Genomic DNA, 72,089 nt, shown 5'->3' with positions numbered 1-72,089 from the left:
AAGTCCACCAACTCCAAAGGCTCAAAGGGAACCACCTGCAAGGATCGCAACACCAATGGAAGGTCCCACGGAGGAGGAAACAGCATCGGCCGGGGATGTTGAAAAGCAAGAGACTACAAAAGCCGAGCCACCAAAGGCTCCACAGACACAAAGGAAAGGCCACAAAAAGCTTGTATGGCAGCCGACTGAGCGCGGAGGGTAGAAAGGGCCAAGCCCAAACCAAAACCTTCCTTGAAAAAATCCAGCACACGAGCAGGATCCAAAGACTCAACAGACCAACCCTGGTGAAGTTGTCCCAGTGCCTAGCGCAGGACTTTAAAGTCAAGGGGTGCCTGGACTGTTGGATAAGACCAGCCACCTCAACAGAACACCCACTCTGGTTCAGGTAATCCCTTTCAAGAGCCAAGCCTGCAGACCCATGGACCTCAACACTGGAAGAGGAACCAGAGGGCCCACTTCAAAGGATGCCGATCGAACGGCAACGTCCAACCCAAACGCACCGCCAACTCCAACAAAAGAGGAAACCACGGGCGGCGGCACCAACCCAGGACCACCAGAAGAAAAAATGCCCTCTCCCTCTTGATCTTCTGCAAAACATCCGGAATCGGGGAATCAGAGGAAAAGCATACAAAAAGGCCCTTCGGCCACAGGAAGGACTGGGCATCCAGTCTCCATGTTCCGTCAAGGCATAATTGTGCAGAAACAACGGATCTTGGCATTGTCCCGATACGCAAACAAGTCCACCACAGGACACCCAAACATCCTCTGCATTGTCCAGAACATCAGCCGGGTCAGAGACAAAGACCCCATGGAGGGAAAGACCCTGCTCAGACAGTCCATACGAGATTCTCTCGACCTAGGAGATAAATCGCCGGCAGGGACGCCAGGTTCGACTCCGACCCAAGAACAAATCAGATGACTGGGGCAACTAAGAGAACGGACCCTGCAACATACTTGATAATTGATGTATGACATAACCACCTGGTTGTCCGTCTGGACCTGAACATGGTGACCCACCAGCAGGACAAAGAAAGCTAGGAGACCCAACTGGACTGCCTTGAGTTCCCTGTAATTGGAGGAACAAGACATCAGAGCTTGAGACCACAAACCCTGCATCACCGAATCCTCCAGAGTAGCCTCCCAGCCTAACCGGCCGGCATCAGTAGCGGCCACTCAAGGTGGAACAATCAGAAATGGAGGACCCCTGGACAGATGATCGTCGTTCAACCACCAATCCAGATCCTCCCTCACCTGGTCATGCACAGGAATCCCCTGATAGAAATCCATACTACAGGGGCGCCAATGTGACAAAACATGGTTCACCACAGGATACAGGTGAAGACAAGTCCACGGAACCACCAACAACGAGGAGGACATCAGAGCATGGACCCTCAACCACATTCTCATCGAAGGACAAGTCCCCGACAACAGGGAACGAATTGCTGACCTCTCTCCGTACAGGAGGCAGGAACACCAACCCCAACCAAGTCTGGAAGTGTGCCCCAATGTACGTCAGAACCTGAGAAGGAACCAGATAGGATCTTCCGATTCACCAGGAATCCGTGACTCTCCAGTACTCGGCAAACCTCCTGGAGATGGAGCTCCGCCTTAGAAAAAGAAGAAGCAGAAATCAACAGATCATCCAGGTAAAAAAAGATCTTAATACCCCTACCATGTGAAAGACCCATCAGAGGGACCAGAACCTAGTAAAGACCCAGGGGGAGGATCATAGGCCAAAGGGCAATACCTGGAACTGAAAATGTTGACCCAGAACACAGAATCTGAGAAACCGTTGAGAGTCCAGATGGACCAGCACATGGAGATAAGCATCCTGCAGGTCGATGGAGGCCAGAAAATCCCCCGAGTGATCAGAGGGAGAATCATCTGCAAGGACACCATCTTGAACTTCATGGGAGGAATGAACCAATTCAACCACCTCAGATCCAAAACTGGTCTTAGGTCCCCTGTGCTTTTCTTCACCAGGAAAAGAACAGAGTACATTCCCAACCCCTGTTGTTCCACGGGAACTGGAAAGACAGTGCCCCTTTCCACCAGACAACGGATGCCTTCCAACAGAGACACCTTCTTTAGAGAGTCCCTGGGGCACGGAGTGACCCGAAAACAGTCTGGGGGAGTCTGGACGAACCCAAGGTGAAAACCTCCCGACACCACCTGAAGAACCCAGTGATCGGACACAGTACGCCTCAAGTTGGCCAGAAAGAGAGACAGCCGACCGCCCAGAGGACCCACTCCCTGAGCAATCCAGTCATGACTTGGAGGGAGCAGAAGAGGAAGAAGAGTTGGTAGGGAAACCGGAGTTGTCAAATGGAAGGAGCACCCCGGCCATGCCCCCTTCAACGAAAGGGCTAATGAGCCCGGCCTTGACGAGCAGGACTAAAGCCCCTCCGAGCCCCTAAAAAGCGTGAACGCCCAGCCCTCTCTGGAGCCAGCAGCTTACGATCCTCCGCAGAGTTCTTGACCATATCCTCCACGGGGCACCAATCAGTTTAACTCCGGAAAAAGGGATCTTCATTAGCAAACCCTTCTGCGCAGCATCAGCTTTCCAAGAGCGGAAACAAAACTGGCGACGAGCAGCCGCAGAAGATGCTGCAGTAGAAGCCGCTGCCCCCAAAGAATTAAAGGAGATGTCAGAAAGCAGACGCACCTGCTGTTCCATCAGAGCAAGCGTGGCAGAAATGTACTCACCCTGGTCCAACAACTCAGCCAAGGATTGGAAATCCTTCAGCAAGGACTGGATGGCATACGAGGAATAGGCTGCAGACCTAATGGAAAAATTGGCAGCAGAAAAAGTGTGTTTCACATCCGCATCCACCTTTTTATCAACCGGATACGCCAGAGAAGCACCTTCAGAAAAAATAGTACCCTGAGAGGACATGCCAGCCATCAAAGAATCCACCTTCACAGAGGCTGGAAACTTAACTGCAAAGTCCTGCAAAGGATAGTTCTTGGCCAGAAACCGGGGAAAGTTACCCTTATCTACATCCTTCCATTCCGCCTCCAACACCCTCAAGGCAGAGGAGTGGAGGGGCAACGCCTCTGGTTATTTCCATTGATACTGCCAAAAGAAATTTGCATCTTCCACATTCACTTCCGACTCGGGAAACAGCAGGTTGGAACGAATGTGCTGAAGAACATCCCTACAATCAGACCCTTCCACAAAACGACCCAAAAGTACCATATCCTCATCTGATTCATGGGAAGTACCAGGATCACATCTGGCTTTCTTTGAGGCAGGAACTGAGTCCTTATCACGCACAGCAGCAGCCAGATCAGTATTAATCATTTGCTGGATCAAAGCAATGGAAGGAACAGCTTACAGAGAGCCAGAAGACCCCTCAGCTGCAGTTGAATCCAACTCAGTACCGGTCTCCATAATTGTACAAACAAATATGACCTGCAAGACCCCTACGGCAAGCAAGAGCACTTAAAAAGCGGAAAATCACTATGGGAACCAGAGAAAAACGCCACGGCCGGTCATCGGAAAGCCCATAGTCAGCACGTCACCTCCACGAGACCCCATAAGAAGCGCTGTATGCAACACGCCAAACTGTAGCAAGACGGTATTAAGCCACGCCCCACCCGACAAACACGCCCCTTGAGGTCAGCTGCAGGAAACGCGGCAGCAGACACCACGAGGGAGGAGAACGCCCGCTTGCGACTCACCAGCCCCACCGGGAGGCAGCAAAAGAAGAGAGGCATGCTGAGTCTGCTATTTTTATATATTTATTTTATTTATTTATGCATTTTTATATAGCGCGGACTTTACCCGAAGGCGTCAGAGCGCTTCACAATAGGAACAGAAATGAAACATAATGAGAAACATTACAAAAGAACAGATTACAAAAGCATACGTTACGTTACGTAAGGTAATAGTGACAATTGTGAGCAAACAAAATACATGAGGTAGTAAAAATTGTGAGCAATCAAAAATACATGAGGTAGTAAAGGTAATAGTGACAATTGTGAGCAAACAAAATACATGAGGTAGTAAAAATTGTGAGCAACCAAAAATACATGAGGTAGTAAAAAGTGCACAAGAGGAAAAAGTGACAAGTGTGCAGTTACAAGAGAAAACAAAGTATAATTTGAGGTATAATACTGCAATAAGTGCTAGACACTCAGGCACAAGAACAAGCGTTACGTAGGCAAAGGTGGCACTTGTGCAAGTATCAAAGGTAAAAACATGTGAGAGGTAGCAAACCGTGTGTTTCAAGGGCAAAGTGGTGTGTGCATGTTACAAAAGGGCACCAAACACAAGTACATGGAAAATACTGCAAAAAGGCAGACACTCCAACCACGGGAATACACTGGGAAGGCACTTCCATGGTCATGGAAAGTAGAAATTATCAGTAGTGGGAAGTCTTCCTCCAAATAACAAGAGGACGTGAATTACTTTTGGAGGTGTCTCTGGAGAAGGAGAACTTTGAGGTCCCTTTTGAAGGCCTGGGAGGAGGCCGTGGTCCGGAGCTGAGGCGGAAAGGAGTTCCAGATTCTCACTGCGTTGCCTGAAAAGGATTGGGCCATTGTTCTTTCCTTATTGAATGTGGGAGGTTCAAGCAGTAGATTCTCCGCATTGCGTAAAGGTCTAGAGCCTCCAGAGAGTTTAAGTTTATTCGCCAGGTAGCGGGGAGAGGAGGAGTGCAAGGCTTTGTGGGTGATACAAGCGGTCTTGTAGATAGCTCTAGCCTCGAAGGGAAGCCAGCGGAGGGTGGATAACATCGGTGTTATGTGATCGCTTCTTTTGGCCCCATAAATGAAACGAGCTGCTGAATGGAAGACAGACTTAAGTGGGGACAGGTGAGATTTGGGGAGGCCAGTAAGAAGAGAATTGCAGTAGTCTAGTCTGGAGAGGACCAGCGATTGCACCAGGGTTATAAGGTCCTGCTCCGGGAAGAAGCGACGGATTCCCCAAAGAAGGCGCAGTTGGTAACGAGCAGATTTTGCAATAGAATTGATGTGGGGAGTTAGATTGAGTTTTTGTCTAGAATGACACCAAGGGATTTTGCACTGTCGACAATGATGAGTTTATTGTTTAGTAGATTCATCTGATCCATCCATGATAGAACCGGGGGAGGAGAGAGTGAGGAGGAGAAGAGGAGGAATTCAGTTTTGGAGGGATTCAGAATCAATTGATGAGTTGACATCCAGTTTTGAATGGAGTCAAGAGTAGATCTTAGGATGGAGAGATCATGAGTGGAGGCAACCTTGAGGTAGAGTTGAGTGTCGTCTGCATAGAGATGATAGTGAATGATTTGCTTAGGAGGTTTCCCAGTGGTTCTAAGTAGAGATTGAACAATGTGGGTGCAAGTATAGAGCCTTGGGGAACACCTTGACCCACCGCCACAGGAGAAGAAAGACTGTTCACTATTTTGATCATTTGAGATCTGTCAGAGAGGAAGGATGCAAACCATTTAAGCACAGTGCCCTCCATGCCCATTCTCTGTTGAAGAATATTGAGGAGGGTGTTGTGATTGACAGTGTCAAAGGCTGCAGAAAGGTCAAGGAGAATTAGCAGACAGGACCCCCCTGAGTCAAGAATCCTCAGCGCATCATCAACCACTTGCAGTAGGGCTGTTTCAGTGCTGCAGTTTTGGATGAAGCCGGACTGACAATTGTCAAGAAGATCATTGTCCTTGATATGACGAGAGAGTTGTTTTGCTACACATCTTTCTGTGATCTTCGCAAGAAAGGGAAGGTTAGTGATGGGGCGGAAGTTGTTGAGGTCATTCGTATCAGCAGTGGGCTTTTTAAGCAGAGGGGTGACCTGCCCAGTTTTGAAGGAGACAGGAAGGGAGCCTTGCCAGAGGGAGAGGTTGATCAGAGTGGTCCAATAGGAAAGGGAATGGGTATAGAAGTCAAAGGCAATGGCACTGGGGATAGGGTCAAGAGAATGGTTGGAGGGCTTTGTTTCGCGTATGCACTTGTGAAGGGCATCTTCAGATATGGGGTCAAAGCTCTGCCAAATGGCTAAGGATTTGCGCTCCTGTGGAGGTGTAGGATGAGCGACCTGATCCACAAGTGATTTCACTTTTCCATCGAAGAAAATAGCGAAATCCGCTGCTCTCTTTGTAGAATCCTCCACCTTGGAAGTTGGGGGAGAGCAGCTCGGAATCTTGATGAGATCGAATAGTTTTTTGGGTCTATTTTTGGCGGAGTCAAGGAGGGTTTTGAAGTGCGTCGCGTTGTCAAGGAAGATGTGCTTGTGGTACTTGGATCTTGCTGTGTGAAGCATGGCTAAATTGTCAGTGGAGGGCAATTGCCTCCATTGCTTCTCCAGGAATCTTAGCTGCTTCCTTTCCTCATAAAGGGATTTGTTGAACCAAGGTGCTGAGGGAGTGGGCCTTATCCTTTTGCTTTTGAGTGGAGCGACGTTATTAATTTCAGCTGCAAGAACTGTGAGGCATTGGGAGGTGAGATCGTCAACAGCTATGTTCGGGTCTAGCCTTGGAAGTGATAGCAAGGCTGATTCACAGAGGGGACCGACATCAATGTTTTTGGCATCACGGAACCAGGAGATGGCCCACTTGGGTTGGCCAAGAGTTATAGAGTGTGAAAGTTGAAGAGAGAATGGGATGAGGTGGTGGTCAGACCAATCTACATGAATTGGGGTAGTGGTAGAAAGCATGCCTGCTTTAGAAATAACAAGGTCCAGGATTGCGCCTTTGGAGTGGGTTGACTCAGTGCAGTGTTGGATAAGATCATTTGCAGAGAGGAAGGTGGCCAGTGAGTTCGCAGAGGAGTCTTGCGGTACGCCCCAGTGGAGACTGAAGTCACCCACGAAGGTCTGTCACTTTGAGAGTATTGGTCGCTGATGAAGTCTTTGAGATCTTCTATAAACGACGGGCCACTACGAGGCGGGCGGTAAATGATATGGAATCTGAGCGGTGAACGGTGTTGCAATAGAAGCTCAAGCGAAAGGCATTCAAAGGTGTGGGAGGAGCTAATAGGAGAGGCCTTAAGTTGGAGGGCGTTTCTAAAGATGACTGCAACACCTCCCCCCGTGTTTTCAGTTCTGTCATTCCTAAATATGGAATAACCTGTGGGTAATAGGAGATCAAACATAGAGTGAAAGGTATCTTTGAACCAGGTCTCTGTGAGGAAGAGCATGTCAAGTTTGTGAAGGGTGATGGTATCGGAGATTTCAAGTTTGTGTTTTACTGCAGATCTGCAGTTGTGAAGCATACAGCGCAGCTCTGTCAAGACTGTTTTGGTGACGGGGGCACTTGGGCTCTGAAGGGTTATTGGGATATTGTACTTATGCGGGGGTGCTCGGGAGGGTTTAGGTGGATGCTTTGTTCTGACAGAGGTGATGGTCGGAATAGTGTAGATAGTGGGGTTGCTCGGGTATGCCTGTTGAAGAAGGGTGGCGTTCTAGGGCTTGTGTGAGTTAACGACGTTTGCAGACGAAACGTTGAGCTTGGCTGTATTGGGGTGAGGGGGCGATGAACAACAACCTCCTTCACCCATCGCAGTCAGGTTTCCGTGCAGGACACTCAACGGAGACCGCTCTTTTGGGTGTAACGGAAAAAATCCGAAAGCTCCTGGATGAGGGTCAGACTGTCGCACTCATTCTTTTAGATTTGAGTGCGGCGTTTGACACCATATCACACAAAATTCTCCTGACCACACTAGAGAGATTCGGCATCCGCAACGAGGCCCTTCAGTGGATAAAGTCTTTTCTAACCGACAGATCCTTTCAGATCAAATCTAGCATTGCATGCTCAGATACGTTCCCCACTCCATATGGAGTCCCAAAGGGCTCTATCTTGAGCCCGCTGCTTTTTAATCTGTACCTGAGACCACTGGCCGATCTAGCCGACTGCGTTGGCCTTACCTTAATGTCATACGCTGATGACTCTCAGATCATTTTTTCTCTATCTGAGTCAAATTCTTCAACCCCATCTGCTCTGAAAAATGGTCTTCAGGAAATCTTCAACTGGATGACCACCAACCAGTTGAAGTTAAACGGGGATAAAACTGAGGTCCTCCTTCTGGGAAGAAAAAAAGAACTTTGGTGCCCCTCACATTGGCCAACAGAGATGGGCAACCTTCCCATTCCAGCCACACAAGTGAGAAATTTAGGAGTCATTATCGACAATACTCTGTCGATGAAACAGCAGGCAAATAAAGTGGCTGGCCTCTGTTTCACCATAATAAAATGGTTAAAGAAAATTATCTGGATGTTGCCCCAAAATACCCAAAAAACCGTAGTCAATGCACTAATAACATCCCGCATTGACTACGGTAACATTCTTTACCTGAGCTCAAATCTAGCAGTGATTAAACGACTGCAACTGATCCAAAACTCTGCTGCACGACTCCTATGCAAGATCCCAAAGTTTGACAGAATTTCAAAACACATAAATGATTTACACTGGCTCAGGATAGAACATCGGATTAGTTTCAAAACCTTGACATATATGTTCAGAATTAAAACCAAAACTGCACCCGGCTACTTACAAGCCTTGGCCTCCCCCTATCTCCCAACAAGGGATCTCCGATCTCAAACTGCAGCAAATTTCACTGTTCCAAGATTCAAACTGCAAAAAACGGGAGGGCGCTCTTTTGCTGTGAGAGGGCCCACTCTATGGAACTCACTCCCCCCGCAGATTCGGAAAGAAGAAAGCTATATTAAATTCCGAAAATGCGTAAAAACCTGGCTGTTCCAGAAGCAACTGCAGTAATTACCACAATTTAGCTATCTTCCTTCTATCCAATCGAATGTCACAGGCGCCGGGAAACCCTTTTTGGGTAGCTGTAGCGCCATACAAATGGAAAAAATAAATAAATAAATAAATATCTCAAGGGAAGTTGGGAGGGAGTAGAGGTGCATGGAGGGGTGGAGATCTTAGAGCATAAGAGTGAAATGGCAGCTGTAAGCTGGGAGATAGAGGTGATCAGAGAGCCTAGCGTATTTTCCAGTGAGAAAGAGGCAGAGCACGAAAGGTTGGGTGGCTCAATTGAAATAAGGGGGGGTGGAATTGGTGGTGGAAGGCAGGGAGAGGTGGGGGGAAAGGAGGTGAGTCGGGGGTGGGGTTCACAGGTGGGGAAAGGTGGAGGTTGGGAGCGGGAGTAAGTGAATTGGGGGTTAAGGGAGAGTTGTCATTGTTGGTGTTGCAAGAGGGAGAGGAATTAAGGACAAATTTAGAGGGAGAAAGGTGCGGAACACGGCGGTAGGGAAGTAGGATGGGGGAGGCCTGTGTGGCGTCATGGGAATGTAGGAGGTTTGGGAGGAAAAGAGGTGCAGTGGTTGTGGAGGTCCTGTCAGTTAGGAGAGGTGGCAGTGAGGGAACGGTCATCTGGCAGAGTGAGGGTGGTTGAGAGAAAGGGAAGTTGAGGAACGGAAGTGGTTCTGCTGGGCCCGAGGGAGGGAGATGGAAGGGGTTACTAGGAGGGGAAAAGGGGTAGTGCAGCAGTACTGGAGGAGTAGGAGGGAGGAGAGAGATGCAGTGGGAATGTGGCAAAAACGGGGTGAATGACGAGGGGATGAAGGGGAGGAGAGGAGGGATGGAAGGAGGGATAAGGGGAGCATAGGGAAAGTTAATTGGGGGAGAGGGTTGGAGGAGAGGTGGACTAAAAAGGGGGGTGATGGGAAGAAGTATGGGGGAGGAGAAGAGATTGGAGTATCGTGATAGTGCAGATGGGACGAGGAGCGTATTAGCTAGTGGTAAGGCTGAAGTAATGTGGGAGGGGACATACTGTGAGGGGGAGGAATAGGAGATGAGGTAAGTTGGGGGGGGAGAGAAGAGGCCGGCCTGCGCTTCTCGAGAGTGCAGCCAATTGGAGTGAGGTGGGGTCAGCGGAGGAGAAAGGGAGTAATGGGTGGAGCTGGAAGGAGAGTTAGGAGGAAACCCGGTTGCAGAGGAGGGGAGTAAGGAGGGGAAGAGGTGGTCAAAGAGCGAGAGGCAGGAGTCTTTGCCTTGGATCATGACAGTACCGTTGTTATAGAGTGAGATAGTGAGGTAGCCATTGAAGCACTCAGAGGGGGACATTTTTAGTTGTTTCCCATAAGGGATAGAGGAGGAGGAGGTGACGTTAAGGGAATTGTAAAAACTGTTGGACCAAGAGGGGGTGTCGCGAGAGAAGAAAATGAAATTGTTTTTGAGCCTCCCAAGACAGCCATGGTAAAATTGATCAACAAAAAGGGAGTCCGGGAAACGTTCAATAGTGTTATGCTTCAGTCGTTTTATTGTAGCTTTAGTCTGGTCGGGAGGATAAATGATTTTGTAGCAATTGGCTCCAGACTTAACTCGCGAGGTGGCCATGTTGGGAAGATGAGGCGAAGAAGGGTGGGGGAGAGATGAGAGGGGTGTTACTGGCAAAGCGGTAGTGAGGAGAAATAAAAGGGCAAAAAGGGGGTGCATAATCCAAACATTTATGGTGGAATAACCGAGTTATAGTGCCGTCAGGGAAGTGAGGTGGGTATTTGTTGGGCCCTTCGTCTAGGAGTATGAGGTGCCACCTGGCACTAGATAAAAGTTACAAGGGAAATATTTGCAGAAAGTAGGGACCCATCACAGAGCAAATACAGACAAAGTAGAACAGAATAAAAATGACCACCCAGTGGCCATTGGAGAACACTGAACTTAATACCAGCCTGCTAATAGAACTATATTCAAGAGAAAAAAGAGAATATACCTTCACCACCAATTTTTTGAAGAATTATTTAAACAGAATAAACGGAAATCAATACGTTTATCCTAGCCGTCGATTTAGGCTGATTAGTTTTAATTATTCAACATATTTAAAACAAGAGGGACATGTAGTCTACTCAACAGAGAATCCATTTTAGTGATGTTACACTAGCAATACATACAAAAAAATTACCACAAATCAATTACACAATACGTACAACAAATATTACAAAAATTCACAAACTATTTTCACAAAATTAATGAAGCATATAATAACAACAAATGTTGAAACCACAATAAACAGTGAGACAGTTGACATATGAAATAAATAGAATCAGTTTTGCATAATTAGACAATTCGTCATTAGCAAAAAATACAGCTATGAAAAATGCAATTACGAATTTACGCAAAGTATCCTATGGATCAGGATTCAGGCTATACTTAATATAGTGGCCGACGCGTTTCGAGTCCCGGTTTTTTGAATTGCCGGACTCTCATCAGGGCTGGATGAGTCTTTACGTGGTAAGCCAACTGTTTATGATAAAAAAACAAAAGCTGATTCGAACTGAACTTCCTAAAACGTCTTTACACAATAAAACGCATTCATTTAGGCAAAAAAGTCTCCATACCTGGCCTTTAACCAGCGGAAAATAAGGGCCTTCTGATGTGCGTTCATGCAGTGCTCGCCTAAAATTGACAAGGCAACAAAGGCTAAGTCATGTTGTTTATAACTCGGGAATTCAAATGACCTTAGTGAAGAAAAACAAAAATATTTTTACCTACAAGAGGCTCCAATGGGGCGTGTGCTCTCAATTCTTCTAATGCATGTAATTGCAATCGTGGCGCATTTATAATCTAGCAAAGGGTAAATAATCCGAAAAAAGGAAAATGAGACATTTGTTCATCAAGTATTGCATGAACGCGTGTAGCGCTCACCAACGATGAACTTACGTGAAATTAATTCAGTTTCCTTCAGGGGTGCCACAGTTTGAATTTGCGTGGTTCAGCGCCGATAAAAAGTTCTGAAAAACGGAAGGTTCGGGATGATTACAAATCAGGTCCCTGAGCCGTGCGGAACAAAACACTTCAGCGCGCCGGCCTCTTAACCGGAATACAGAGACACGCTTACCTTCAGATTTAGTTTTCGAAAGAGAATGATTCACACACGGTCAGCGTGAAGACGAGCCTCCATACTATCGTCTCCATTGCCAAGTAGGAAAAAATCACATGATAGTGACAGGGGCGGAGCTGACACCACTATTCAGCAAATTGCATTCTGGGATTTGTATTTTGTCTCATTTTAAGCCCAGGAGCAATACAATATAAAAGATGGTCATTAACAATTGTTGACCCAAGCTGAAAAAGCGCAGTTATAAGAGCAAAAATTAACAGATTAAACCCTGTTGAGCTCACTCATACAGTTTAATCCTTTGTTTATACTATCAAATTTCATAATCAAATATGCTTCTTTGCGCAATAAGGCACTATCAACGCAAAGAGAGCCATGTTTTGAGTCAATTGCTGCCAAGACATCGGCATCGGCAAAACAAGTCAACAAATAAACATAAGAATAACTCAGCACAGATCAAGAATTAAGAAAAGGGTTCAATCGGCACCTATGGTCGAACATTTTCTGGCCTTAGATCACAGTGAAAATCAATTCAAATGGACTGTCTTGGCAGCAATTGACTCAAAACATGGCTCTCTTTGCGTTGATAGTGCCTTATTGCGCAAAGAAGCATATTTGATTATGAAATTTGATAGTATAAACAAAGGATTAAACTGTATGAGTGAGCTCAACAGGGTTTAATCTGTTAATTCTTGCTCTTATAACTGCGCTTTTTCAGCTTGGGTCAACAATTGTTAATGACCATCTTTTATATTGTATTGCTCCTGGGCTTAAAATGAGACAAAATACAAATCCCATAATGCAATTTGCTGAATAGTGGTGTCAGCTCCGCCCCTGTCACTATCATGTGATTTTTTCCTACTTGGCAATGGAGACGATAGTATGGAGGCTCGTCTTCACGCTGACCGTGTGTGAATCATTCTCTTTCGAAAACTAAATCTGAAGGTAAGCGTGTCTCTGTATTCCGGTTAAGAGGCCAGCGCGCTGAAGTGTTTTGTTCCGCACGACTCAGGGACCTGATTTGTAATCATCCCGAACCTTCCGTTTTTCAGAACTTTTTATCGGCGCTGAACCACGCAAATTCAAACTGTGGCACCCCTGAAGGAAACTGAATTAATTTCACGTAAGTTCATCGTTGGTGAGCGCTACACGCGTTCATGCAATACTTGATGAACAAATGTCTCATTTTCCTTTTTTCGGATTATTTACCCTTTGCTAGATTATAAATGCGCCACGATTGCAATTACATGCATTAGAAGAATTGAGAGCACACGCCCCATTGGAGCCTCTTGTAGGTAAAAATATTTTTGTTTTTCTTCACTAAGGTCATTTGAATTCCCGAGTTATAAACAACATGACTTAGCCTTTGTTGCCTTGTCAATTTTAGGCGAGCACTGCATGAACGCACATCAGAAGGCCCTTATTTTCCGCTGGTTAAAGGCCAGGTATGGAGACTTTTTTGCCTAAATGAATGCGTTTTATTGTGTAAAGACGTTTTAGGAAGTTCAGTTCGAATCAGCTTTTGTTTTTTTATCATAAACAGTTGGCTTACCACGTAAAGACTCATCCAGCCCTGATGAGAGTCCGGCAATTCAAAAAACCGGGACTCGAAACGCGTCGGCCACTATATTAAGTATAGCCTGAATCCTGATCCATAGGATACTTTGCGTAAATTCGTAATTGCATTTTTCATAGCTGTATTTTTTGCTAATGACGAATTGTCTAATTATGCAAAACTGATTCTATTTATTTCATATTTCAACTGTCTCACTGTTTATTGTGGTTTCAACATTTGTTGTTATTATATGCTTCATTAATTTTGTGAAAATAGTTTGTGAATTTTTGTAATATTTGTTGTACGTATTGTGTAATTGATTTGTGGTAATTTATTTGTATGTATTGCTAGTGTAACATCACTAAAATGGATTCTCTGTTGAGTAGACTACATGTCCCTCTTGTTTTAAATATGTTGAATAATTAAAACTAATCAGCCTAAATCGACGGCTAGGATAAACGTATTGATTTCCGTTTATTCAGTTTAAATAATTCTTCAAAAAATTGGTGGTGAAGGTATATTCTCTTTTTTCTCTTGTTAATCGGCCCTACCTTCCCTCCTTAATCTTGCTGGGCCAAACCCCTTCTTTGAACAAATAGAACTATATTCGGCACCAGTCGCCATGTATGCCCGAGTTCTCAACAGACTACTATATGACCCTAAGCTCCTGTGAGACACTAACGTTAGGGCAAAGAGCATAGGGTGGATCACAAATTGATTAGCAATGTCTAGAAAATGCACAACAACCTCGACATCTTCAGACCACCTCTGATGCAGCAGGAGTCATGACTCAATTTGAACTGTCCCCACGGAGAAAGTTGCTTAATAGGTGCAGCAGGCACTACTAGATGCTCACCTGTGAAAAGGTCTAAACAATGCAGCTGGCATTAATTGCTGTACATCTGATTGATGGCCTAAACGGTGCAGCTGGCACTACTTGCTGCGTAGCTGTAAGAGGCCTAAGCGATGCAGCTGGCACTACTTGCTGCGCAGCGGTAAAAAAGGCCAAAGCGATGCAGCTGGCACTACTTGCTGCGCATCTGTAAAATGCCTAAATGGTGCAGCTGGCACTACTTGCTGCGCAGCTGTAAAAAAGGCCTAAACGATGCAGCTGGCACTACTTGCTGCACAGCTGTAAAAGGTCTAAACGGTGCAGCTGGCACTACTTGCTGCGCAGCTGTAAAAGGCCTAAACGGTGCAGCTGGCACTATTTGCTGCGCAGCTGGAAAAGTGTTCAAAATAAATACGACACAATTAAAGAGTTAAGCGGATGGCGATTATGATGGAAGAATGCATTTCTCGCAGACGCCCGCAGGGCTGTCCGGTTGCTGCAGGAAGCACTGGCCGTGAGAATGAAACATCTGGAAGACAGGCTGTGAGCTCACTTAATACAGCTCAGTAATAAGGAATAAGTAATCTGGAAGACAGGCTGTGAACTCACTTAATACAGCTCAGTAATTAGGCGTGCAAGTGCGCGCTGTGCGCGCCGTCGAGGTCTCAAATTCCGCCATTTTCAGGTCAGGCGGCATGGGCTGGTCGTGAAACAGCAGTACTGAGCCAATATGGGTGTGCGCCTTGTGCCCCGGGGGCTACTCGTACGCCTCTTCTGGGGTAGTCCGCTCACTTACAGGCCGGGCGGGGGTGGATGCGTGGCTGCGCACAGATGTTTTTGCTAAGGCAGACCTCGGCAGTATAAGGAAACGAGACAGATACGAGGGATGAGGGAGCCCGCGTGTGAACCACCAGCCCACCGGGAGGCATTAACATAAGGAAGACACGCAGAGTCCGCTGAAGCAGGAATCGGCGGTATAAATCAAGCCAGATAGGCACGGCAACTCCCAACGTCTGCTAGAGCAGGGCAGTGGAGAATGCCCAGAAGTGCCAGAGAATGGGGGGAGAACAGGCAATAACACATGCAGGCATGAATACCAACCCTCACCCCCCTTCTTATAACGGGGACCATGAGTCTGCTAAAGCAGGACAGTCTCCCCCAACTTACCTGGTCAAACAGGAACAGGAACAGCACTCGGAGCAGTGCAGAACCAAAAAATAAAAAAAAGATTGTGCTGGGACTTTTGTGTCCTTTTATTTGATTGGTTGTTGCCACTGGAGGCCTTATTGGACTGATAGGGAGACTAGTATGTATCTTTTTACTTGGAGTTTCTGTAGCAGCAGAATGCTCACTGTTGATTCCTGTGGCGAGGAAGACGGATGAGGAGGTAATGGACAGTACTGGTGCGTCTCTGCAGGGCTGCTGTACTAATAATGAACAGTACTGGTGCTTCTCAGGTGGGCTGTATACCAGTAATGGACATTACAGGTGCTTCTCAGCAGGGTTGCTATGCTAATAATGAACAGTACTGTTGCTTCTCGGGTGGGCTGCTGTACTAATAAGGGACAGTACAGGTGCTTCTAGGGTGGGCTGTTATGCTAGTAATGGACAGTACCTGCGCTAATCAGCAGGTCTGCTTTGCTAATAATGAAAAGTACTGGTGCTTCTCTGGGGCTGTTCTAGTAGTAATGGACATTACCAAGAGGTCTTAGATCTCACCTTTTTCATACCTTTAATAGGACAGAGCAAGCACCAGGACATTTGCACGTCTAATGTGAAAATACCAACACTATTCTGCAGGAAGCAGATATTTGGTTACAGTGTAGTTGCATCTGCTCTGATGTTCAGCACTTGCTGTGGCACACATGCGATGGTGCAAACATACAGTGCAACATTATTTCACAGTTTAACGCCTGAGAGCAGGAGACATGATTTGTTACCTGGATAAATTGCATTTGTTCAGACTTCAGTTATTCATCAGAATACACGATCTGTGAATTTCCTTACCCTGTTTCACAATCTCTTTACCGGCTTGTGTCCTCGTCAGAGCAAACTTAAAAATGTCCATGATGTTGATGGAGCAGATTTCATCTGCAGTCAGGCATTGTTTTATTTTTGTGCTACAGACAGACTGCATTTAAATTGCCACGCACATTTTGGTGCAAGTTAAAAACATGGCACATGAAAAACATGAAAGTGAGGCCTATTCAGTCTGAAATGCTTGTGCTGAATTAACATGTGTTTTTACAGTATAGAGAAAAGTGGCCTTTTTAGATTTGAAGATTAATAGAATGTGTTTTTCTCTTCCCAGCCCATCCCAGGTATACTAAATTCACAATTTCTGTCTTAAAGGACTTTGACTTGTTGCATATTTTGATAAATATTTTCAGTTAATAACACCTCTTTTTATAATGTGTGTGAATTAACAAATGCACCAAACACTACACAGGGGACTAAATGCTTTTTGCATGAAAAGCTATCTAAAACACTAATGCATGTTGCTGTGTGCACTATATTAATTGTGTGTGCCTTTAAATTTTACACTAAATGCATGAAAATGCTATGTTGCACATTTATTTTGCATCTTGTCATAAATAATAAAAAAGCTGCTTGAAACTAATAGCTTGGCTAGGTAAACATTTATAAGGGGTATTAGTATGAGGGAGGGAAACATAATGGGCTGATTTACATGAAATTAATATTATCTTTGTGTTTGTTTTATTTTTGGGGCCTACACAAAACATGGCTGCCTGTGAATCCATCAAGGCTATGGCTTGCAATTTAATGAGAAGGGAGCATGCGCAGACTGTGGCAGCTTTCCTCATGACAAGAAGTGAAGGACATCTTCAACTGTACATTCTTGTGATTCTGCCAATGTACAGTTGTTAGTTAAAAGTGTCCATCTGACTACGCTGTGGAAGGAAGGAAGGAGAATTAGAATGAAACATTTTTCCTAGTAAATGTTGCAAATGTTTATAAATGTAGTTATTCATGTATGCTTCTTTTGTTAAAACTGGTAAAGTCAGGATTTTAGAATGAGTCAGGGTATTGAGAACTCATGCCATCATGACTGACCAAACACGTACAAGGTGCTACATCTTTGTGTAGACTGCCAAGGTTTAGAGTATAAATACTGTCCTCTCTGGATGGGGGCTGGCTTTTTCTCAGCTCAGCTGGCTTCTATGGGTTAGGTATGAGAAACGTCCCGGGAGATTGCTGAAGGGGAGGTGCGTCCGAGGAGATTCAGGGGGAGGTTTCTTGCTTCCACGTCATATCTTGGCACTGCAGGCCACATTCCTTTGAGGTCTTGTGAAGGGCGGGCTGTCTCCCTCCTTTTTGCTCTTCAGACACAGAGATGCACTGAGCAGCAACAGATAGAAAGGCTCTTTAGATGTAGATGCTAAACTTTAAGTTTATGTTTTGACTAATTAATTAGGTCTAAAAAGATTTATTTGTTTTATGCATTTATTTCTCTTAATGGGAGATTTTTGCCAACTATTTAATTATTGATTAGCTTTGCAAGACTATTTTTCTTAGAAACTCTTTAAGAATTTTGACTGATATTTTGCGCCACATTTTCATAACTACATGTAATGCTTATATGCAGACTGTAATGTGTTCTGTATTATTGATATTTTTCCTGTTTCCCAAATTATGTAACCTGATTGATATTTTACTAATAAATAAAGGGTCAGAGAAAAATTAACTTTTGACTAGAAAATAAAACCCTTTAAAATACTCAACAACTCTCTTTATGGGCTTACAATAATAATTGCATTTTTGACTGTTCAGGTTTATTTAAGTCTCCTGAAGGTAATACATGGTGTGAAGGGCCCAACACCTTTTGAGCGGTAAATTAGAGGTAGCATGGGGGTTTTGCATTGAGAAACTACCAGAAGAAATTACCGCTCCATCAGTTTTTGGTAATCAGAGGATGGTCATTATTGATTAGTTTGGTGATTAATGATTATTGATTTCACCATCAACTATTCAACTAATGGATCATTGACCTTAAGAGGGAAATAAAATAATTGCCCAAGTTAGATTAATGTCCCAAGCCCTGATTCCTGACTCCAATGCTCAGAACCTGAAGACTGGCAAAGCAGTACTGGCAGGTGATGCAAGAAGTGGTGTGAGTATCAATAGGGTTGTGAAATGTTGTTAATATGCTAGTATGTATTTTTGAAGTGTTGAAAATATTAAGTTTTTTTTACTGTTGGTGACATTTTGCTCATTTTGAATTGATGGTGTTATTGATTATATTGGTAATTTCATAGGACATCATTTTTGGTTATTGATTACATGTTTTAACTCTTCATGTTAAGTTAGTGTTGTGTTCTATGTTGTCTGGAACACGCAGGTATGCACACCTGTGGAATCCCGGGAAGGAATAGCGGGTGGTAAATGGAAGCCACACTGCACTGAGGTTACTCGTCTGTTGGAATAACACTGAGAAGCTAGGTAGGGCTGGCAGTGTTAAATTAGGGACTATTTTCTGTGTGAATGATTGATAGCAAAGAGTTCGCTGGTGAAACTTTGGTCTGATATCACCTAGAAAGGGTCACACCAAAGGAGTAGCAGGTTCTACTGAGCTTGATTGACAGCAAAAGGGTTCGCTGGTGAAACTTCAGACTAAGATATATCCTGAAGGATAAGTCCAAAGGAGTAGCAGGTTCTTCTGAGCTTGAGTGAATGGTAAGCGGAAGGGATTTACCTGTAGTGTTCGAAGAGTAAACGGAAAGTCTTACTTTGTGAAGGGTAAGCGGAATGTATTACTCGCAGTGAATATAATTCTATCCTTTATTTAGCACAACAGACAGAGTAGCGAATGTATTTATGTTGTTACTAACAGAGTTATTGATTAAGAGAAATATTGCAGTAAGATTTTGTGGAGGGTCAGTGGTAGGAGTAAAACTGACTAAAATTGAGACTGACAGCTTAGGAGAAAAGAAATTGCATTGAACTATTGCAAAAATGAAAATGTTTGAAGGTTTAAAGAAGCTGTTAGGAGGTAAAGTGAAAAATTCGTTTTTTATTGGTGATGCTCCTGAAGGAACACCTGTGCATTTTATGTCTACCAATTTGGGACAAAATACATGTATGTGGGTTCACCAATGGTGCAAGATTACTGAAAAAGAAGGTGCTTTGAGGTTTCCAAAAGATGGTACTTTTGAATTGCAAATTATTGACAAATTAAGGGAAGTGTTATGTGAAATAAAGACACAATCTAAAGCTGCACAATTTGAGGCCTTAAGCATGTGGGAAAAAGCAGCAAGAGAGAAAGCAAGTGAGGATAAAAAGGTAAAGCACCAGATGCAGGAGAAGGGAATTAGTGATGATAAAGAGATTCAAATAAATAATGATTCAGGGGATGAAATAATGGATGCATCGATAACTGAGTGTCCACCACTTTATGTGGTTCCCATGAAAAATACTGAAAATAGTGCACCAGTAAATACTAGAGTGGCTACTGCTTCTGTTGAACAGGCAGAAAAACAGACTGAGAAAACTGCGCAGACATTATATATTGACCCATTACCTGTTGATTCAGTACTGACTCCAGGTGTTACTGCTTCAAATGTGCCTGATTCAGTTAAAGAATTACAAACTGCAGATGCACAGATAATGCCTAGAAAAATTATGACTGTCCCAAATAATATGGTCCCTACTGAAAAAGTTCAAAGAGCTGCAGAATCAGTGATTTTGCAAGGGTTTATTTCAGAAACTCAGAATACACAGATTATTGAACAGAAATTACCCCAAGCACTGAAAGGTGAGGGAAAAATGGTATTTACAACTTCTGCAGCCCAGGATAAAATGAATGTAAATGAAAATGGGATTTTTCAAACCTGCTTAGAGGGAGCAGCAGTGATTAAAAAGATAGAGAACATGGGAGAACATATTAACACAGGCCCTGAAAAAGAGAAACAGCTTAGTGTTTTAAATGCAGCATTTGAACATGGGGAAAATTACAGTCCTTGTTGTTTAAATCATGAAAATGTGAACCAGTGTCAGGAAAAATAATTAATTTCCCTGAGTAAGGAAACAGCTTTATGTGCATTAACTACACATAATGGACTGACAGATTTGGCTCAAAATTATGAAACTGATGTTTCAGGAAGTTTTCCATTTCAGAAAGGTTTCAGGGTACACATGGATGATAAAGCAAATGAGAAAAGGTGCTCTTCAGGAATGCATTTGCACATTGCAGAAATAAAATATGGTTTTAAATGCAATGGGCTTGACAAATTAGGAGACAAGTGGGCAAGAAAACATGAGAAGAAAAAGAAACCACCTGACCTAGCAAGAAAACTGGATAAGGAAAAGAAGCCACCAGATATAATTGAGAAAAATAATAAACAGAATGAGGGAGAAGCTTTTGCTTACTCGTTGAGAGAAAAGGTGGGAGAAAATTATGTGCATATGCCACAGAATAAAAATGAACTTGCAGCATTTCTGAACACATTCCCACAATTGAGAGACAAACTTATGCTGTGGTACCCACAAGTTGATGGATTTGATGAAATTTTAAAAGAGTTGTGCATTAATTTGGAAATGTTCTTTTACATTGCCATGCAGACTAAATTATGGTTTGAATCTAAAGTTGTTGTTCAAGGGCCAGGTGAGGAGACAGTGAAAAGGGTTTGCATGAATGCACCATCATTTTCTGTTGTTATGGAGGAAAATATAGCAGTGATTTATTTCCTAAAGGGCAGAGTGCTAGCAAAGGATGTTGATTGGGTACAGATTAAAAGAACACAGGATGGAAGTAAAGGTGTTTTGGTTAGTGCAAATTCAGGTATGGATGTTGTACTGCTGGAAAATGTGTCCTTTTGCCATTTTTATAACAGATTAGAGCATTGGAAGAAGAAAAATAAATTTAAACATGATGCACAAAAACATGGAGAAATGCAGGTGCAAAATATGCCAGTTAAGCAAATGCAAATGTCAGTACAGGTACCAATGGCAGGAATTTGTCAAGCACAAATGATCCCACAAAATATGGAAAATGCTAAAATTAATTTAAATAAGGTGTCCAGAGCAAATGTGAATTATTTCCAGAGACACAAACAGAACCCAGTTCAACAGGTTGCTCTGTTTGCAAATGAGAGTTTTAACCCTCACAATTCTGAATTTACCAATTCCATTGTGAAGGCAGTGGAAAGTCCAGATTTAGTTGCAGGAGTTTTAAACAGAGAAATTACAAACTCAGTTTTAGAAAAATGTGCACCAAAAATAGGCCCATTTGAGGAAATTTGCAAAACTGTTGTCTGTGACTCAGGCCTAGCAAGAAAACAATTATTTTGCAAATTAAGCAGCACAGATTACTGTACACCAGATAATGTTATTTTTCAGATTCCTGATGAGGATGTACATTTTAAAATGGCCCAACAAGAGGCAGTTGTAGCATTGTTTTCAGAAAAGACAGTTGAAAAATTACCTTCTGATTTGGAAAAAATAATAAACACAGAAATAAGAGAGTTCACAGAGAAGGATGCCAGGTTAATAAAATGTGCAGAACATGTCTTATTAAAATTTGAACCAGATGGCATGTATTCAGGAACACAATCAATTGCAGGAATTTTACCAATAAAAGGATTTTTGATGGAATTGATTGGAAGTTTGTGTAACTTTCTGATCATAGGTTCACAGAAAATAAATGAAAAGAACAGAATAGTGCAGGAGATTAAAAGCATATTTTTTCCATGTTGTCCTGTGGTACCGAATCCAGCCAATATATTTTTTCTCATTCCATGTGCTGAAGAATGGCTCACTTTTATTGATTTTTGCAAAGCTCATGTCACAGTGCCATTGCATGAGAATAGTCAGGAGTACTGTCAAAAAGAAGATGAATACCAGGGACACAAAATTGGAAAGGGAGGTAGAAAGGTGTCACCAGAGAAGGTGGAAATAATTTCCAAGATGAATACACCTCAAATTCAGAAAGAAGTCAGGACATTTTTGGTAATGGTTAGCTACTGTAGAGAGTGGTTACTAAACCTTTCCCTAGTGGCTAAGCCTTTACTGAGGCTGACACACTCAGGTGTGTCTGATCCGCTTCCATTGGACAACAACTGCACAAAAGCATTCCTAGAGTTGAAAGAGAAAAAATGTTGCGCCCCAGCACTAGGAATGAAAGTTTATTTGAAAGAAAATACACTAATTTGCAGTGAGAGGGAGGGCTGCGCTCTCTCATTGCCTATTGAAAAAGATGACTGTGTTCAAAGGTTTGTGATGTATTACCCAATGACCTTTGACCCAAACTTCACAGAAATGTCAGCAAATGAATTGGATTATGATGAAACTGAATATGAGTGTCTAAATATCATGAACATATGCATAAAGCCAAATTCAGACTTTAAGGATGAATGTCTGAGTCAGCCCAACAATGTCCATTTTGTAGATGGCCCATGTTTGAAAGGTGACACATTAAAAGCAGCACATGCTGTGCTCCTTATACATTATGTTGTCAAAGCTTCATGGCTTTTAGTAATTACCCCAGCCCAAAATTCGAAAATGATTGCCCTTACCATAACATGCAGTATATCTGCTCAATTGAGAGTCACTGTTCTCATGGGAGAGAGAAATGCTAATTCAGTTGCACAAAATTGTGTTATGTTAGCATATACATTCAATGAAATCTTCACAGTTGAATTAAAAGAGGCTCAAGAAAATGTTTTTGAAGCAGCACAACAGGGTTGTATCAGAACTGTTTTTGAAAAAAATGACAACTGCAAAGTGACAGATGTGTTATTGCAAAAACTGATGCCCAGGTATAGATTGCCAGTTTCTCTGAAATCAGATCATAATGAAGTCTTAAAGATAATGAGTGCAGAACAACAGATTGGACAAGGAATGGATTGTAGCTATCTGCCTGAAGTGTCAAGCATAATAAAGCAACACAATGGGAGCACAGAGTTACCTTTTGCAAAAGTCTGTTTTTCAGCATCACCAAAGTGGCTTGAAAATACATATGCAAATGCACTTGTGGAAAACACTGATGAGAACACTAGCCATTGCTGTGTAGGTCTGGTTGATGTACAGTGTGCAGTGTCTCACCAGATTGCAGCTGCTACACAAGATCTGCATAATGGATGGTGCAACAGCTTTGGTCTGAGAGATGCTGTGGTGAAACATCTGAATCTGATCAAAGTGAAAATAAGAGTGAAAGGCCTTGGTTGGAAAAGTGCAAAGGATTGGTGGTGCTCTGTCAGAGTTTCTCAGCACCTAAGCAGTCTAATTTGCATGGAAAAAGTACAGAATGCCACACTGTATGAGCCATTCTGATGGCAAGCTGATGACAAAGAGCAAAGAAAATGCTGAAACTGTCCTGTTGAATTCTCCTTTTTTATTATTTTAGTTACTTGTTTTAAAGAAGACTAACTGTTCCAAGAAGCTACTTACAGATCTCTGCATTAAAACATTTGAGCTTGGCTATATATGATCTGATTACAGACCAAACTTGTGTTTGCCTTAGAAATAGAAGTAACATTGTTGTATGCTCAGCTTTTGCAATAAGAAATGTCACTAGTGAAATTAAATATGTGTGATGAATTATAAATCATGTTATTATGATTTGAATCATCAGAAGGGTGGATTGATGGAGCAAATTTCATCTGCAGTCAGGCATTGTTTTATTTTTGTGCTACAGACAGACTGCATTTAAATTGCCACGCACATTTTGTGCAAGTTAAAAACATGGCACATGAAAAACATGAAAGTGAGGCCTATTCAGTCTGAAATGCGTGTGCTGAATTAACATGTGTTTTTACAGTGTAGAGAAAAGTCGCCTTTTTAGCTTTGAAGATTAATAGAATGTGTTTTTCTCTTCCCAGCCCATCCCATGTATACTAAATTCACTATTTCTGTCTTAAAGGACTTTGACTTGTTGCATATTTTGATAAATATTTTCAGTTAATAACACCTCTTTTTATAATGTGTGTGAATTAACAAATGCACCAAACACTACACAGGGGACTACATGCTTTTTGCATGAAAAGCTATCTAAAACACTAATGCATGTTGCTGTGTGCACTATATTAATTGTGTGTGCTTTTAAATTTTACACTAAATGCATGAAAATGCTATGTTGCACATTTATTTTGCATCTTGTCATAAATAATAAAAAAGCTGCTTGAAACTAATAGCTTGGCTAGGTAAACATTTATAAGGGGTATTAGTATGAGGGAGGGAAACATAATGGGCTGATTTACATGAAATTAATATTATCTTTGTGTTTGTTTTATTTTTGGGGCCTACACAAAACATGGCTCCCTGTTAATCCATCAAGGCTATGGCTTGCAATTTAATGAGAAGGGAGCATGCGCAGACTGTGGCAGCTTTCCTCATGACAAGAAGTGAAGGACATCTTCAACTGTACATTCTTGTGATTCTGCCAATGTACCAGTGTTAGTTAAAAGTGTCCATCTGACTACGCTGTGGAAGGAAGGAAGGAGAATTAGAATGAAACATTTTTCCTAGTAAATGTTGCAAATGTTTATACATGTAGTTATTCATGTATGCTTCTTTTGTTAAAACTGGTAAAGTCATGATTTTAGAATGAGTCAGGGTATTGAGAACTCATGCCATCATGACTGACCAATCACGTACATGTTTTCCTTAAGATGCTACATCTTTGTGTAGACTGCCAAGGTTTAGAGTATAAATACTGTCCTCTCTGGATGGGGGCTGGCTTTTTCTCAGCTCAGCTGGCTTCCATGGGTTAGGTACGAGAAACATCCCGGGAGATTGCTGAAGGGGAGGTGCGTCCGAGGAGATTCAGGGGGAGGTTTCTTGCTTCCACGTCATATCTTGGCACTGCAGGCCACATTCCATTGAGGTCATGTGAAGGGCGGGCTGTCTCCCTCCTTTTTGCTCTTCAGACACAGAGATGCACTGAGCAGCAACAGATAGAAAGGCTCTTTAGATGTAGATGCTAAACTTTAAGTTTATGTTTTGACTAATTAATTAGGTCTAAAAAGATTTATTTGTTTTATGCATTTATTTCTCTTAGTGGGAGATTTTTGCAACTATTTAATTATTGATTAGCTTTGCAAGACTATTTTTCTTAGAAACTCTTTAAGAATTTTGACTGATATTTTGCGCCACATTTTCATAACTACATGTAATGCTTATATGCAGACTGTAATGTGTTCTGTATTATTGATATTTTTCCTGTTTCCCAAATTATGTAACCTGATTGATATTTTACTAATAAATAAAGGGTCAGAGAAAAATTAACTTTTGATTAGAATATAAAACCCTTTAAAATACTCAACAACTCTCTTTATTGGCTTTCAATAATAATTGCATTTTTGACTGTTCAGGTTTATTTAAGTCTCCTGAAGGTAATACACCTTTTGAGCGGTAAATTAGAGGTAGCATGGGGGTTTTGCATTGAGAAACTACCAGAAGAAATTACCACTCCATCAATGTGATGTACCAACCTGTAGAGAGTAGGCCTGGGCGGACAACTACGCTACGCTCGCGTAGTTTGCGAAGATTGCGCTACTTCGCAGTACGCAAATTGCACGTAGCACAGTGCAAACATGCGTAGCATAGTGGAGCAGTCATTTTTTGCTTGCTCGTGGTCATCAAAGTCAAGTTGGCGACCTCGAGCAAGCAAAATGACATCCCGGCGAGACTTTTTCCTCGCTCGCGATCGGCAACTTGATGTTGCTGATCGCGAGCGTGGAAAATAAATCTCCCGTGATATTCTCAACATGGGGAGGTCAGGTTTCTCATTGCAAGTGGTCGCGTATGCTCGCGACCGCTCACGATGAGAAACTACCAGTCTGCGTTGAGAAAGCTGCCGCTCGAGTAAAAATCTACTCGAGCGGCAGAAAACGACAGCTTGCACTGTGCACGATGCCGTTTTCAATGATTGCACAGTGCAGACAAGCATTCGGCAGTGTGCAATCATCCCGAACATACTACTACACAGTTCGCGTAGTGCTAAGCATACCTCGCGTAGTGCGAAGTGCACTTCGCGTAGCGCTACTTCGCAAACTACGCCCAGGGTTAGTAGAGAGGTTGGAGGCAGTTAACATTAATTCATGGCAAAGGCTTTGTGTGCTTGACGCTGCCTCATGATTATTCCTCATTATGTGCACATACGGCATGGAATGAGCTCCCGTTCCACTTAAGGAACTCAGCAGATCCACTCTCCTTTCAGAAAGGGGCTGAAAACCTGGCAGTAAAACCCCCATCACTGATAACCAGCAGGTATGCTCAGCGCCAGGACACCCTAGGGTAACCGTGCGCTATATAAGCTTAAATAACATAACATAACTTACATGGAGACCCCGACAAACTGCAGCTGCAGAGGGTGGTTTGTATTCACTTCTCACCCGGCCTCCGTATGCAGCACATTTGGACTATTCAGGGCAGCACAGCCGCGATTTCATAGACAACTAGCTGAGAACACCGTCCAGGCCCCAGGGCTAATGCTGAGATGGCGTTCCGAGGGTTCCAGGCTCAATCACCGAACTGGGTACAGCCATCAAGAGTTGCAGTGTCCTATGCACCCTTTATCATTACAGATACCAATACTGACCTCAATCTACTCCGGCCCAGATTAACTAATATTTTCTGATATGCTTGGGCCATTTTTTTTAGCGCAGCCACAATGCAAAATATATTTCAGGATGTACTAAAGTCTATGAACCTGCGTTTGTGCCAAAATGGTTCACTTACCTACAGCTGATATTACTTCCTCCTCTATTCTGTAGCACAATGGCAAACAGGAATACGCTTCTAATGTTAGTTTTTGAGCAGGAAGCTATCCCTTCCTGTTCAAAAACTACACTGACCATAACCCAGACACCCACGCGCCATTGTGCAAGGGTGCCTGCTTTGACATTAGGCTGTCACAGGTGCGCCAGTGGAAGGAGAGAGAAGTGTGCCATGTCTTAGAAAATATGGTGAATTTCTGCTCTCTCCCTCTCAAGTAACACAGTAAATCTGGGTCAAAATATAAAAGCCTCATTTATGAAATGCAGAAGTGCACAGCCCTCCCACAGAAGTCCGAAGTGTAAGTTAAGATAATTAAAAAACTAGGAGTTACTGGAAGGTTGATGGATTTTACCACCCTGCAAAATTATCTTTATCTGCCTGCATTTTCCAACTGTAAATATGCAGTGTCTCGAAGCTATGGCGTAGCAGGTTTGTATGCTACATATAAACCAACACGCTTAGATATCCTGTAACCTTACAGGGGCCGTACCATGATGAGTTTCGCTGGCGCAGAGCCAAGTGCCTGTTTTATGCTCTTGAAGGGGCATATTTACAAGGGCTTTGTCTCCGCTTTTTTGGCTTAAAAAGCCAAAAAAGCGGAGATAAAACTATCGCCTTATTTAGAAGAGGGTGCTAACATGCATAATTGCAGGTTAGCACCCTTTTTTCCAACGCCTCCCTTTGCATCTCTAATGGGATGCAAAGTGGGCATCACTGGGCATACCCCGGATGGACTACATTGCAAATATCGCTGATGTTCACATCCCGATATTTACAAGGCAGCCCCCAGGATTTGAGCACACGTTAGATTTTGGTGAAAACTGCGGTTTTTGCCAAAAACGAACGTCTGCTAAAATCCTGACCTACCTATGCTTAACATAGGGGGTGGATTGTGCTGATATGACCACAGGGTCGTATCAGCAAGGTTATCGCCATTTTGCAGGGAACATCGATGGAAAACCAGCGATGTTCCCTGCAAAACGGTGATTTCCCCCCTATCGCTGGTAATTACATCGCCCTGGGGAAACCATTTGTAAATAACGTGCTAACAGGGCGATATAATACAGCGATAGATGGCGATAAATAAAAAAGCGCTAAGCGTGCTTTGCGTTTATTTATCGCCGCCCTTGTAAATATGCCCGTGGTGTGTAAACAAAACTCACTCAAATCAATATTTCTGAGTTAGCGCTTTATGTCCAGATAGTGCAGCTCAGAAATTGGCGAACATTGGTGACTGTTTCCAAGCTGCAGCTCCTAAAAAATAAAGCATAACATTTTAGAAATACTGAGTTAAATGGATTCAGGGACATGAAACAGGCGCTCAGCTCTGCCTCAGCAACAGGGCCGGCTTTTGCGCTGGTGGCGCCCGGTGCGACAATGTTTGTTGGTGCCCCCCAATGACCACCTGCACCACGGATTCCCACAGCACCCCCCTTTAACAATACCCCTCAAGTCTTCATAACCACTCTATCTCAGATGCGTTTAATGAGTTATATAGCGCCACTCATACTGTGCAGGGTGTCAGAGCACTTCACATCACACACATTACACAGAGACTATCAATCATACATGTGTTACTCAGTGCATAGGAAATGCTACATAAGACAGAGGACTACAAGGTGTAGGAGTCCCAAGGCATCCATACTGGTGGGCAGTATAGTTTAAGAGTGCTTGGTCGGGGAAAGCACAATCTCAAAATTTTAAACGTAACACCATGTTTCAGGGTTCTTTTTAATAATAAGCATTGAAGTTTGCCCAACTGAAGGCTTTTTGGAATAATAGGCTAGTGAAAGACTTTGGAAAAAATCATAATGCGCTAATCTATACCTTGCAGTTTGCAATCATCCCGCTATCTGTTCTATACTAGGATTTTAACTGCAAGTAAAACAAGCATTTGCAATGCAATAGGTCTCGCATTAGGAAAGTTTGAGCTATTGGTATTGTAAAATGACAAATTTTGTATTTATATGTTGGTTTTGAAAATAGCTAAATTAATAGCTTTGTCATTTACAATGCCAATAGTTTTAACTTTCGCAAATGTGACACTTGTAATGCAATATGTTTTGTATTTACGTGACTTAGATGTATTGATATTACAAATAACAATGTCTTTTATTTTTTTAATAATTAATACTTAGATAAAAGTTATTGTAATTGATAATGGCAATAGCTTAAACTTTTGTAAATAATTTGTGAAGATTATGTTCAGTGTATTTTATTGTGACGAAAATCCAAGAACAGAAGGGGTTTAGAGAGAGAGGGGTGTTGAGAGAGAGAGGGGTGTAGAGAGAGAGAGGGGTGTAGAGAGAGAGGGGGTGTGTGTGTAGAGAGAGAGGGGTGTGTAGAGAGAGAGGGGTGTGTGTAGAGAGAGAGGTGTGTAGAGAGAGAGGGGTGTGTAGAGAGAGAGGGGGGTGTGTGTAGAGAGAGAGAGGGGTGTAGAGAGAGGGGTGTAGAGAGAGGGGTGTAGAGAGAGGGGTGTGTAGAGAGAGAGGGTGTGTGTAGAGAGAGAGGGGTGTGTAGAGAGAGAAGGGTGTGTAGAGAGAGAGGGGGTTGTGTAGAGAGAGAGAGAGAGAGAGAGAGAGAGGTGTAGAGAGAGATTTTTTATTTATTTAAATCACGTTTCCTTATTGCTATGATTTGTGCTCGTGTTCTTGTGTCCTGCTGGTTCCCTGGTGTTATTCTTACAGATACAGTATATGGATTCCTTAACCATAAGTAGGTGCGCTGCTATAGGCTGGTAACATTGTGAGCTCTGCAGCACCCAACTAGAATTCAAGCAAGTGTGGATCGGTCCGATAACTTAAGGATTAACCCTGGGCGAAGCACTACGCTACGCTTGTGGAGTTTGCGAAGTTTTCGCAACTTTGCACTACGCGAGCTGCACGTAGCACAGTGCGAACATGCGTAGTGCAGCGTAGCGTAGTGCAGCGGTCATTTTTTGCTTGTTCGCGGTCCTGAACATCATGTTCGCGACCGCGAGCAAGCAAAATGACATCCCGGCGAGATTCTCAATGCGAGGAGGTCAGGTTTCTCATTGTGAGTGGTTGCGCATGCTCGCGACCGCTCTCAATGAGAAACTACCTGTTCGCGTTGAGAAAGCTGCCGCTCGAGTAATAATCTACTCGAGCAGCAGAAAACTACAGCTCACACTGTGCAAGATGCCGTTTTCAATGCTTGCACAGTGCCGGATGCTTGTCCGCACTGTGCAATCATTGAAAACACATCTTGCACAGTGCGAACATGCTACTACGCAGCTCGCGTAGTGCTACGTGAAGTTCGCGTAGTGCGAAGTGCACTTCGCGTCGCTTCGCGTAGCGCTACTTCGCGAACTACGCCCACCCTTATTAAGGATGCAGTTAGTTAAAATGAATCAACACACACAACCAACCACTTTACGTGCAGTGTAGCCTACAATGCTTGTTGCACTTGACGCAAGGCGCTGTTAACAAGGAAGAAGTTGAGCACCCTCTCTTGACAGTATCTACAGAATATGTATATATTTCCCGACCCCAAGGAAAACTAGGCACTGATAGTAGGTGTGAATTATTAGCCACTTTGCCAGAAGCACCTCAAAGCCCACTCACCAGTCTGTCGAAGTTGAGGAGGAACCTTTTGCTCAGCAGGTCCTGCCCGGGCTGCAGCCACCTGCAGCTCATGCCGAGGGCAGAGTATCAGCAGCCACGCCCCCATTGCACTCCGTAGGGATATCATCATCATCATCCTCACAAGTAGCACTGTGGGGAGCAATGAGAGCAGGGGCTTAAGACCACTTGAATTGAGCCTCAGTAATGGAGATACTTGCTTAATCTGATAAAAAACAAGCCATGCCCTGTGGATGGCGTTGTACAATATGGCCCCCTTTTGCCCGCAAAATGCTCCCTACTTGCCGCCCAGCATTGATTGGCAGGTGTTCTGTCGTCCAGCAATTGATCGTCTTAGAAGGGGCCTCCCCCGGACTACTTTAGGAGGAGACATGTCCTCGAGGCCCAGGGTGTTACATCCCCTCTCCCCCAGCAACAGCTGGTCTGTGGGGAAGGAGCAGGCCGGGTGGAATTACATCCGCCGTCGCACATGCACAGTCCGAATCTGTTTAATTCCTGGTTTTGGAAATATATTTGTGCCCTTCTTCCCCGCGCTTGTTTATTGTCCAGAGTTAGCTCAGCGGGTTTAACACATGTGCACAGTGTTCGTAATATAAAGACTAGTCTTAATCCTTTGTGTTCTAGTGGTGCACGTTCTGTCTTTCTTCTTTGGGAAGTGGGTACAATAATTACTATTCTGTTGGGCAAATGAAACTATTGTTTGGACGCCAGGACACAACGTACTTTGTGCTTCGCCCGATTTACGTCACCATTGCGCATTTTAGCATATGTGAGCAACATATCTTCTTTTTATAGCGCTTCGTGCCAGAGTCTTCCCATTACAAGCACTCTAACAACCGATGCTAGCATTACCTGAGGCACTGGTACTCATGTAATTCTCGCAAGGACTAAGGGCTGAAACGAAGCTGTCACTGGCTGCGGGTGCGACAGGTCTCTGCAGCAAGTGCTTAGGCCCAGGAGCTATTTTACCAATGTGTGGGAAAGGCTTTGCCATTGGGTTCCTAAAGTTCGACTGACTACTGTGCTCAGAGAACAGATGTTGTCAGAAGGGAGTGCCGTTCATGTTGGTATTTTTTGCAGTTTTATATAGCGCAAGCTTGAACCGAAGGTAGTAAGCGCTTTACATTAACACCAGTTACCTACACCAGGACACATTCACTTTTATAGGCGCAGGGAAATTTAGTGATTTGCCCAAAATCACAGGATGAGCCGACGCCGAGACTCAAACATGGTTTCCCCCTTTTCCAAGTCAGCCTCTCTAATCCACATGCACTCTCGTGTCTGTTGAATAAATATCTCAAACAAACACCCTTCTAAGGAGAGAACAAGAGAAATGTTCCCACGTCGGGTATGCAATGCTCAAGCAGACAAGGGTAACTTGCATGAAGTGAAGTCCGAAAAAAATCGCCCCTCAGTACATTGGTGGTGGCACAGACGTCAAACTGATCGAAAAACAGAAATGGGGGCAAGGTCCCAGGAGTGACAAACAGGGAGACCGGGGGCAGGAGGAAAAAAAAGCCACAGACCCTGCAACTTCACCGCTGTGGCTCGGGTGCAGTGCAACACACAGGAGGCCAGGCAGGAATGCCTGCTTGAGGGCGGGGCCGCCAGAACAGACAGGAAGTGGACGGGAGCCTACCCCACGCTCCTGTGACGACGAGGGAGCCAGCGTCTGATCCAGCGGGGCTCCCGTGCTAAGGGGGAGCCCCGCCTGCTGCTGGGCCCTGGGGAGAGAAGCGGAGGTGGCTCGAGGTACATTGCCGGTGCCTGCCCCCGCTGCCTACCAACCCGTGCAGCCACCACCACCGCGGGACGAGAGAAGTCTGACAGACCCGGTGAGTGAGTGGGGGGGGGTGTGCGCGTGAGCCCGTGAGTGGGGTGGGGGTGTGTGCGTGTGTGTGTGTGTGCGCGTGAGCCCATGAGTGGGGGGGTGTACAGCGTGCGTGGCTGTGCTTGTGCACGTGAGCCCGTGAGTGGGGTGGTGGGGGAGCGTGCGTGTGTGTGTGTGTGAGCGCGCGCGCGTGTGTGTGTGTGTGTGTTATCCGCTTCCTGGCAATGTGGGACAGGAGATGTGCACGGTGTGTGAGTGAACTTGCGCGCTCACATGGGGGATTCTCCTGCGCGTGCCCATCCCCTATCTCACATTCCCAGGAAGTGAGTAACAATAGATGCTTTGCTGGATGCAGTGCTTCGCACTGCTACACCAGCTCGACCTAAAAAGTCTATCTCTGACAAAAGCTATAACACAGTGAGTTATTCACTTTATATACACGTCTGTGATCTTCATGGAACACATTCTTTGCAGCAGGCATATTAACCCTCTGCACTATCTTACGATGAGTCAAAACGTCCACTAGACAAAACTCTGATCTCTCTCTTTCTCCAGGAAGCATATGAATCCCCAGAGTTATCTTGACATTTTTATTGAAGACTGAAAATTACTGGAGGCAAAGAAGCAGCAGTAGGTGCTTTTAAAACCATAATATACTTGCAAATTTTGCGCCCCCACCTGAAGTTAGCGCTTGGTGCGGTGGCACCGATCGCACCGCCCTAGAGCTGACCCTGCTCTGCACAGTGAATAATGATACAGCTCTGACTGCTTGCTTCTTTGGCACATGGTTTGATCCCATCTTGGGACCCTTTCTGGTTCCTACTGTGCTGCTTACAGCTGACCTGGAGGAAAGCACTGCAGGGCAGGATGCATGTGATGTGCTCCCGGGACCGCATCATAAAGGGCTTTTCTAGTGCAGAGCGGAGCAGTTATGCACTGGTGGGGCATCCAGTGAATCCACTTAACATGCTCTTTATTTGAGTTTGTGCTCACATCTAGGAAACCAGTGCTTAATTTGTGCTGGTGCCTTCCGGTGCTCAGCACCGGCACTTAATTGCTAGCACCAGGGCTGTCTGCCACATGGTAGTGGTGTCTGCCAATTTAGGTACGAGCACAACAACTTCTGTTTATTATCTCAATTTACATTTGCAAGTATTAGTATTTGCCTCAAAAGCCATTCTTATAGCTTTGGGGGCCTGTAATAGTATGAATTGACACACTTTTAAGAGTGTGATGACTAGTAGTGTGTTGGTGCAGTCATTGGCAGTGCTGCCAGAGAAAATGCCGCTGCCCGCGTCCCACGCAGGGGGACATTGGCAGAGCAGCCTCCTTAGTGGCCACTAGTCTGAGCCCCTCCCCCTTGGTCCAGGGCTTCGAGGGGAGGCTCGGCGAGCCTCTCTTGCCCCTCCCCGGGGTCACCATGACGCGCGGCCAGGGGAGGGCTTCCGGGGGGGCGTGCCAGGTACTTAAGCGCCACCCACCACCTCTCACAACACTGCTGGGGGCAAGGCAGGAGCCTACCTTCTGTCGAGGGGACCACTGCTGGACGCTGGGTTGCTGACGCCGCTGTTTCCTCCCGCCGACAGCGCCAATCTCCATCCGGGCCGCCAAGGGGAGGAACTACGGTTCCCAGTGTCCCATGCGGCCACTTCCTGTCCCGTGCGCCCGGAGGCGCTTAAAATCACGGAGCTCCCTTGAGGGAGCGGGGCCACCTCTCACAACACTGCTGGGGGCAAGGCAGGAGCCTACCTTCTGTCGAGGGGACCACTGCTGGACGCTGGGTTGCTGACGCCGCTGTTTCCTCCCGCCTCCGGCGCCAATCTCCATCCCGGCCGCCGAGGGGAGGAACTACGGTTCCCAGCGTCCCTTGCGGCCACTTCCTGTCCCGCACGCCCGGAGGCGCTTAAAATCACGGAGCTCCCTTGAGGGAGCGGGGCCACCTCTCACAACACTGCTGGGGGCAAGACAGGAGCCTACCTTCTGTCGAGGGGACCACTGCTGGACGCTGGGTTGCTGACGCCGCTGTTTTCTCCCGCCGCCGGCGCCAATCTCCATCCTGGCCGTCGAGGGGAGGAACTACGGTTCCCAGCGTCCCTTGCGGCCACTTCCTGTCCCGCGCGCCCGGAGGCGCTTAAAATCACGGAGCTCCCTTGAGGGAGCGGGGCCACTTCTCACAACACTGCTGGGGGCAAGGCAGGAGCCTACCTTCTGTCGAGGGGACCACTGCTGGACGCTGGGTTGCTGACGCCGCTCTTTCCTCCCGCCGCCGGCGCCAATCTCCATCCTGGCCGCCGAGGGGAGGAACTACGGTTCCCAGCGTCCCTTGCGGCCACTTCCTGTCCCGTGCTCCCGGAGGCGCTTAAAATCACGGAGCTCCCTTGAGGGAGCGGGGCCACCTCTCACAACACTGCTGGGGGCAAGGCAGGAGCCTACCTTCTGTCGAGGGGGCCACTGCTGGACGCTGGGTTGCTGACGCCGCTGTTTCCTCCCGCCGCCGGCGCCAATCTCCATCCCGGCCGCCGAGGGGAGGAACTACGGTTCCCAGCGTCCCTTGCGGCCACTTCCTGTCCCGCGCGCCCGGAGGCGCTTAAAATCACGGAGCTTCCTCTCCGTCGCGGACACGCGCGGACGGCGCCGGGTGGAGCCCGGGCAGAGGGCGGGCCGTCTGTGGCCGTCAGGGGCCGAAGGAGGCCGGGCTGGGCCACCCCACTAACATCCGTCGTTGACAATGGGTACGCGCAAGAAGGTCACAACTATGGAGGAGGGTGGGAAGAAAGCCAAGGTCCCAAGACACTCCAAATCTATAATGACGTACCTAACATCAGTGGTGGACTAACAAAAGAAATCGCCAATGCTGAGCTCGAGTTGGGCATGACAGCTACTCCCTCACCAACCACCGTCCTACCCTCCCCCTCAGTTCGGTGTAACCCACCTTCGATGTGCACTCCCCATGCACCACTCTATCCGGTTGTGACTATTGCTAATCCCCCGCTCACATGCCCTACAGCTGAGGATCCTACCCCAACTCTCCCAGCCAGTCAGCCTGAATCGAGGCAGCAGATATCTAGACAGTCCACTGGGGGACTACCGGATAAAAACGTCGCCAGCGCTTGCCCATTAAACACTACAAACGACTTGTTGGGGGATAAACTAGAGGATCTTTTTGTTTCCAGGATTGAACCACTACTTGTTGGGATAGCAAAAGACATTGTGGACACATTGAACACCTGCCTAGAAGGTCTGCTCAGGAAGTGCGCATTAATTGACAGACTCATTAATAATCCCCCTAATATGGACCCCGATTAAAATGCGAGGTGTGGTGAGGGGAAGGTGGCTGGGAGGGTGGCTTTGGTACAGGCATCAGGCGCAGCTGCACAATCTAAGAATAGCGGAGGGGTTATTAATATACTACCCCCAGCCGCGGAAGCTCTGCCCCCAACTATGGAGGGGCCACCACGTACGCAGCACCCGCCCTGTACCCACGACCCCGTGAGAGCATCCCATAGTAAATATAAACTTAACCTACCACCTGAAGCATCCCCCTTGGTAGCTGTCTTCATTGGGGTACCCCCGCTCAGGGAAGGGGAGGTCGAATCCTCCATGGACCTCATGGCCAAATCTAAAAAATGGTGCGAGGACAAATGTTGTGGTAAGAATATTGCAGAGGAGATCATTTTCACAAGGAGGGTGGGTTGGATTGGTAAACATCGGAAATCCACCCAAGGAGATTGTGTGGTTGTTAATTTTAGCAGGGCTAACCTAACGGATAGACTTTTTTGGGATGGCTCTGACATATCCTTATCGGACCGAGTAAGACCTGTCCCGCTGGGTTTTTTCTATCCTCCCCCGGGGCGTATGCTGCAACCTAGAGACCCAGGGTCCAGCAGTGGGGGAGGGCGCGTATCCCCAGGCGAGGGTAGGAACAACCCCCACACACTCCCACAACCCCCAAGGCGTACAAATACTTCATCGACTAGCCAACCCCGCACCCACCAGAATGCCCAGGTGGGCCCTGTGTTGGCCACTGTAAACCGCTTTGCTCCCCTGTCAGGCTTGGAGGACATAGACTGACTATCTGGAGACCCCACTGGCATGACAGAGGAGGTAGGAAGCAGAACGATTGGGGCATGTAAGTTGCTAAATTGGAACGTGGCTGGACTTAACTCCAAACGTAACGATAAGGGGTGGATTAGTTTATTGTCGGAGTATAAGGTTATTGCCCTCCAGGAAACTTGGGATACGTCGGCTAATTTTTGGTTGGATGGGTTTACCAGCTTTGCCAAAGCAGCTACCCCTAGCTGTGCTGGCAGAGCCAAGGGGGGTCTCTTAATTTTATTTTCTGTAGATTTGAAGGGCTCTTTAAGACAGATTAGTACTGCTTCCCCCAACATCCTGATTGTAGAAAGGGAAATCAGTCCCACCAGGAGGACCCTATACATTAACTTTTATAATTCTGGGAACAGGGATAATTGCGATAGCAACTTGCTAGCCTAGATGTTGTTTTAACGCTAGTCAGTCAAAATACACATTTAGATGCAGAGTACATACTGCTGGGGGATTTTAATATCCACCCCTGCAAGTTAGTGTGCGGTACAAGTAATAAGGATAGGGGTGAAGGTCCCGAAGGCCCCCACTTTGAGCACACCATTGCAGGGGAGGAGCCAGAAGACTTTTTGGCCAATTTTAATCTATATGAACCAGAGGGGGGCACTAGAATAGTTACCTTTACGGGCTCCAACCCCGGATCCATAATTGACTATATCTTTGTCACACCAGGCATCCTAAATAGGGTCATTACTTACTGTACAGTCCCCTCTCATTATAGCGACCACAACCCGGTCTTACTTGAGGTAGCCTGGAGAGACCATATGGGGCCAATACCGGGGCCTGTTAAACCGATGCACACCTTACGCACCGCTGACCAGGGCAGAAGAATCAAATGGGCTAAGGTGGTTCCGGAGAACTTTTATGCGGAAGTTCTCCCGAAAATTGAGGAACAGGTGGCAGTGTGCCAAAACCCACACGCCAAGGACTGCGAAATTATAGGAGCCTTTGAGAAGATTTGTGGGCAGGTCTCGCAGGATCTTCTGGCAAAACCCAGGAAGGGAGCGCCAAACAAGCAGCGCTGGTTTGACGCCTCCTATTCAAATGCACACAGGTCCCTGATGTCAGCCTTGAAAAAAACACCTAGGATAAGGGATGACATTGCCAGATTGAGGAAAAATTACAAGCTAGCTATAAAAACCAGACAAGATAACATCAAACGGGAAGCCTAGGAGAGTCTCCTTTCCGCGGCCGTCCTGAAGGATAGCCGGCGATTCTGGGAAACAATTAAACAACCATTCTTCTCTGACCAAAATAACGAGGCCATGGATTGTGTCATCCCGGCTGATAAATGGCTGGACCATTTTAAAAAGGTATATGGGGATAATGATATGGCAGGTCAACCTGGGCCTTCGGTGGCCCTGGATGCCACCCCTATTTATTTTCTCAGCTCAGAGGTGGAGAAAGCTATCCTGGCCACAACCAAGCATAAGGCGCCGGTCCCAGATGGGGTCCCGGCAGATTTCTTTATACACTCCCCAAAGCTATGGGCGGGGGTCTTGGCCAATCTCTTCTCTGCTGTTAATGGTAACCCCACACCCTCCTCTTGGTCTATCTCTACCATTGTCCCTATTTTTAAGAAGGGCCAGCGGGATGATTCGGGGTGTTATAGGCCCATATCCCTCTTGGACTCTGCAGTAAAGATCTTAGGCAGAGTCCTCTTGACCAAATTGAGGGATAATGTAGAGAGTTGTGGAGGGCTGGCGGAGATCCTGTATGGGTTTAGAGAGAAGAAAGGAACGGTTGAGCAGTGCTCTAACTTACACCTGTTGATCTCAAAATACACGGTGGCCAAGGAGGGGTCCCTGTTTTTAGCATTTATGGACCTCTCCTCGGCCTTCGACTTGGTGAACAGGTCTAAGTTATGGATGACCCTTCTGAAGATGGGAATTGATAAGGCATTAGTTAATTTCATGGCGTCCCTACACCAAGAGCTATTTGCCGCGGTGCGGGTCACCAACGAAGGAAGGTGTACGTCCCGGTTTAAGTCCATGCGGGGGGTCAGGCAGGGATGCATATTGGCCCCCCTGCTTTTTACCATCTATATCAATGGACTGGGCGCCTACTTGGAGGAGGTTGGGGGCGACGTTCCGCGTGCAGGAGTAGCTAAGATCCCCGCACTCCTGTACGCGGACGACGCAGTGCTGATCGCTCGTACTGGCGTCTGCCTCCAACGTTTATTGGACGCCTTTGGTATATTTATGGACCAGCTGGACCTAAAAATAAATACAAATAGGTCTCATACCATGGTTGTGGGGCGACAAAGTTGCAAGAGGAAAACTAAAATCTTCGAGTGCAAGGGGGAGGTTGTCTCCAGAGTCTCCACTTTCCCCTACCTGGGGGTTCTCTTCGATCAGAGGGGATCCTGGGGACCCCAAGTGAGGGCAAAGAGGCTGGCGGTGATCAGATCATTGGCTGCCCTCATGGGTTTTGCGGGCAGGCTAGGCGCTAGGCCCATGGAAGCGCTTTTGAAAATTTACAAAAGCAAATCAGTCGCCCTGGCCTCATATGGTTCACCCCTTTGGGGCTACGTAAATCTGGACCCAATTCAGAAAGCGGAGAACAGATTTATACGGACCCTCCTATCTGTCCCTCAGTCTACACCGACTTATTCCATACACATGGAGGTAGGCTTAGACTTCCTCACTGATGGGCTGAACATGGCACCCCTGATCTTTTGGTTGAAGACTTGGCTTAATGAAGATCTGCCAATCAACCATAAGATCATGGCTGAAGTCTTGTCCCTAGACCATTTGAAAATGATCCCATGGCTGGCCTATCTGATGAAGGCGTTCTCAGATCTGGGACGACCAGAGCTCTTTACCTGCCCTCGGGACATCAAGACCCAAGATATTGATATTGTTAAAAAGCAATTTATGGGGAGGGCAAGAGCGTACCGTGAGGAAAAGGAATTAGCGAAATCAGCAGTGAGGAGACACTATTTGCTTGTACAGTCCTTTGCACTTGCACCTTATCTTGGTTTCGTCACAATCCCATTCCATAGGTTCCTTCTAATTAAGTTTAGGTTTAATTTGTTACATTTTTATTTGGGTAACTTTAAAACATGGGAAAAACCTGAACTAGCCCCCCCCCCTGTTGTTGTGATCATTTTTCCACCCAAGACACGATGCACTTTGTTATGTTTTGTGGGCTTTATTTAGAGCCAAGGAAAAAACACCTGTTACCGGTTTTAAAGGAGGCTGGCTTCACGCAAGTGAGACCAGCCCTGCTCTACCTGCAATCATTGCATAACATACGTATCACATTCTGTATGGCTAACTTCTTGGTGGCTGCAGCTAGAACTAAAAAACATATTCACTCGGCCAATGACCCACTTTAAAAACTGTGCTAATTAAGATACTTGATCCTGGTATAATACCATATGAACTAAAATTGGCCCTTCTTCTTTTTTTTATTAACCCTACGTACGCTCTCATTTATTCGATTTGTATGATTTGCTTGTTACTGTAAATGATTTGTAAATAGTTTATACTGTACATATTTTAAAGTGTATGAAATGTTTTTATCTCTTTGTATGATTTTTAACTAAATCGAATAAAGATATTTTGACTGACACACTTTTAAGAGTGTGATGACTAGTAGTGTGTTGGTGCAGTCATTGGCAGTGCTGCCAGGGAAAATGCCGCTGCCCGCGTCCCACGCAGGGGGACATTGGTAGAGCAGCCTCTTTAGTGGCCACTAGTCTGAGCCCCTCCCCCTTGGTCCAGGGCTTCGAGGGGAGGCTCGGCGAGCCTCTCTTGCCCCTCCCCGGGGTCACCATGACACGCGGCCAGGGGAGGGCTTCCCGGGGGGGGCGTGCCGGGTACTTAAGCCCCACCCGCCCCTGGCTCTGCCTCTGTTCCTGCCCCTGTTCCGCCCGCCTGAGCGCTGTACGACATCGGTGAGTCCGTTGTAGAGCCCCCTGGTGCCCGCTCCCCCCTTCTGGGGTTGCAGCTGGGCCGGGTGGCCCGCTTAGCTGCGGGCCGCTGAGGCAGGTGGCAGCTTGGCTGAGGCCTTGCAAGGGTCTCCGGGGTCCCCCCCACTTTGGTGCCCGCTCCCCCCCCCTTTTTGGGGTTGTACCTGGGCCGGGCTGCCTGCTTAGCAGCTGGCCATTGAGGTTGTGGGCAAGCAGCCGGTTTGTGCAGCCTATTTGTTCCCCTCGTGCCTGATCCCCTCCTCTGGGGGTGGCAGCTGGGCCGGACGGCCCACTTAGCTTGGTCCGCTGGGGTGGTGAGGCGCGGCGCTAGTGAGAGGAGGTCGCGGGCCGGGAAAATCGTCTCCCCAGGCCCCCCCCACCTCCTACCCCACTGGGATTGGTTTGGGGTGGGGAGCGACAATTGTCTGGCCAAGTGGTAGCTCAGTTTGCTGGAGCCTGCTGCTAATGTCGCCGGTTTGATATTGGGGTCACAACTTTTGTTTATGAAGCGTGCATGGCGGGCGAATGGGGAACGTTGAGCGCTTGGTGCACACGTGGACACGTAGGAGGGACCGCGACTCGGGCGGGAGCCAAGAGCGGTTCATTATGGCACCTCTTGGGTTTGAAGTGATTTACACGTTAGATCGTGCGGAGTGGGGCGTAGCGATGCCAGAGTTGCTAAGAGACACGTTTAGAGCTCGCTGTTTACACGTCTCGCTCTCAGAATCCTTTCATTTGGGGCGAAAGACGAGCACAGGGAGGGAGCCCGAGCGGGGTGAAATAACTTTCCCCGTTTTCTGTTTTACTTCCGAGCGTCAGAGGCACTCATGCAGAGCAGTACTGACTGCGGTGTGCTGCTTCCCTGCCGCCCCACAGCGAGGGCTGCTTGGTCGGGTCGATGGTGCGTCCGCCTGGACCTGGGGTTGAGAGTTCGAGTCCCCAAGAGATGTGTTCAGGGATTGCAGGTATACTGGGAGGATGGATTGGGCAGGAGTGTCGAGCGGCGTGGTGTGCATTTTGTTGTCACATAGCCGAGGGACTATTACGGATTGGTTTGTTCCCCCATTGTTCTTAGTCCAGCACCTTTGTTTTGAAAGTTTCACCTCCCACTACGGGCTGCCCGCCGACGACAGTGCCCCAGGCGACCACCTGTGGGGGTGCCCTGCTTTGCATGTTTCTTCCGAGAGCCTGGATGGCTCAGTCGGTGGAGCAGCGGAATGTAGACCTGAGGGGTCAGGGCTCGGGTCCCAGTGCAGGCGGTTTAGTTGACGGGGGTTTGCTTGCAGTTCGGGAACTGCTCGGGACTAAATTGCCTTCTCGCCAAGCACTGTGATGAAAGGCAGGATCGCAGCACTAGGCGTGTTTCTCACGCACGCCAACACAACCTCAACATCATCTCCTACGCTGATGACACTCAACTGATCCTCTCACTCACCAAAGACCCTAACACCGCCAAAACCAACCTACATGAAGGAATGAAAGAAGTAGCCGAGTGGATGAAACACAGCCGTCTGAAACTGAACTCAGACAAAACAGAAGTCCTTATCTTAGGCACCTCCCCTTCCGCCTGGGATGACTCTTGGTGGCCAGAAGCCCTTGGAAAAGCACCCACCCCGACGGACCACGCACGGAAACTGGGCATCATCATGGACTCCTCACTCTCTATGAACAGACAAGTCAACGCCGTCTCATCTACGTGCTTCAACATTCTTCGCATGCTCAAAAAAACATTTTGCTGGATCCCCACTGAAACTAGAAAAACGGTCACCCACGCACTGGTCACGAGCCGCTTGGACTACGGTAACACCCTATACGCCGGAACCACCGCAAAACTTCAGAAAAAACTCCAACGCATCCAGAACGCTTCAGCCAGACTCATACTAGACATCCCGCGTAAAGACCACATTTCTAGTCACCTGAAAAACCTCCACTGGCTCCCCGTCAATAAGAGAATAACATTCCGCCTCTTAACCCACGCACACAAAGCACTTTATGAACTCGGACCTGAATGCCTCAACACTCGACTCTCCTTCTACACCCCCTCCCGCCAGCTACGCTCCTCCAACCAAGCCCTTGCTACCGTACCCCGCATCAACAAAACCACCATGGGAGGTAGATCCTTCTCCTACCTGGCAGCTAAAACCTGGAACTCACTCCCCATTCACCTTCGCCTCACTCAGAACCACCTATCATTCAGAAAGCAACTTAAAACTTGGATATTCGACAAGTAATTCCCCACCCTTCCCCAAGCGCCTTGAGACCCTCTGGGTATGTAGCGCGCTATATAAATTATTTGACTTGACTTGACTTGACCTGACGCACGATCCTCAAACGCTGCTCGCTTAGTTCGACATCAAAATACAGTGCCCTTCCTACCACGCACTACATCGTAGACTCACTCATTGCCGCTCCAACAGTGCTCCTCGGCGGCTGTTAGGTGTTAAGGCGCTATATCAATGCGATAACGGTTACGCTTCTCTGCCCTGCACCCACGCGGTAATCCTGTGTCCCAGTGCAGAGCACAAACAGTGCATTATCATTCATACCCCCAGCAAGGGGAGAGTTCAGCCTCGCAGCTAGAGCAGTCGACCTCGAAGCTGGGGAACCTGGGTCGAGTCCAGGCGGGCGCTCAGCTACTGTGATCCTGAGCAAATCACTTGGGGCTAGATATAGGAACCCAAATACCGGTCGGTAACGGACGATTTCGGCCGTTACCGACCGGTATTTAGAAATTGGCATGTAGGGGCCTTTATTTTACAGAATCGGTAAATTTACTGATTCGGTAAATTTACAGATTCTGTAAAATACCGAATCGGTAATTTTACCAATTTGGTAATTACCGAATCGGTATTTCCCATTGATTCCTATGGGCTTCACAGCCCATAGGAATCAATAGGAAATACCGATTCGGTATTTACCGAATCGGTAAATACCGATTATTAACGATTCGGTATTTCAATTTCTAGAATTACCTACATCTCCCCCCTTTTTATTTACCGATTCATAAATACCGAATCGGTAAAATTCAGTATTTATGAATCAGTAAATACGAATTACCTACATCTAGCCCTAAATGTCTCACAGTGCCTGGAAAAAATTAATGTGTTCATCCGTTACGAGACTGGTGCCCATTTCAGGCGCTCGGATACCTTCTGCTCTCTAGTAAAGTGTGTACGCACAAAGGCTTGTGTCTGTCATTTCTGCATTTCCTAAGACAGGTTCCTGGAGTCCTTGTTAACTCTGAATTAACTTAATTGACACGGTTCGGCGTTTGAGCGAATTATGATTTAATATTGTAAATCTGAAAGTCCCGACACAATTAAATGTGATGCGTCCTCGTCTTTCGCTTGCTATCCTTTTCCAAGTCACAGACCCTGTATTCCTGTTTAGTAAATTTGTCTGACTGCTTTGATTCATACATACATAACAAGGTGGTCCCTGTGATCCTGTTGTTTTCCTTGAATTTGGTTGGTGACCGTAATTGTGGTTGCAAACCATCAAAATGTTATTCACGGCTCTAAGGGTTGGTAACAGATTCACAAAGTGGGAACTGTTCCACGGGATAAAAAGTGGGTCTAAAATTGCTTTAAAAATAGGTTTCCGGTTTGGTAATGTGAGTACAGCAAAGGAGGTCTGCAGTCCCTTGCAGACCCCTATCCCCGCACTGCATGCCTATCACTGGGAGCTGTAAATAGCGACCTGCCTAATTAATATTCATTAGACAAGTCGTTCTGTAATGTCATGCGAACAAGCCTTTGTATAATAGAAGTACATTAGTCATTTTTCAAAATGCCAGGCAATTCGCAGAAAGTCAAGTGGGCAGTTGTCTCCCACTATTTGTGACCTGTCGTTCGTACATCTGTCCTTTAGACCTCATTACCCACCACTAATCCCCCGCCAATCAACAATAGCTCTAAAAACAGTGTAATGTGATGACTCTACTCAGCTCTCCTGCTTTCAAAAGGGGCGCACGTGCTTTTGCGGCGTGTGCCTTTGCCACGCATTTAAGCTAAGTTCGGGGTGTGGGGGTCTCCCCCCACAAATATATTGTTGATATGAAGAATAATATATAAACAATGCGTGGCAGAGGCATACGTTCGGGGGGCACGTGTGATCTAGGGAAGTGAGGGGTGAAGGGTGTGTGGTAGAGGCATGTAGAGTATTCCCTGTGTTTCGTCATACAACCGCCTCCTAACCACTAAGTTCAATTCCTCGAGCCCCTCCCACCTGTGAGAATGTATCAGATTCATACAATTATGATTCTGCGAATCCCACCATCTTGTAGGATTGCCTGAGTTCTTCATCCTCCTGGCCATGACAACTCAGTCAATCCTCATCCACAGACACAACTGCAAAGTAACCACGAGGGATATTGCAGTGGTCAAATGAGTATGGTGGGTGTATTGTTCCTGATCAAGATTCGGCAGGCAAGGCATAATAATAACACATATTACTACTATCAATGATGATAATAATATTGATTTGTTTTTAATGAGTGCCTCATGTTTCACCTCTGCCGAATCTAAGTGCTGTAAGTATTACCTGATGTAGCAGTGTTTAATTTACAAACCTCAGATGGCTGTAAGTGCCTGATGTAGAATCAGTCAGGTTACTTTGTAACAAACGTGACGAACATCCAATACACCTTATTGTAAGTCGTCTAGAATATAATACATTGGGAATAGGAGCAAATGGATGTGTGTCATGTTTGGGAAGGGGTAATCCATCCACAAAACTCTACTCAGGCCCTAAATGTAAGTCACTAGTGACATGTGGATCACTGCATAGCTCAAAGGGTATTCAATTAACCCAGTGAGCCATTCTGCCAACCAACATCTTCATCCAGAACTGTGCAAGAACCAATTCCACCCTATGTGTGGTTGCCCTGATTGTATATACCTTCGTGTATCAACTTGTTAGAGCCATGCAAGTATACCTGTTTGTCAAGAAACCAACATTTGTTAGTGTTAGCATATGTGCAGCGTCTGAACCACAAAATGTACCTGAAAGGCAAATATGAAACTTATAACAATACCAAAGCATTATATGCGAGATTAGCAAAGAATGTTGCTTTCAAAAAGCCATTGAGGCTGACCTCATGAATGCACAGTGCCAATTTGCCATAAACAAATGTACACTGCAATTCATAAATGCATTGTGAATTTCAGTCTACTAAATGTGAACCCTTGAGAATTATCAGGGGTTGGGACTTCTCCTTGCAACTTGGTTTTTCACAAATCCTGTGTGACTACGTCCATGGTTGCATAGTAGGAGATGCTTACCGATTGCCAGGGACAGGCGCAAAACATTCCCAAAGTGTGATACGTCAGTTTTTGCTAACTTATACTGTGCGCATGCAGATATTGCATGAATACTCCACAGGACACCTGCAGAGGTAAGTAATTATTCTTTACAAAGAGCTAACTGCTATTTCATAGTGATAACAATGGTTTGCGATCTGTTCGGTTAATACATATTTTACCCAATATGTATTGTGTCATGTTAAAGTGCTATACACTCCAAGCACATGCCAGGACATCTCTCTCAATGGAAGGTACTTCAGTTCAGGTTGGGATAAATATTGTAAGGTGATAGGCTATAGTAACCTCCTTACCAGATTTAATTTGACTAACAACATCTTCCTTGTCACATTAAAATGTAGCTCCATTCCCAAGAATAATTATTAGATGTGCAGCTGTTTCTGTAAAAGTATGCACAAAATGTAAGTAAAGTTCGCACAACCCTAAACATTACCATAACTGATCTTTGTTCTTTTGCACACTCACTTCATGAATGGCCTTTAATAAGTTATCTATAGAAAAAATACTGTTTCTCACTTCATGAATGGCCTTTAATAAGTTATCTATAAAAAACAAAATACTGTTTCTCGTAATCTTGTGACCCAAATATGCTACCTCGCTAGACAAAAATGCCCACTTCTCTAACTGAACTATCATGCCTTTATCCTGACGTGTTGAAGGAACATGCTCTAAAATGACATTATCCTTTACAATGCAATAAAAAAGGAGCTACTACCCCTCCTGTCTTTCCAAATCAATAATGCATTATTTTGGGAAATCTGAAACGTCGGAGGGTAAAGCAAAAGGTATCCTGGTATGTTTATATGGAGTATCAGGAACAGGATGATTTCTCGAGGTTACTTGGTGAGCTCAATTTGATGGTATTCCAATTTGAAGACCAATGGGCTGAAAACATAACACCATCCAATAGGACATTCTTCTCTTTGTATTTGCCAGGCACAGTACTATATTGTAATGTAATAGTGTGGAAAGTTCGCTAAATGTTCCCAGTTGTTTGCTTACAACACCAATAATAAATCATAATCGTCATTGAGATTAACAAAGCATATTACTGTATGACCAAATTTATTCACACAAAACACTGAACATTTTGCATCAGTATTACAGTAACATTTTGCATCAGTATTACAGTTAATTCCCAAACTGCCTAACTTTGTCATCCTGAACTATGTGGCCCACCAACCACAGAGTAGATTTTTCCCAAATAGTGTGATCTGGAAATGAAATCATTGAGATATATTAGTCTAACAAATCAATTTTCTTTTTTCCATGTCCACATACATCGATGTTGATTTGATATAGATGCTGGTCTTTCCGCTCAGAAAAAGCATCAGAACTTAATGTGAATGGTGACCCTGAATCAGCCATAACATTAACTGAATTGTTGTCTTTTAGAAAGGTGCACATGATTGCTAAATGTTTTAACTATCACTGTTAACCAACTGATTTGTTGAACACTCGTGGTACTTTTAGACTTGCTGTATCAGCAACACAGCCACACAACAAACCCCCAGACCCATGTAGTTTAGGTGTACTTGGAAACGATTGTTGAATATATATGCTACTTTCAAACTTTCTTTACTACAATACAGTCATCAGGTTCACCAATTGCTTCAGGTTAACCCATTAATAGCATATTTTTCTTGTCTTCATCCATGTTTTTGTCTTTCACAAGCATAATCTCTCTAACGTTGGAAAATGTTTCCATGCACAATTTTGAAAAGATTTTCCCACTCTTAAACCGCACATGGGGGGGGGGGAGCACCTGACTTTCAACAGGTATAAAGGTCATAGCACACCGGGGCAATTCCCCTGAAGGGAGAACAGGATTCTGTTCAGAAGGATTACATCAACGTTTAGAGAGAAAAGAAACACGTCCCCTGCTTCCAAGAATGGGTGATCGTTTTCATGCCTCAACAGGAAGGTGATGTGAGTGGCCTGATCTGACAGCACTATGAGAGGTTTCGTGATTATTTATTTTAGTGCGGAAGAAGGCGCAAACGACATTTGAGGAGGGCTTACCCATGTAGCCAAAAGCTGACCCACGTCTCCCCAATACCATCACTGTCCCTGGGTGTGGGGCGGGAAGTTACACCAGGAACAGTGATAAAATTAGTACCAGTGAGTGAATATCCGCTGCTATTGTGTAAGGTTTCTGTGCACCTGCACAACATCACACATATTGGGCTTTTGGGACACATGCTATACGATTCCACATACACTGATGAGAGGTAGCCTCACACCTTCAGCACGGCCAACAATGACCTGTCTGGATGGGCGGGTAGTGGTTTCAATAAAACACTGCCATCAGTGAATGCTGCTAGGCGGCAAGAGGAGGAAGGTTGTATAGGGCTGTCACCACCCACTTTTCCGCTTCCTAGTATACACAAACAGTGGCGTGGCGCAGGGCCAACGGCCATGCGAGTAGGGGTGAGATATGGTAACTGTATAAGAATGGTGTGCAGGGCCCGTTTGGATGCCAGCAGTTAGGTCTGGGCTAGAAAGGGAGGCACGCGTGTCCATAGCTTAGGGGAAGCTGCCCCTCACTATTGAGTAAGTTTGGTTGGGATCCTTAGCAGGCGCTGGCACAGCTTGCGAAAAGAATTGCGGCAATCTTTAGGGGGGAGGTGTTCCCCCTCCCCATCAATTTGGCATACGCTGGGGAGGCATGCTTTCCTGGGTAGGGCGGCACCGCTGTCAGCAATGAAGTCCCACTTGGGTAGAATGAGCAGCTAATTTCATTTAGTATTAGACCCAGGTTCTCGCAGGCACACAGGACCAGGCGAACAACAACTCTCACTAGGGACCCCCCTCACATGTCCTGATTACCCCATGCAAACTGATATAGGGACAATCAGCAATAATTGGGGCCATACTAGCGAGTGTGGTCGGAGTTGGTCCACGTAGGGAATGGCGCAGTGTCAGGTCCTTAGCTGCAATAGAGCATGCATGCAAATGGGCTCAACGTGGCCACGCAGTAGTTCCCTGAATGGAAAGGCTTGGGGTCCACCAAGCAGGCACTACTACAGGCAAAAGTGGAAGGCTAGATTATTAAGAGGTGGCGTGCACCTGTCCAAAGTTCAGGATGGATATGTTTTTCCTTGATATACAGGATGCACTGGAAGCTGCGAGATGTAAGTAGGAAGCTCAGAGGTGGGGGGCTCTGTCATCGACGGTAGCCTCCTCCAGAGCTGTGGCGGAGTTACAGGGTGATCTGAAGGCAGACGGGTACAGTAAGGGTACCTCTGCGGCAGACTGGTACAGTAAGGGTACCTCTGCCTGGCACAGTAAGGGTGCCAGAGCCAAAGACCTGGAGCCGCAGGAGGTCCCGGGAAACCGCGACGGCGCCCCGTTAGTCCTTCAGGCGGTTGGGGGGCCTGAACCAACCGGGCGTGTGCCACACCGCTCAGCCCTAAAAGGGGCGGGAGAATAAGATAAGGATCTACAAGGTGCTGCACTGTCCAGGCGTTGACCCACCGTACTGGCTGGCGAGTGGGCAGCGAGGGGTTGCCCGCCCTGGATAACCCACTAACGGCATACTCCTGTTGTATGAAAATAAACCTGCAGCTGTTCTTTACCCATAAACAATGTGTCCAGTGTAATCATTGTAAGGGGAATGTGCATGAAGTTGGGGGGGAGCGGATGACGGTGTGGGCACTACGGATGGTGCAAGATCTAGTGTGCTCCTGTCGAGGGCCCCGGCACTACGTTTTTTTTTTTTTTACAAATTAAGCACTGTAGGAAACAAACGAGGTACACCCTGCTCTCTGTTTCTGAGCTGTACTATCTGAAATTAAAGCCCCATGTCAGAGAAATATCGAGTTAAAAGGACTCACTTTACACCTTGCAGGCACATAAAACAGGCGTTCGCCTCTGTGCTAGAGAAACCAGCAGGATATAGCGCCTGGCGACGTAAAAGCAGCGCCTCTCACTCCCTGTACTTCTAAGAGCTTCACTTGAAATATTTCCGAACCCGCCTCTCCGCCTCCGTCTCATGCCAGAGGCGACCGTTCTGTTTGTGCCAAGTGCCAGTCACTGGAGCGGAGCCGGAAGGAGGGCGTTTGAAGCCATCGATAAGATAAAGCACATCACCTCCCGCTGGGCGCGCAGGGCTGCCTTCATTTCTGAGTTATTTGAGCGCGGGCCAGCGGGAAACAAAAGCAGCCCGGGCAGAAGGATCATGCCAGCCAAGCGTGGCACCGAGAGAGCAAGACGAAGGACCAGAGAAGCTGCCAGGAGCAGCTACGTGTCAGGGGCTTCGGGGCGCTGCCCCTGCATCCTGAGAACCCCCTACCTCCTGGGAGCCCTTCCCCTCCTGGGAGCCCTTCCCCTCCTGAGAGCCTCCTGCTCCCTGCGAGGCCCCTGCCTCCTGAGAGGCCCCTGCTCCCTGAGAGCCCCCCTCCTGAGAACCCCTGCCTCCTGAGAGCCCCTTCCCTCCTGAGAGGCGCCTGCCTCCTGAGAGCCCCCTCCCTCCTGAGAGGCGCCTGCCTCCTGAGAACCCCCTGTCTCCTGCGAGGCCCCTGCTCCCTGAGAGCCACCTGTCTCCTGCGAGGCCCCTGCTCCCTGAGAGCCCCCCTCCTGAGAGGCCCCCTGCCCCCTGAGAGCCCCCTTGCCTCCTGAGAGCCCCCTGCCTCCTGAGAGCCCCCTTGCCTCCTGAGAGGCCCCTGCCTCCTGAGAGCCCCCGCCTCCTGAGAGCCCCCGCCTCCTGAGAGCCCATCCCCTCCTGAGAGCCCTCTGCCCCCTGCCTCCTGAGAGCCCCCCGCCTCCTGAGAGCCCCCTGCCTCCTGAGAGCCCATCCCCCCCTGAGAGCCCTCTGCCCCCTGCCTCCTGAGTGCTCCCTGCATCCTGAGAGCCCCCTGCCTCTTGAGAGCCCCAGCCTCCTGAGAGCCCCCTGAGAGCCCCTGTGCATTTTTAGGTCTCGCCTGCGGTGCAGCGAATGCGCTGCGCATGAGTTGGCGAGATCTTTAGTCGTTGGTTTTGTGTCCCGCTTCTTTGGAAGCGGGGTTTGTTTCCGCCCTGTCTCCCTTAGGCCCCGCCCACCCGGACTGGAGGTTTAGCTCGCACACACTCGCGCACAGCGTAAGTACAGCCGACTGGACTTACTTTGAGGAAGTAGAACACCTCGGCGTCGCGTACTGCGGACGCGAGACGCCTCAGGATTGAGAACCCCAAGTGCTGCCCCCGTCTAGGGAGATTAGTTTGTGGCAGCCCAGTCGGCTGTAGAGGGAGGACTATGGCTCCGGTGCAGCTTTATTTTGAATAACAAGTTACATTTGAGAAGTCAAGCTGCTCCTTTAGGAACACAGTGGATATACAGGGCAGCCTTCAATTGTTTTTTGACAAAATTCCGACAGTTTATGTAAATATCCATGAAGTTTATTGCGTAATTTGAATGCAAGTCAGGAACAATCTCTGATTTCAGGAAGCTCTTTTTCGTCCTGATGATGATCTAAATTTATATAGATCGAAACGTCGTCGACCTACACAAGAAAATTCCCCTGTTTTATTGTATATTTATGTGGACCTATCTTGTTGTTATGTGATGTCTTGTTTCACTTTGGTCACTTATGTCACGTCCTGCACACTGTCACTCATGTGGCCACCTGAAACGTTTTCTATGAAAAGTTAAAACTATAAATAAATGAAGATTGTACAAATTCCCTATGCATTTAGCTCCTTAGCGTGAATTTACTAAACGCTTTTGCTTTTTTCATATGGGACCTTGTTTGGCCACTGTTGAACCACTGTTTCTTTATAATATATGTTAACCCCAGGTTCAATTTATGGGGTACCCTTGTTCTTAGAACTATGCTCTACATTATAGTCACCGGAGAGGGAAACGCGATATGTTCACTCTTCGGCGCTGGGCTCAGGTATGATTTTGCGTATATAGCAATCCTTGTGCATAGAACTTTAAAGTTTACTCTAGCGTTTGGGTATTGCGAGCATTTTATCCTGGGAGCTTTTTCAGCGTTTAACTGTTACAGTCTTATGTGAACATATACATTGGCGTGTGTGCATTTCTACAATTATTCTAACCTCATTAAAGGAATAACGACATTTTGCTTTTGGAACTGTTATTTTTTCTGGCAATTTTAATCTATACTGCGGCTGTTTCCATTCTTTGCCATCTACTGGATGTTTATGGACATAACATTGCACCAAATTAATTGGAACATCTTGGGAAATTACTCAGTCTACCTTCTTCTGCAGCATTATTATTTTAAGGAAGACATTTCAGCATTTATTCTATAAGGAATTTATATGGTAGTGAGCAATTTTGTTTCAAATCTTCTTTCTATATTTTTGTTTTTATTTGGATTTATTTATATTATATTTTTATTTATTTTGTTGTCATTGACATTGACAATGCAATTTGACCCTCCATCTAAATTTTTACAAACCAAAGGTGAGCCAGCTATACCGTGGACAAGATGGAAGGAGGAGTTCTTTACTTACCTCAAGGCTATGGATGGAGAACGTATGTCTGCAGAAAGAAAAAAGAATATATTTTTACATTGTCTTGGTTCAGAAGGACAGTTAGTTTTCAGAACTCTACCACCTGTAAGGTCTGGTGGTGATGCTAATGTATATGACAAGGCTGTTTTGAGAATTGAAGGTAGATTTAAACCTGTTACTAGTGTGGCACTTAATAGATTCAAATTCTATACTAGGGTTCAAGATGATAATGAGTGTTTAGATGACTTCCTTACTGCCTTACGTGCTTTATCTCTACATTGCAATTTTGGTCTTATGACTGATGAAATGATCAGAGACCAGATCATGGTGCATGTGAAGAGTAAGAAAGTTCAGGAACAACTCTGGATCTTAGGTGACCCAAGTTTACAAACAACTATCAGTTCAGCCAAAGCTCTTGAACAGTCTGATAAATGGATCAAATCTCTAGATACAGTCACTATCCCTAGTCCTTCTACTTCTAGCAGTGAGGTTAGCACGATAAAATCTCAGGAACAAAAATATTATTTTGTTTATAAAAATGATGGTAAGAGCAGGAACTATTTTTGTTAGAGATGTGGGGATCCTGACCATATTGCTTCTTTTCCACAATGTCCTGCTATTAACAAACAGTGTAACAAATGTGGACGTTCAGGACATTTTTCCAAAATGTGCAAAAATATGGTTAAATCCTTTAATGATGCTAAAAGATCTTCTTTTTCTTCACCCAGAATTCCTAATGGTAAAGTTTCCTGTGTTTCTGATGAGAGTAAGAGTGCTTCAGAGATTATGGAATCTGGTATTGTTGTGTCCATCCAAGATGCTTTTGATGTTTCAGGGACAAAATACCTCCTCCTAAATGTCTTGTTAATATTTTGGGTAGGGTTTTGGAATTGATGGCAGATTATGGCTCTCCATGGACAATAATTACTCTAGAATATTGCACAGAATCATTTGGAGATTTGGTAAATATAAATACTTTGGGGCAGATTTATGTTAACTGGCGCATCCCCAGGGATGCGCCAGTTAACATGCGCCACAGTGCGCCACAGCTCCGCCAGCCATGGTGCGCCGCATTTATAATGCGGCGCACCATGGTGCAAAAACGGCACAGATGCGTGACGCATCTGTGCCGGAAATGTGTCGCATTGCTGTGGTTGCGTCGCAAGCGCGACGCAGCTCCAGCAAGGCTCGGGGGTGCCCCATTTTAACAATGCTGCGTCAAGACCTACGCCTGCTTCAAGCAGGCGCAGGCTTGTGACGCAGCATTGGCTTAAAAGTGACTGAGTGAAATCTCATAGATTTCACTCAGCCACTTTTGCGAGGCGCACCTGCCCCGGAACGCCCACCCTGCGCCGGAACGCCCACAAGCGGCGCAGGGCTTTACAACGTGACGCATCTGCCTAGATGCGTCACGTTGTAAATCGTTCGTAGGGATGCGCCACGTTTACGCCGCCTTGCGTGACGCAACAGCGGCGTAAACGTGGCGCAAGGGCATCATAAATCTGCCCCTTTATGCGCACCTGATATTATGGGTTACAATTTTAATGGTTCTAAAATTGATTTTATTGGTTTTAAAAATGTGTCTATCTCTTCCAAATGTAATTCAGCTGATATTAAGTTATGTATTGCTTACAAAGGGGTAAATGTACTAAGTTGGCACGATCAAGCCAAACTTGGGATCACTTTGAATACTAGGTTGAAAGACCCTGTTTCTGTTCTTACTGTGTCAATGTCTGATGTTGATTCTGATGCTTTACCTGATTCTAATGCTTTGTCTGTTTCCACTGATTTTTCAAAAAAAATTCCAAAAGTATTTTCCGATGCTTTGGGAAAATTAAAGGGATTCAGTCACAGGATTAAAGTGAAACCCAATGCTATTCCCATTAGACAAAAATTAAGAGGAGTTCCCATTAGTATTAGAAATGAACTCAGACATATGCTAGATACTATGGTTAAAGACGATATAATTGAGGAGGAAGAGTCCCCTGAATGGGTTTCTCCCATTGTTTTAGCACTCAAACAGGATAAAAGTATCAGATTATGTGTGGATTTGAGGGCACTTAACTCGAATTTAGTTGCTGATTGTCATCCTCTCCCTAACATCAATAAGATGGTTTGCATGTTGGATGGTGCTTGTGTGTTTTCCACATTAGACCTGAGATCTGCGTATCACCAGATCGAGCTTACTGAAGATTCTAAACAATTCACTGCTTTTATCACCCCTCATGGCCTATTCCAATTCAAAAGGATGCCTTTTGGATTGGCTTCGGCTGCTTCGGTCTTTCAAAGAGCTATGTACCATGGGGCAGATTTATGTCGGACTTGCGCCACGTTTACGCCGCCGTTGCGTCACGCAACGGCGCGGAAACGTGGCGCATCCCTGCGACCTAATTACAACGTGACGCATCTAGGCAAATGCGTCACGTTGTAAAGCCATGCGCCACATGAAACCTGCGTCAGGTTTCATGTGGGCGTTCTGTTGCAGGGTGGGCGTTCCCTCGTAGGAAAGCCCCGTAAAACTGACGCAGTGAAATCTACAAGATTTCACTGAGTCAGTTTTACGACGCTGCTGGGTCAAATCCTTACGCCTGCTTGAAGCAGGCGTAAGGAGTGACCCACCACGTTATGTATGGGTGGCCCCTGTACATTGCAGGAGTTGCGTCGCACTTGCGACGCTACTCCAGCAATGCGCCGCCCGTGCACCACAAGATGCGTCACGCATCTGCCCTTCCTTGCACCATGGTGCGCCGCATTGTAAATGGGGCGCATCTGTGGTGCCGCAAGGAGGGAATTGCGTGACGCATCAGTTCTGGCGCATCCCTGCTGATTTGCAGAGATGCGCCAGAACTCATAAATCTGCCCCCATATTTTTAAAGATGTGGGATTGTATGTAAAATGCTTTCAAGATGATATTCTTGTTTTTTCTACAAATGACTCGGAACATCATGTTCATCTTAAAGAGGTATGTTCCAGATTAGAACAGTTCGGTTTAACACTCAAAGCCAGCAAATGTAAATTCTTTTGTAAGTCTGTAGAATATTTGGGTCATACTCTTTCTGGGAATGGTGTTGTGCCTAAGAAAGCCTTAGTTGATGCTATTGTGAAGGCTCCTGCCCCTGACAATAAAGAAAAGCTGTTGTCTTTTGCAGGGTTATGCGAATATTATAGCAAATTTATTCAGAATTTTGCCACAAAAATGTAACCGCTTAGGGAATTGACCAGAAGTTCGACGAATTTTGTTTGGTCTGAGACAGGATCTTGCTTTTAGACAGATTAAGGATGAGATTGTTAATGCACCCACTCTTAAATAGTTTTGTATTAACAAAACGTGTATTATCACTGTGTGGATGCCAGCCTATATGGCTTGGGAGGTGTTCTTAGTCAACATTCAGGTAAGGAGGAGTGATGCGTTGCATTTGCGTCCAGAACGTTGTCCTCCACAGAAAGAAGGTATTCCGTGATAGAAAGAGAACTTCTGGCTTGTATTTGGGCTGTTGAGCACTTTCGCAATTATGTGTGGGGAAATAGGTTCATTCTTCGAACAGACCATAAACCTCTGGTAGGAATTTTATCTCCTGGAGGTGGCTGGAATTCCACTGCACGAATAGCCCGTTTGACTTCTCGCCTTCAAGAGTATGATTTTGAGATTGTTTACGTACCTGGAAAATCTAATGTCACTGCTGACTTTCTTTCGAGGTTGCCTTGTGATGATGATAATATTTCTGTAGTTGAACAAGAAGAGGTGGTTGTTACTTCTATTAATGATTGTGTTTCCAAAGAGTTTTTGTCTTTAAAAGAAGAAGAGTGGTTTGAAGAATTGAGTAAAGATGTTTTGTGCCAGCAGATTTTTGGGTATGTAAGGGATGGTTGGCCTAAAAAGAGAAAAAGATTTCTGTAGAGTTAGCTCCCTTTTGTCAGGTTCATTCTGAAATTGAGGAGTTTGGTGGTCTGTTATTCAAAGCTGGTAAAATTATTCCTCCTGTTTCTTTACAAAGGAGAATTTTGTCGTTGTCTCAGCAAGCATTCAAATACAAGCCCAGGGAAGCCCTGGACTGCTAGAAGCACAGCTGCTGGGCATAAAGCCTCTGTAAATTTAATAAAGTTTTAATGCATATACACAGAGTTCAACGTGCACATTTATTTGTCAAAAGATAGCATATTTTCTCTTGGGCAATTGTCATCAAAAATATATATTTGCACATATATCAACGGACATTCATAATCGATGTAAAACAATAGGCACATGAAAATATTAACAAGACATATTTTCAATTCCTGTGAATTGGTAGTAACAACTCTTCAATGATTGTTATTCAAAAACAATAACCAACATCCCAATGCATTTCGGGTTACGTAAAGAACCCTTCTTCAGGGGATTAATTATGTATAATCAAAAATACAATCTTCCTTAAATGATTGGTCTCTCGAAGTGCAGATTCGACAGGATCTAAAAAACAGCAACATACCAAACTATATTGAGTTTTTTCATATTTACAAATATTCATCACAAAAGACCGTGCTGGAGTAACACTGAGGGGAAAGAGCCAAACGTACAAGCCACCAAAAGATAACACCCGTGTCTTAAAAAGCGATCAATAGGTGTGAGGTGCAAAAATGCAAGACAACTATTTTATTAGAACTAATAGAAATCAAGTGTGCTACACTATCAGAAGTAAGAAAAAAAGTCAACAAAAGTTGTCATCAGAGAGAGCATGCTAGTGACAATTTCACCAAGTGAGTAAGAGGGGTAAATTTTCCAGAGTGAGTGAGAGTGGTAAATTTTCTCCCCTTGAATGTAAAAACGCTACTTCAATATAAAGAATACATACACTCGTTTAAACAGCCTCGCGCTTGTCCATTAACTTATCCAACGTGAATAGCCTTGTCTTTACCATAGCCTGAACAACAAGTAAGCGGAAACCTATCTCAGTTATCATGCAATATGTTTCAAATACCGGCATGAGTGTAGTTCAAGTAACTGTCTTACCGCCAACTTCAAACGAGATCACACGCAGTTCAAAAGTGGTCGCCCAGCAACATTCTATATATGGAGAAAAAAACTCATAGTGAGTTTAAAACTGTGGGACTAGCAACCTTACCGGGTGAAACTGCAATTGTCAAGTTCGTAAACCGACCTGCCGCCTCCAGCAACGGCGTCCTGAGTGAGTCTACTGATGCGAGTCCGCCCAACCGGTCACGTGGTGCGGAACTCGCCCGATGGTTATTGCGTTACTAAACACGAAGAAAGGACTATTGGCACCAAACTTTGTTTATCCTCTCTAATCATGGCGGTTGAAATGCGCCCTGTAGCCTTAAAGCTGTTAAATAATGAGTGCGTCTGTGTAAGGACCGAAGGTGAACCAGTGCAAAAATATGCCTTGGAAAACAATAAATAATAAATGAAATATCCCGAGCTGAATCAGAAGAATAACAGTAAAATACACTCATACATAGGATTGTGCTCGGATGTTCACTGGGATAAGCTCAAATACAACCTGTGCTGTACTACCATAGACACTTACTGTGTTCCTACGTTAAATCGAAAGGTGCTGAGTTGAAAGGGCGAAGGTAAAAAGAAAATAGCAGAACACAATTAAATGATTTATAAAAAGGCTGAAATAAAGGCTGAGAAAAGAATAAGTAAGTGCCAAGACTCAGTGTTCCCCCTTACAATCTAGAATACATTCACATATGTAATTTAGAGAAAGCACAAAAGTTCATAATGATCATTTAAACCATTGGGAATAATGGTTCCTAAAAGTTTTATCCAGTGTGTTTCCCTTCTGGCTAGAAGTGTATGCAAGTCCAATCCTGGGGAGCGCTCTATGCGTTCTAAGACTGTGTACCTGAGTTGGGGAATTGTGTGATTGGCTTCTACCCAGTGTCTGGCCAATGAGGAGGTTGTGGTGCGATTCCTAATTCGACTTTTGTGCTCTACTATTCGAGTCTTTATTTTTCGACTAGTGCGTCCCACGTAAACTAGTCCGCAGGGACACTTAATCGCGTATACAACTCCTTCCGTATTGCAATCTGCATTATGTCTAAGTTTAATGCTCGCGCCGATTGCGGGTGCGTGAATTGATCACCTGTGATAACGTTACCACATTGTCCACAGTTATAACATTTCATCATGCCCCTCTCTCTTTGTCTTACAGTGCGTTTTGGAGATTTCAAGAATTCCCTTAGGTTCTTGGTTCTGGTATGTGCAAAAAGGGGACTGCCATGAAATACTGTTACAAAATCAGGTTCATTTTCGATAAGTTCCCAGCGATTCCTGATTATTGTCTTGATCTGTGTGGCTTGCGTTGAGTTCTTAAGAACAAATACCTCACGTTGCATGGGTAATTTCTCTTTAGATGTCAAAAGATCGTCACGAGTTTTTCTTAACGTAATCTGAGCAGCTTCACTGAGTATTTGATCTGGATAACCTCGCTCTTTGTATTGTTGCATCTGTTTAGTAATCTCATCCTTACATTTTTCTTCATCTGATGTTATCCTCTTGATTCGCATCATCTGCGAAATCGGAAGATGTTTTTTCAAACTGTACGGGTGTGCGCTTGTGAAAAGCAACGCATTATTAACATCTGTTGGCTTCCTGTATACAGACGTAGATAACCCGGTTGATGTTTTACTTATTTCAATATCCAGAAAATGGATCTTCTCTTTTTCAATGCTATGTGTGAACTGGATGCGAGGGTTCAATTCATTCAATTTGCAAATACTCTCTTCCAGTGTTTCTCTCGTGCCTGTCCAAATGACTAGGATGTCATCAATGTACCTCAAGAAAACAGCTGCATGTCTTTTCCACGTCAAATTAGATAGTATGTATTGGTCCTCGAAATGAGCCATGTAGGTATTTGCGTATGACGGTGTTCCGGGAAAACCCATAGCTGTCCCAGTACGCTGAATGAAAAAGTTGTCCTTCCACACGAAATAGTTGTTATAAAGTGCAAAATGTAGTAGTTCCAGAAGAAAAACTGCTTTATCGTGATCAATTTCTGAGTGTAACAATCGCCATTCTATTGCCTCTAGTCCTTCTTTGTGTGCTATAGAGGTGTATAGTGTGACTACATCAATTGTACAGAGCCAGATATCACTCTCAAAGAGATGTTTCTGTGATTCCAATTTCAGTAAACAATCTGTTGTGTCTTTAACATATGTCTTCCAGGATTGGACCAGCGGTTGTAAATAAAAGTCAAGGTAATATCCTAGAGACTCGTGGATAGAACCGCACCCGGCTACTATAGGTCAAAAAGGTGGTTGAGTTTTGTGCTTGTGCACCTTCGGTAACATGTATAAGGTCGGAATCTTGGGTGCAGAATTGAAAAGAAATTTCTTAGTGTTCTCGTCTATGATGCCGGTTGTCTCAGCAAGGACATATAGGTATGTCCTCTATGAAACGTCTTATCAGGAATAATTTTTGGTGGCCGGGCATTGATAAAATGGTTGATAGAATGGTAAGAGAATGCCCGAAATGCATAAATAGTGATAAGATTTTACATGTGTCTTCAACTCCCCTCAAACCGGTGCCTTGGCTAAGCTTTGCTTGGCAGAAGGTAGATTTTGATATCTCAGGTCCCTTCAAACATCTTTCCCCCAATGCTCGTTATGCCTTGGTCATGGTAGATTATCACTATAAGTGGCCTGAGATTAAGTTTGTTGGAAGTCCCTCTTCTCAAGCGATAATTATGTTTTTAAAGGAATTGTTTTCCCGGGAAGGGGTTCCTGAAACTTTTGTCACAGATAATGGTATGCAGCTTGTTTCTTCTGATATTGTAGAATTCCTTAATAGTTGTAATATCAAACATCTTACCACATCCTTATATGAACCTAGGGAGAATGGCCAGGTAGAGCGTTTTAATCGTGTTCTTAAGGAGTGTATACATTGTGCTGTTTCATCTGGAGGAGATTGGATGGAGCTTGTGAGGAAGAGATTATGGACGTATCGCATTACTCCTCACTCAGTCACTGCTGTGAGTCCTTTCATTCTTCTTAGATGTAGGGAACGTTCTTGTGATATTTGTCCGTGGTGGGTCAAAAAATTGAATAAAGATAATTCTTTAATTAATCTTGAGAACATTGCTAAACGTGTTGAAGACAAACAACACAAAATGAAAACATTGTTTGATTCTAAAATGAATGTCAAAGTTCCTGATTTTGTGGCGGGAGAGTGGGTAAGGATTAAGAAACCTGGGTTTCTAGTCAAAGGGTTTTCTAAATGTTATCCTCCCATCAAAGTGGTTAAAGTCTTTAAGAATAGTGTTGTCACTCAAGATGGAAGAATTTGGAATGTTCGCAGAGTTGCTAAGTGTTGTGATCTCAATGTCATGCATAGTTCACAGTTTTCTCATTCAGACTTTAACCATGGAGATCTTGTACATAATTTTAATAATTTAAAGGTTTCTCCTTACAGTGTTGGGCGAAGTGATTTATCTATTGCTTCCAGAGTCAAAAGTAATATCAGACCAAAAAGACTACCCAGCAGGTATTTGAATTAATTATTTTGTTTAGGGATAAGATGTGTTACATTCTGTCTTTTCCTGTATTTTGTGTGTAATCATATTCTCTGTGCACTGCTCGCTGGAACATGGAATGTAGTGATGCTCTTCTGCGTCTTACATTTCAGGTTTCAGGTTCCACAAGGGACAGTTTACTGGATTTCTTATTGCTACGAGTTGTGCTGTGCTTTCCCTCTTCAACTTTGAAACAAATACTTAATTTTATTGGAAGCTGTGGACTTTCATTTCAAAATGGTCTCAGGCTAACAGGCACACTGTCAGTCACAGCCAAAAGCCAGGGTACCGTAGTGTATTATTTTTAAAAACTAGATTTAACTCTAATTAAAATCAAAATCATGATTATCCTAATTCGGCAACCCCGGCTGGAACACAACTACCTGCCCCGCAGCACAGATGAGCTACTAAATTCAAATTAACACTCTGTCAGAACAGCTGATAAGCGAATGCCGCAGATCGGCACCATACATCATTGATTGGTAAGCCTCAGGCTGACACACAGGTTACAGCCGGGAGCCAGGGCGCTATAATTATTTCAACAAGCATTTGCAATGCAATAGGTCTAGCATTATTAAAGTTTGAACTATTGGCATTGCTAATAATAATGCCACACTACCTCAAACATTCAGTTATGCGATACCTATTGCATTGCAAATGCTTGTTAATATTTCTTCTGGGTTGCAGGCGTTTGGAACACGTCCTCTACTCCCTTGAAGCAGAAAATCTAATCCTTTTAACAAAGTTGCTGAAATGTCAAGGGCTGCTATTCTTTATGCCCATAAAATAAGCAACTTGCAGTTGCAGTCTGCACTTTAAATTGTTCATTGTGTCTGAGAGAGAAAGGAGACAGAGAAAGCTCCTAGAAGGATGTAACGATGAGTTGGCCATGCTGTGGAATGAAGCTGTAGTGCTCAACCTAATGAACTATCTTACATACTGTTCTTAAGTGCTTTCACATGATTTTAAAAGTACATGCTTCCTTTCACATTGACCAAAGAAAGAAGATTCTGTTCCATGTAAGGCTTTTGTAATCCAGTGTTTGGAAGGTCTGAACGTTCTTTCAAACGTGCAGGGAAGTTGACTGACAGACTGCTAGAAACGGATCTAATTGAATACACAGAAATTTAGAAAGAGGCATGCGTTGTTTTTTAGAGTAACTGATGATGGCTCCTGTCTGCAAAACCATATTTTGAAAAGGTCCACCCTTTCCCCTTAAATTGCATTCTCAGAATCTATTTGAAGTGACAGGCCCAAAAAATATTAAGTGATGAAAGATGCTCTATACATTTTTATAAGTGATAGGCCATGTGAAGTTGGAAGCGTAAGTACCAATAGCCATGCAGAGTGTAAAGTCTTTCGCAGAACACCACATAAGTACTAGCCAGGATAGTTCCTAAGTGTCCTTCAAAACCTCTGCCTTTTTTGAGCATTTATTTGGCAAAAATGCTGTAAAAGTCACCATTTGGTACTGTTTTTTATCGGGGTGAACGTCTACCCGAACCTATTTAGTAGGTTCACTAACTTATTTTGCTTCTAAGTGGGCCTGGTGCAGGCACTGAAGATAGTGGGTAATGTGATGGTGGCCCAGTGGTGCAATGGGTCGCATTGGTGGTGAAAGTGGGAGATGACCTCCTTAGAAAGATGTTGGGCAATTGCACTTATTTATTTATTTGTTTATTTTTACAAATTAAATTAATTTGTAAAAATAAACAAATAAACATTAAGCACTGAGCCCTGGTATATATAGCACTTAGGAAAGAGTAAAGGGAAAATCTTGGGGAGAGAGGAGAGCGGAGGAAGAGCAAGAAGTGCGCCAAATTTAATTTCACCCGGGATGCTATCTTAGCAAAGAATGGCCCTGCGTAAATGGTCATGTTCTCCGATGTTCAGTTTTAGTGTAGTTCTGCATACACACTCTGAAAATATAGTTACAGAAAATGGAATAGTAGAGTCCAGTTCTACATTAAATGTGAAAAATCTTGTCTCTGTTGGGTTGCACTTGAAATATGTTCTGTTAAAGGATGTTTTATTTGGGAATGTATCAAACACAGGAATGTCCCCACACGTATTACGTCACTCTCCCAGCTGCGTTGGCCACCGACCTCTCTCTTGACCGGTCCTTCATTGCTCTTCCTAGATCACACCCGCTTTAAGAAACGCCGTTTCACATTTCAATCGCTAATCTTAAATAACGTTCTCCCTGACCCCTCCCTCCCTCAGAACCGCTCAGCAACCACTTGACCTCGGCGCAGGCCTCTTGCCAAAATCTCTCACCCAACAAGACTTACAATGCTAAAGGCATTAATAGCTGTGCAGTACGAGGCAGAGGTGTCTGGTGGGGACTTTGTTGGTTATAGGAGAACAGTCTATAAGAAGTGACACCTGACAAGAACTAAGGGGCATATCATCAAGGTGGCGTAAAACAATTATCGCCGCTTTTGTGTCTGCTATTGCGCGAATCCTTGCCTTAGCGCCCTTTCCACCAACGCCCAGCTTTGCATCTCTAATGAACCTTGCCAAACTTCCATGGAGAATGTCGCTAACCGACATTACTCCAATCAACAAGGATATCGCTAACCTGCTTAGCGATGTTAAAAGTAGCGCTATCCGCGCTTAACGCAGGTTTCATTACGCCTGCTTCAAAGCTGACTTAGCCATAATGTCCAATGGGAGGTGGATATTATGGCTAAGTCCACCCTGCCCTATCAGGAAGGTATTGCCTGTCGCAGTGCGATTATCGCTGGATTTCCAGCGATAATCGCACAGTTTTGTAGCTAAAGCTCGGATTTCTATCGCTTTGGAGATAAGCGTTGCTGATAGCGCGCTATATCTGCGATAGAATCCAGCGACAGCCGGCGATAATTATCCTAGCGCTAAGTGTGCTTAGCGATAATTATCGCCGGTTGTTGCTGATATGCCCCTAAGAAATGCCGTATAGTAATATGAACAAATGCAATTGGATATAGCCTTTTAAATGGGGCATCCAGTGGAAAATAGTAAAAAATTTCAATTTCTCTCTCTCAAATGCTTTGTGATAAGCAATCCCCAACAATAAAGACTTTTGAATGTCCTTTTGACGATGACTGAGTGGACTTTGGGACCCATAATGACATAATTTACTAAATACTAAATGGCCCTTTTAAAGCTATGCTGTGAAGGGAAGAGGGGGTTTGGAGTCGGGGACCGACCCCTCAAAAATGTATTTAAGGATCCTGTTAGAAGCAAACAGAATTGGACAGTAATAGGTATCAGTTTCAGATTGACCTGCGGTTCGTCTGTGTGTCGTATGTTTATGTTCGTCTTGTGAATAGAGACGTGCCTGCTCCCGCGAGACTTGAATTGTGTTTACTATTCTCTGCCCCGCACCGCTCGTGTCTCCCGGTAGCGCCCCCTAGGCCACCTCGTGGCTCTGTTACCAGCCTCCCCTGACCTCCTCTGTACTGCTGGACGCGACCTCTAGGTGCTCTTTACGACTCTTATCAGAAAACGAAAGTGCCCACCACATGACTGACTGACTGACTGACTGACTGAACTATTTTTAGAGCGCTCTTATGCGCTGTAGGACGGAAGGAGAGGTGTAGGCTTAGGGCAGTGCGAAAAGCCAGGTCTTCAAGGCCTTTCTGAACTTTATTATGCTAATTTCAGAACAAAGTGCAGATGGTAAACTGTTCCAGAGCTTGGGTATTTGATGAGAGAATGATCTGCCGCCCCAGCGAACTCTCTTGATCCCAGGGATATTCAATAGATTTTGGGAGCTTGATCTGAGTACGCGCTCAGGTACATATGGAAGAAGAAGGTTGGAGAGCCACTTGGATATCTGCCCATAGAGGGATTTGTGGGCCAGGCACATAACCTTGAATTGAATTCTGCGCCTAACTGGCAGCCAGTGGAGTTCACAAATTGCTTTGGAGGTAGAATGTCGTTTGGGGAGGTTAAGCAAAACTCTGGCCGCAGCATTCTGGATAGACTGGAGTCTGTCAAGTTGTTTTTCTCCCGCGCCTATGTACAGGGCATTGCAATAATCTACCCTAGACATAATCAGTGCTCCCACAACCGTTTTCCTCAGGGCGAATGGGATGTAGGGTAGGATTTTACGGAGGACCTTCAGTGTGAAGAAGCAAGCTGAGGTGACCTGACTAATTTGGGCTGTACAGGTGAGGTCCTTGTCCATTATGAAGACATGCTGTGTTGACTCCTGCCTGCCTCCTGCAAAGCTAGCAGGTTTTTACTCTGCTGATGTGTGACATTTTTGGCGTTTGAGTGTACTAATGTGCGACATTTCACTGCCATCAGATATTTAGGGGCAGATTTACAAGCCCCTTGCGCCACTTTTGCGTCACTTTTAACACGGGAAAAGTGACGCAAAAGTGGCGCAATAGGCTTGTAAGTCTGCCCCTAAGTGTCTTTTCAACGTGCATTCTTTTAGTGTATTCTGATGTGTATTTCAGAACATACCGTGTCCTTGTGAGCCAGATATGCTGAATGTCAAGACACACAGCTCTCAGTAGAGGCAAGGGAAGTGAAAAGGGGAAGAGGAAAGGGAAGCGGTAAAGACAGTCAGCTAGATTCATGAAGGAAAAATCGGCTCGCAAAGGGCCAGATTCTGTGAATCTGGCCCTTTGCGAGCGCTATTTTTGCATTTGGGATTCATCATCCCAAATACAAAATTCGCAAATTCTGAAATCGCTAAATTGCGAAGAATTGCATTTAAGGAATCTCTTAAATGCAATTCATGAACCATTTTAGAATTGTGAATTCCCAATTTTTGGCCGCTATTTACCGCGAAGTCTGACTTCGTGGTAAAAAGCGAAAACTTAGAAAAATGCACTTTAGTGCATTTTTCTAAGTTGGGTGTTACACACACACATGTCCTTTGGACACATGTGTGCGCAACACCAGTGTAAATCACCATTTCAGGGGTGCTACAGGGTGTCCTTTGGACACCCTAGCACCCTTGAAATCGCTTCCTTATTTGTGATTCGCTAATTGCTAATCGCAAATAAGGAATGACTCCCCATTCATTCCTATTTGGCCCATTGAAATGAATGGGGAGTCATTCCTTATTTGCGATTAGCAATTAGCGAATCGCAAATAAGGAAGATGTAGAAATCGCTATAAATTTTGCGATTTCCCGTTTTGCGAGTCTTTAATAGCGATTCCTTAATAATTGCTATTAAGGACTCGCAAAAGAGGAGCATGATGAATCTGGGGGAGTATCCCTGTAAGGGGTAGTTTGTGTTACTGCTTTCCGTGCAAGTGTGATTTGTACACAGCTTCTTGGTCATACATACATAGGCAGCCTGTGACAGTCCATGCCCAAAGTTGCGACAGTGGTGGCGGCGTGCTACATTTTGGGCTTTCCCCGAGGCTGCGTCCAGGATGGGTTCGGCGGTTATTGTGGCTTGCTGGCCAAATCCATTCCAGAGAGGAGCTTTTAAGGTTGGATGGGGGTGGGGGTGTATTTTTTGACCCTTCTCCTCCAAGTGAACTGGTTAGTCTGCGTTGGGCCTCTCTGCGCATGCATTCTACCAGAGCCGAGCCCATTGGCTTTGGCAGTAAGGCTGGCTGTTTAATACGTCTTATTTCCCGACACACTCCTCACACGGGCATCCTCATTGCAGACACAGAAGGTCCAGCATTTATCACAGCACTACCACCACAGACCACCTCAAACCACTGGAGAGCCGACACACTACACCCACACCAGAGCCTGTGCCCAGCACACATTCCTACCACCACAGGCCACCTCGTGCCTCTAAAGGGCCGACACACTACACCCACACCAGGGTCTGTGCTTAGCACACATTACTACCACCACAGACCACCTCGAACCACTGGAGAGCCAACACACTACACCCACACTAGGGCCTGTGCTCAGCACACATTCCTACCACCACAGGCCACCTCGTGCCTCTAAAGGGCCGACACACTACACCCACACCAGAGCCTGTGCCTAGCACACATTCCTACCACCACAGACCACCCCCTGCCACTGGAGGGCCGGCACGCTGCACTCACACCAGGGTCAGTGTTCAGCATGCATTACTACCACCACAGACCACCCCCTGCCACTGGAGGGCCGACAACATTGTACCCACACCAGGGTCTGTGCTTAGCACACATTACTACCACCACAGACCACCCCCTGCCACTGAAGGACCGACACACTGCACCCACACCAGAGTCTGTGCTAGGCACACATTACTACCACCACAGACCACCTTGTGCCACTAAAGGACCAACACACTGCACCCACACCAGGGTCTGTGTTCAGCATGCATTACTACCATCACAGACCACCCCCTGCCACAAAGGGCTGACACACTGCACCCACACCAGGGTTTGTGTTCAGCATGCATTATTACCACCACAGACCACCCCCTGCCACTGGAGGGCCGACAACGATGCACCCACACCAGGGTCTGTACTAGGCACACATTACTACCACCACAGACCACCTTGTGCCAGTAAAGGGCCGACACACTGCACCCACACCAGGGCCTGTGTTCAGCATGCAATACTACCACCACAGACCACTTTCTGCCACTGGAGGGCCAACACACTACACCAGGGCCTGTGCCTAGCCCACATTACTACCACCACAGACCACCCCCTGCCACTGGAGGGCCGACACACTGCACCCACACCAGGGTTTGTGTTCAGCATGCATTATTACCACCACAAACCACCCCCTGCCACTGGAGGGCCGACAACGCTGCACCCACACCAGGGTCTGTGCTAGGCACACATTACTACCACCACAGACCACCTTGTGCCAGTAAAGGGCCAACACACTGCACCCACACCAGGGCCTGTGTTCAGCATGCATTACTACCACCACAGACCACTCCCTGCCACTGGAGGGCCGACACACTGCACCAGGGCCTGTGCCTAGCACACATTACTACCACCACAGACCACCCCCTGCCACTGGAGGACCGACACACAGCACCCACACCAGGGCCTGTGTTCAGCATACATTACTACCACCACAGACCACCCCCTGCCACTGGAGGGCCGACACACTGCACCCACACCATTGAAGGATCTTGAAAACCAGCTGTCGGTGAGCACACGCATCGGCTCACTGCAGTTTAAGGCCCTGCAGTAGCGACGATCAGTGCAAAGAGATAGATGTCCCAGCACAGCCGGCCGGCGGGCGCACTACACACACAGTGCTTCAGAGGGGCCGGTACTGTCAGGTACCAAGGGCCAGCATTTGTGTTTCATCTTGAGCGGGAGAAAGCGCGCCGCGTGCACTGCTCAGCAGAGGTGAAGAACTTTTAACCCCTCCCATGCTGGTGACGAACCCGAGCCATCACGCCCCGCGGTGGGCGTGTGCTGATGACGGCTGGGGTTCGTCACAGCCCCGCCCTGTTCATTTGTTTACCACACAGCGGAAAAATCGCGGCCGCAGCGAAGGGGTTAAAGGGAGGGTACCGGCACTTCTCAGAAGCGAGCAGGGACTCTGGGAGAGGGCGCCTTCACGCCCGTAATTCCATTCCAAGCACTAGATATGCACAATCTACTACATGTGCACAAATGTATACCATCATGGAGAACCCCCAAGCCACATAGGTGAATGCGTCCGCCCACTCGGCAGCGCCCATGGAGACTGCCCAGTGATGATGCTCTGCATCCCCCCACACACACACACACACCACCAGCAGTCCCTCGCCAGTGGACAGGACCCAGCTGCGGCGCCCCCACCATAGGCATTGCCCACTCACGGGCAGCATTTCCACACCCTACACATTACAACCCACGCTGGACTCCACCCACCTGAGCAGTGCACCCACCTGAACACAGGTTTGAGCCCCTGTAGACCAAGCCCGTAGTGCTTTTGCACCCACCTCCCCTCCCCCTCCCCGAAAACGGGCATCTGCAGTCCCTTCTGGAAGACCAATGTGCCCCGAGGTGCAGAAAGTGAGCGCACAAACTGTTGCCCCGCCTGGGGCACATTGGGTAATATGGACATAGGGTCATTGTGGCCTTAGGCGCTATTATTCCAGCTCCCAATACAGGCCAAAAAAATGCATGCTAAACATCTGTATGGGAATAGATACTGTTGGGCAATTCCTATAGCCATCCGTATGGACACAAATTATCAGCAGGCCTGAAAAGACACCGCCAGGCTTTGAAGGCGGTAATGGATGTTTTTGATACCTGGCTTCCAGATTATTCAGATAAAATCTGCATTAAGGTTGCACAAAAACCCCTGCTCTTGCTCAACAACACAGCAAAAAGCTTCACTTGTAGAAGAAAAGGGCCCATCTACTGCTCAATTGCCTCCAAGAGCAGATAATTATGTGAAACACACCAAGGTAAGTAAAAGATTCCCTTGGTGAAGGAATAAAAAGGAGTCATTTATTTCCCAAGGCCTTTTCATCAGGTATTTCTGCTGACTTGGGCAGAGCGTGGGTCTGCACCTACATGTTAAACATGGTTACAGTCATTATGGCGACGGTCGACAGATGCTCCGCTCAGGGCGCTGTTGCCAGGAGACTGCCCGGGCCCCTCTCGCATTGGCTCGAATACTTAGTAGAGAAAATTGCTCAATCTTAACCTCTCATAATCTTTCAGAGGAATGTACCAGGCTATTTGACAAGGCTGCAAATCGGATAATTGGGATATTACTGAGATGGATAAGGTAGTCAGATGTGTTTAGGCGGCCACTGTAGTAATGCGCCTACCCCATCTGACGCTTGGCTGTGAAGCTGAGCCTGCTATCAGAGCTGCTTCAGAAAATTCTATACATTTAACTCACTTTACAGTGGAAAATATTCTGAGCGCGAGGATGGGTAGATAGATGTGCCGTGGTCAAAGGTATAGATCCGAGCGCAATGCAGGTCATGTCCTTTGTCAGATGGTAGATCTTCTCTTTTGTTACCTCAGTCGCTTTGATCAGTTGCCTTTGATATTTCCAATACTCTGCCTCCTACCGGACTACAAATGAGCTGGCCTGAGGTTCACCAGCAGTACCACAGCAAAGCAACGATTGTAAACAAAAAAAAAACACGCCCGTGAGTGGTGCGCGCGCACGCCACTGCGAGGCATATGTTTTCAATGATCACACCCGTGTCGAGGCACGATAATTGAAAACATATGGGCTTTGGTGTGCGTAACAGACACCAATAGGACGTGGGTGGAGCAATGCGCCCGGCTTTGGCCTATTGCATGCTCTGTTAGCAAAATATATGCACTCAAAGCCCAATCACTGAAGAGCAGACAAAAAACACACGCACAAGCGTATGAGATTGCAGGGTCCATTTCTAAATCCCGGACAAAAGGACTCTTGCCTGCGCGAGCACTGCTACGCAGTTCAACATAGGTCACGAGACCTAAAAAGGAGTAGTACTCCCATAAAAATCAATAATTATACCCTGGGCAGGCCGCTGCGCCCGGGTCGCCGTGAAGCTTCTTGCCTGGTCCTCAGGTCACACCACCAGACGGCTGTCACAGAGAGCTAAACAAGGCTCTGCTGACTTAAGTGACGCCGCTGGCAGTGGATCTGAAAGTAATGTTTATTTTGAATTGGATGGCCCACCAGCAGAGAGAGTCACTCACCTGACCGGCTCAAAGCGGCTTTGTCACACAGCGCTTCGTCATTGAAAACTTCACTTCAGCTGTGGGCAGGCAACTGATTGGCACGCTAAACTGTTATTTAATAATATTTATCATTTATAAACCAAATTTAGCAGCAGAGTGAGAGTCGAATTATGAATATTGTTAGTGAAGACTTCACTAACTGACTGTAGTAACAATGGCCTATCTCATACCTCATACTGAGTCATTCTCAGCCGGCGCTGGTGGGTCTGGGATCGAGTGCGGGCAGGATCTCATATTCCCGCATTACTTATCGTCGATTTATTACCGGCGGTGATGGCAGTGTGCAGCTGCTGGAAGGCTGCACCTTGTACTGGCGTCCATCACGGCAGGTCACCTGCACCAGACTGCGGTTGGAACAGCGATGTCGGGAGTGCTGCAGCGGCACCACACTCAGTGACTTCTTCCCTGAACTTCAAAGCGCCGCCCAAACTTATTTTGCCCGCTTGCACCGTAGATGGTAGATGAGCAGGTCGGAGGACAGACCTGTGACTATTCATGGTCCCTTCAGTTATCCAGTGGTGGTCCTCTAATGACCCTATCGACTTGCCGAATCTCAATTTTTAGATAATTTCTCAAGCCAGTCAAGTTCGACCCCGGCCCCGCCGATTTCCTTTTCCAGGAGTTGAGGTCACATCCCCCCACCATGGCGCCACAGATCCTGTAACGCAGCGACTCTCCAGGCAGCAGAGGACAGACTGTAACATTGTAGCACAGCACAGACAGATCTTTAACTGTTACTGAGCCACTGCTGGCAAGTGAAGTCTGCTGCGGCCGGGTGCACGCACAGGTGTCAGAGGCGCCAGCGCACTCTAGTACCTGGCATAGGCAGCCTGTTTCAGCGATGCGGTCAGTGGCAAAAATGCTTGCCAATGCATTTCATGCGGTGATGCGGGAGCACCACAATGAAATGCGCTAGCGTCACACCTGATGTGTGATACTTGGCAGGCCGGGACCATAAGACTGGTTTGCAGCATGCCTTCTGTTTCTGTGTCTACATGCACTTCCTTAGTTCCCGGGCCCGCCCTGCGTTGCCACCTGTTGCTAAGGACAAAGTTGAGCATGCGCGATGCTTCATCCGGGAGGGACGTCACTTCCTAGTTGTTTAGGTAACGTGACCTTACCGGTACCAAAAAGTAGCGGAGATTGAAAGAGCAGTCTCTTCTCTGTCCGGGGCCCTCATACAGAGCTCCACGCATCCCCGGCGCTGCACCTTCCCGTCCCACCTCCCTCTCTGGACCCTGCAGCCCCACGAACCTCCAGCCATGGCGGAGGCATCGCTGATCAACGACTCGGACCTACAGCTTCTAACGCATCTGCCCTGCTGCCGGCCTCCCCCAAAGGGACGGCACTGGCCTACGGGAGCCTGATGATCATGACACTGCTGCCCATCTTCTACGGAGCCCTGCGGAGCTTGACCTGCACCAACAGCAAGGTATGGAGCTTAGAGGGGTATAGTATAGGTGGGAAGAGAGTGGACTAGCTATGTGTGTGCAGGATATAAATGAAGGGGCAGTCCAAAGATTGGGATGTGGGCAGAGTTAGCCAATGGAGAGAGAGGTTAGGGGGCAACCTGTGTGGCTATGGGAGGAATGGTGTGTGGGTTGAATCCGACAATGCACTCAACGTTTTTCAACTGTAAGTGGGCTCATGGCGACTCTTAAGGTTAATGTATTGGAGGGAAGAGGTCATTTTTTAAGAAAAGAGAAGGTAGGGGATACACGAAGGCCAGAGAAGCCAGATTTAGAGACTGGCCAGAGAGAGTGGCAAATAAGCTTATATGAAACTTAAGTAGACGGGACTGAGGCTCCAACATGGGCAGAATATG

The sequence above is a fragment of the Lissotriton helveticus genome, chromosome 5_1 (genome assembly GCF_964261635.1).
Source record: "Lissotriton helveticus chromosome 5_1, aLisHel1.1, whole genome shotgun sequence".
In the NCBI taxonomy this organism is placed as follows: Eukaryota; Metazoa; Chordata; class Amphibia; order Caudata; family Salamandridae; genus Lissotriton; species Lissotriton helveticus.
The sequence above is the reverse complement of the archived record's forward strand: the minus strand, read 5'-3'. Positions refer to the sequence as shown.